We start from the raw sequence: 72,089 nt of genomic DNA, 5'->3' as shown, positions 1-72,089 counted from the left end.
ATAATTTTATAAAAAATGCGTTATTTTATAGGTATTTTGCACCTTAGTTTTCATACAAATGTACATTATTTTATTAATATTCTGTGTATATATTTTGATACGATTTTATATTATACTATTTGTGTTTTGTATATATTTTTTTATACATATTTGCATTATTTAATGTGTATTTTTTATATATATTTTATACAAATTAACGTTATTTTAAGTGTATTTGTTTATATAATTTCATTCAAATTTACATTATTTTAAGTGTATTTTGTATATGTATTTCAATACAAATTTACCTAATTTTATGTGTATTTTGTATATTTATTTTCATACGGATTTAAATTATTTTTGTGTTTTTTTGTATATACATATAGAGTAAATTTCTATGAAAATATATATTCAATATACATATAAAATTATGTAAATAAGTATAAAAATATATATATCAAATACACCTAAAAAAATGAAAATTCGTATCAAAATAAATAAACAAAATTCCGATAAAAGAACGTATATTTGTAGGAAAATAAATATACAAAATACACATAAAATTACGAAAATTTGAATAAAAATATATACAAAAAAACAAAAAAATATATTTCAATTTGTATGAAAATAGATATACAAAATACACATATAATTAGTTAAATTTGTATTTAAATACATGTACAAAATACACATAAAATAATGTAAATTTGTATGAAATGAAAACAAATTCACATAAAATAACGTACATTTGTATGAAATAGATATACAAAATATACAAAGAATAATGAAAAATCGTATCAAAATAAATACACAGAATATGAATAAAATAGTGTAATTTTGTATGAAAATAAAGATGCAAAATACCCATAAAATAAAGCATATTTTTTTAAAAATACATATACAAGAATACACATACAATAATTAAATTTGTATTAAAATTTATATACAAAATGCACGTACAATAAGGTAAATTTGTATTGAAAAAATATACAAAATGCACATAAAACAATGTATATTTGTTTCAAAATATATATATGAATACACATAAAATAACGTATATTTCTATAGAAATATATATACAAAATACACATGAAATGACGTAAATACGTATAAAAAAATATATACACAATACACATTAAATAATGTAAATTCGCATCAAAATATATAAACAAAATATCAATAAAAGCATGTGTATTTGTATGAAAATAGATATACAAAATACACATAAAATATTGTAAATTTGTATAAAACTATTAAAAAAATTAACAAAAATAATTTAAATTTGTATAAAAATATATATACAAAATACACATAAAACTAGTTAAATTTCTATTGAAATACATATACAAAATACACATAAAATAATGTAAATTTTAATGAAAATATATAAACAAATACACTTAAAATAACGTAAATGTGTATGAAATATATATAGAAATTACACATTAAATAATGTAAATATGTATAAAAAAATATATACAAAACACAAATAGAATAATGTAAAATAGTATCAAAATAAATACACAAAATATTAATAAAATAATGTAAATTTGTATGAAAATAAAGATGCAAAATACCCTTAAAACAATGCATTTTTTATGAAAATATATATACCAAAATACACATATAATATTTAAATTTGTATTACAATAAATATACAAAATGCACATAAAATATGGTAAATTTGTATTCAAATAGATATGCAAAATACACATAAAACAATGTAAATTTGTTTCAAAATATATATACGAATGCAGATAAAATAACGTAGATTTCTATAAAAATATATATACAAAATACACATAAAATCTAAATTCGTATCGAGTTAAATTAAGAAAATAACAATAAAATAATGTAATTTTGGATGAAAATATATATAGAAAACACACATAAAATAACCTAAATACAAATACAAATATACACATTAAATAATTTAAAATTGAATGAAATAAATATACAAAATAAACATAAAATAAGGTAAATTTGTAATAAAATATATGTAAGAATACACATAAAATAATATAAATTTGTATGAAAATATATATACAAATACACATAAAATAACATGAATTTGTATAAAATCTGTTTCAAAATATATACGAATACACACAATAAAATAACGTAAATTTTTATGAAAATGTATATATAAAATACACATAAAATAATTTAAATACGTAGAAAAATATATATACAAAATACACATATAATAATGTAAATTCGTAAAAAATTAAATACACAAAATTCCAATAAAAGAATGTATATTTGTAGGAAAATATATATACAAAAAACAAATAAAATAACTAAAATCTGTATAAAAATATATACAAAAATACACAAAAATAATTTAAATTTGTTTGAAAATAGATATGCAAAATACACATAAAGTTAGGCAAATTTGTATTGAAATACATATACAAAACTCACATCAAATAATGTAAATTTGTATGAAAATATATAAACAAATACATATAAAATCACGTAAATTTTGATAAAATATATATACAAAATATACATTAAATAAATTAAATATGAATAAAAATATATTATATTATATATTTTTTTATTGATATTTGCGTTATTTATGTGTATTTTGTATATGTTTTCTCATAGAAATTTACATTATTTTACTGGTATTTTGTCTATTTATTTTGATACGAATTACATGATTATTTGTGTATTTTGTACATTTTTTTTATACGTATTTACATTATTTAATGTGTATTTTGTTTATATATTTTTATACAAATTTACGTTATTATATGTGTATTTGTATAAGTATTTTGATACAAATTTACATTATTTTATGTATTTTGTATATACATTTCAATTCAAATTTAGCTTATTTTATTTTTATTTTGTATATATATTTTCATACAAATTTAATTACTTCTGTGTATTTTTGTATATAGTTTAATACAAATTTACGTTATTTTATGTGTATTTTGTATATTTATATTTATACAAATACACATTCTTTTATTGGTATTTTGTTTATTTATTTTGATACGAATTTACATTATTTTATGTGTATTTTGTATATATATTTCAATTCAAATTTAGCTTATTTTATGTGTATTTTGTATATCTATTTATTTTAATACAAAATCAAATATTTTATGTTTTTTCGTATATATATTTTTATAAAAAATGCATTATTTTATGGGTATTTTGCATCTTAATTTTCATACAAATTTACATTATTTTATTAATATTTTCTGTATTTATTTGATACGATTTTACATTATTTTATTTGTGTTTTGTATATATTTTTTTATACATATTTACATTATTTAATGAGTTTTTTGTATATATATTTGATACAAATTTACGTTATTTTAAGTCTATATGTTTATATATTTTCATTCAAATTTACATTATTTTATGTGTATTTTGTATATGTATTTCAATACAAATTTACCTAATTTTATATGTTTTTTGTATATTTATTTTCATACAAGTTTAAATTATTTTTGTGTATTTTTGTATATAGTTTTTTACAAATTTAGGTTATTTTATGTGTATTTTGTATATCTATTTTCATACAAATACACATTCTTTTCATGATATTTTGTTTATTTATTTTGACACGAATTAACATTATTTAATTTGTATTTTGTTTATATATTTTTATACGTATTTATATTATTTCAAGTGTATTTTGTATATATATTTCTATAGAAATCTGCGTTATTTTATGTGTATTCGTATATATATTTTGAAACAAATTTACATTGTTTTATGTGTATTTTGCATATTTTTTTAATACAAATTTACCTAATTGTATGTGCATTTTGTATATTATTTTTAATACAAATTTGATTAATCTATGTGTATTTTTGTATATGTATTTTTATAAAAATATGCTTTATTTTATGGGTATTTTGCATCTTTATTTTCATACAAATTTACATTATTTTATTAATATTCTGTGTATTTATTTTTATATGAATTTAAATTATTCTATGTGTATTTTGTATATATATTTTATATAAAATGTATTTGTTTTCATTTCATACAAATCTACATTATTTTATGTGTTTTTTGTACATGTATTTAAATACAAATTTAACTAGTTATATGTGTATTTTGTATATCTATTTTGTATGTATATTTTCATAGAAATTTACTCTATTTTATGAGTATTCGTATATATATTTTGATACAAATTCACATTATTAATGTGTATTTTGCATATCTATTTCAATACAAATTTACTTTATTGTACGTGCATTTTGTATATTTATTTTAATACAAATTTTATACAAATTCTTGTTATTTAATGTGTATTTGTATATATATATTTTGATACAAATTTATATTATTTTATGTCTATTTTTACATATATTTCATTACAAATTTACCTTATTTTATGTTTATTTTGTATATTTATATCATTCAATTTTAAATTATTCTATGTGTCTATTTGTATGTGTATTTAGGTCATTTTATGAGTATTTTCTATATATATTTTCATCCAAAATTACATTATTTTATTGGTATTTTCTTAATTTAATTCGATACGAATTTAGATTATTTCATAGGTATTTTGTATACATATTTTTATACTCATATTTTTTTTATACTCATATTTTTATGCAAATTTATTTGATGTGCATTTTTGTACATATATTTTCATAGAAATTTGCGTTATTTTATGTGTTTTTTGTATATGTTTTTTCATACAAATTTATATTATTTCATTGGTATATTGTTTATTTATTTTGATACGAATTACATGATTATATGTGTATTTTGTACATATTTTTTAGACGTATTTTTTTTTCATACAAATTTACATTATTTTATTAATATTCTGTGTATTTATTTTGATACGGTTTTACATTATTCTATTTGTGTTTTGTACATATTTTTTATACAAATTTACGTTATTTTAAGTGTATTTGTTTATGTATTTTCATTCAAATTTACATTATTTTATGTGAATTTTGTGTATGTATTTCAATACAAATTTACCTAATTTTATGTGTATTTTGTATATTTATATTTTCATACAAATTTAAAATATTTTTGTGTATTTTTGTATATAGTTTGATACAAATTTAGGTTATTTTATGTGTATTTTGTATATCTATTTTCATACAAATACACATTATTTTATTGATATTTTGTTTATTTATTTTGACGGGAATTTTATGTGAATTTGTTTTCATTTCATACAAATTTACATTATTTTATGTGTATTTTGTTCATGTATTTAAATACAAATTTAACTAATAATATGTGTATTTTGTATATCTATTTTCATACAAATTAAATTTTTGTTTTTGTTTTTTTAGATATATTTTTATTCAAATTTTCGTAATCTTATAAAAATATATATACCAAAATACACATAAAATATTTAAATTTGCATTGAAATAAATATACAAAATGCACATACAATAAGGTAAATTTGTATTGAAAGAGATATGCAAAAATACATATAAAACAATGTTAATTTGTTTCAAAATATATATACGAATACAAATAAAAAAAACGTAGATTTCTATAAAAATATATATACAAAATACACATAAAATTAAGTAAATACGTATAAAAAAATGTATACAAAATACACATAAAATAATATAAATTCGAATCAAAATAAATAAACAAAATACCAATAAAAGAATGTGTATTTGGATAAATATAAGTATACAAAATACACATACAAAATAAATATAAAATAAGGTAGATTTGTAAAAAAATATATGTACAAAATACACATAAAATAATGTAAATTTATATAAAAATATATATACAAATATACATAAAATACCATGAATTTGTATAAAAATATATATTCAAAACAAATATTAAATAATGTAAAAGCGTATAAAAATATATATACAAAGTACATATAAAATAATGTAAATTCGTATCAATATAAATCAACAAAACACCAATAAAATAATATATATTTAAATGAAAATAAATTTACAAAATACACATAACATAACTAAAATTTGTATTAAAATATATACAAAAATAAATAGAAATAATTTGAGTTTGTATGAAAATAGATATACAAAATACACATAAAACTAGGTAAATTTCTTTTGAAATGTATATACAAAATACCCATAAAATATTGTAAATTTATGTCAAAATATATAAACAAATACACATAAAATAACGTAAATTTGTATGAAAAATATATACAAAATACACATAGAATAATGTCAATTCGTATCAAAATGAATGAGCAGAATATCAATAAAATAATGTAAACTTGTATGAAAATAAAGATGCAAAATACCCAAAAAATAAAGCATATGTTTATAAAAATACAGATACAAAAATACACATCGAATAATTAAATTTGTATTAAAATTAATATACAAAATGCGTATATAATAAGGTAAATTTGTATTGAAAAAATATGCAACATACACGTTTACTCATACAAATTATATTATTTTATTGGTATTTTGTTTATTTATTTTGATACGAATTACATGATTATATGTGTTTTTTTTACATATTTTTTTTTATACGTATTTACATTATTTAATGTGTATTTTGTTTATATATTTTCATAAAAGTTTACGTTATCATATGTGTATTTGTATAAATATTTTGATACAAATTTACTTTATTTCATGTATTTTGTATATATATTTCAATTCAAATTTAGCTTATTTTGTGTGTTTTGTATATATTTTCATACAAATTTAATTACTTCTGCGTATTTTTGTATATAGTTTTATATAAATTTACGTTATTTTATGTGTATTTTGTATATTTATATTTATACAAATACACATTCTTTTATTGGTATTTTGTTTATTTATTTTGATACGAATTTACATTATTTTATGTGTTTTTTGTATACATTTTTTTACGTATTTACTTCATTTTATGTGTATTTTGTATATATATTTTTATAGAAATCTACGTTATTTTATGTGTATTCGTATATATATTTTGAAACAAATTTACATTGTTTTATATGTATTTTGCATATCTATTTCAATACAAATTTACCTTATTGTATGTGTTTTTTGTATATTTATTTTAATACAAATGTAATTTTTGATGTGTATTTTGGTATATATATTTTTATAAATAAAAAAATGCGTTATTTTATGGGTATTTTGCTTCATTATTTTCATTTTATATATTTTCATAAAAATTTACGTTATCATATGTGTATTTGTATAAATATTTTGATACAAATTTACTTTATTTCATGTATTTTGTATATATATTTCAATTCAAATTTAGCTTATTTTGTGTGTATTTTGTATATATTTTCATACAAATTTAATTACTTCTGCGTATTTTTGTATATAGTTTTATATAAATTTACGTTATTTTATGTGTATTTTGTATATTTGTATTTATACAAATACACATTCTTTTATTGGTATTTCGTTTATTTATTTTGATACGAATTTACATTATTTTATGTGTTTTTTGTATACATTTTTTTACGTATTTGCTTCATTTTATGTGTATTTTGTATATATATTTTTATAGAAATCTACGTTATTTTATGTGTATTCGTATATATATTTTGAAACAAATTTACATTGTTTTATATGTATTTTGCATATCTATTTCAATACAAATTTACCTTATTGTATGTGTTTTTTGTATATTTATTTTAATTCAAATTTAATTTTTTGATGTGTATTTTGGTATATATATTTTTATAAATAAAAAAATGCGTTATTTTATGGGTATTTTGCTTCATTATTTTCATACAAATTTACATTATTTTATTAATATTCTGTGTATTTATTTTGATACGATTTTACATTATTCTATTTGTGTTTTGTACATATTTTTTTTATACAAATTTACGTTGTTTTAAGTGTATTTGTTTATATATTTTCATTCAAATTTACATTATTTTATGTGTATTTTGTGTATGTATTTCAATACAAGTTTACCTAATTTTATGTGTATTTTGTATATTTATTTTCATACAAATTTTAAAAAAAATTGTGTATTTTTGTATATAGTTTGATACAAATTTAGGTTATTTTATGTGTATTTTGTATTTCTATTTTCATACAAATACACATTCTTTTATTGATATTTTGTTTATTTATTTTGACGCGAATTTACATTATTTAATGTGTATTTTGTATATATATTTTTATACGTATTTACATCATTAAAATTTTCATGTGTATTTTGTATAGCTTTAAACAAATTTATATTATTTAATGTGTATTTTGTATATATATATTTATACAAATACACATTCTTTTGTTGGTATTTTGTTTATTTATTTTGATACTAATTTACATTATATTATGTGTATTTTGTATACATTTTTTATACGTATTTACTTAATTTTATGTGTATTTTGTATATATATTTTTATAGAAATCTACCTTATTTCATGTGTATTCGTATATATATTTTGAAACAAATTTACATTGTTTATATGTATTTTGCATATCTATTTTTGTGTATTCTGTATTCATTTTTGTTATACATAGAATAATGTAAAATCGTATCAAAATAGGTACACAGAATATCAATAAAATAATTTAAATTTGTATGCAAATAAAGATGCAAAATACCCATAAGATAAAGCATTTTTTTTTTAAATACATAAACAAAAATACACATAGAATAATTAAATTTGTATTAAAATTAATATACAAAATGCACACATACAATAAGGTAAATTTGTATTGAAAAAAAAAACGCAAAATACAAATAAAACAGTGTAAATTTGTTTCAAAATATATACGAATACACATTAAATAACGTAGATTTCTATAGAAATATATATACAAAATACACATGAAATTATGTAAATACGTAAAAAAAAAAAATATATATATATATATATATATATATATATATATATATATATATATATATATATATATATATATATATATATATATATATATATATATATATATATATATATATATATATATATATATATATATATATATATATATATATAAAATACATATTAAGTAATGTAAATTCGTGACAAAATAAATAAACAAAATATCATGAAAAGAATGTGTATTTGTATGAAAATAAATAATAGATAATAAATTTGTATGTAATATATATGCAAGATACACATTAAATAATGTAAATATGTATAAAAAAAATATATACAAAAAACAAATAGAATAATGTAAAATCGTATCAAAATAAATACAGCGAATATTAATAAAAGAATGTAAATTTTTATGAAAATATAGATGCAAAATTCCCATCAAATAGCGCATTTCTTATAAAAATATATATACCAAAATACATATTAAATATTTAAATTTGTATTGAAATAAATATACAAAATGCACATGCAATAATGTAAACTTCTGTTGAAAGAGATATGCAAAAATACATATAAAAAATTGTAAATTTGTTTGAAAATATATATACGAATACATATAAAATAGCGTAGATTTCTATAAAAATATATATACAAAATACACATAAAATTAGGTAAATACGTATATAAAAATGTAAACAAAATACACATAAAATAATATAAATTCGAAACAAAATAAATAAACAAAACACCAATAAAAGAATGTGTATTTGTTCTGTGTATTTTTGTATATAGTTTTATACAAATTTACGATATTTTATATGTATTTTGTATATTTATATTTATACAAATACACATTATTTTACTGGTATATTGTTTATTTATTTTGATACGAATTTTCTGTGTATTTTGTATTCATTTTTTTATACGTATTTACTTCATTTTATGTGTATTTTGTATATATTTTTATAGAAATCAACGTTATTTTATGTGTATTCGTATATATATTTTGAAACAAATTTACATTGTTTTATATGTATTTTGAATATCTATTTCAATACAAATTTACCTTACAGTATGTGCATTTTTTATATTTATTTTAATACAAATTTTAATATTTTATGTGTATTTTGGTATATATATTTTTATAAAAAAATGCGTTATTTTATGGCTATTTTGCATCTTTATTTTCATACAAATTTACATTATTTAATTAATATTCTGTGTATTTATTTTGATACGATTTTACATTATTCTATTTGTGTTTTGTATATATTTTTTTATACATATTTACATTATTTAATGTGTATTTTCTATATATATTTCATACAAATTTATACAAATTTAGGTTATTTTATGTGTATTTTGTATATCTATTTTCATTCAAATACACATTCTTTTCATGATATTTTTTTTATTTATTTTGACACGAATTAACATTATTTAATGTGTATTTTGTATATATATTTTTATACGTATTTACATTATTTCAAGTGTATTTTGTATATATATTTCTATAGAAATCTACGTTATTTTATGTGTATTCGTATATATATTTTGAAACAAATTTACATTGTTTTATGTGTATTTTGCATATTTTTTCGATACAAATTTACATTGTTGTATGTGCATTTTGTATATTAATTTTAATACAAATTTTGTTAATCTATGTGTATTTTTGTGTATGTATTTTTATAAAAATATGCTTTATTTTATGGGTATTTTGCATCTTTATTTTCATACAAATTTACATTATTTTATTGATATTCTGTGTATTTATTTGGTATGATTTTACATTATTCTATGTGTATTATATAAAATATATTTGTTTTCATTTCATACAAATCTTCATTATTTTATGTATTTTTTGTACATGTATTTAAATACAAATTTAACTAGTTATATGTGTATTTTGTATATCTATTTTCTATATATATATTCATAGAAGTTTAATCTATTTTATGAGTATTCGTATATATATTTTGATACAAATTTACATTACTGATGTGTATTTTGCATATCTATTTCAATAAAAATTTCCTTTATTGTAAGTGCTTTTTGTTTATTTATTTTAATACAAATTTAATTATTTTACATGTATTTTTGTATATATATTTTTATACAAATATACGTTACTATATGGGTATTTTGCATCTTTATTTTCATACAAATTTACATTATTTTATTGATATTCTGTTTATTTATTTTGATAAGATTTAACATTATTCTATGTGTATTTTGTATATATTTTTTATACATATTTACATTATTTAAGGTTTAGTTGGTATATCTATTTTATCCAAATTTACATTATTTTATGTGTATTTGTTTATATATTTTTATACAAATTTACATTATTTTATGTGTATTTTGTATATACATTTTCATAAAAAATTACGTTATTTTATTGTGTGTATTTGTATATATTTTGATACAAATTTTATACAAATTCATGTTATTTAATGTGTATTTGTATATATATTTTCATAGAAATTTATATTATTTTATGTGTATTTTTTCATATATTTCATTACAAATTTACCTTATTTTATGCTTATTTTGTATATTTATTTCATTCAATTTTAAATTATTTTATGTGTATATTTGTATTTGTATTTAGGTTATTTTATGTATTTTGTATATATATTTTCATCGAAAATTACATTATTATATGGTATTTTCTTAATTTAATTCGATACAAATTTAGATTATTTCATAGGTATTTTGTATACATATTTTATACTCATTTACATTATCTAATGTGTGTTTTGTATATATATTTTATGCAAATTTAACTTATTTTATGTTCATTTTGTATATATATTTTATAGAAATTTGCGTTATTTTATGTATATAGTTTTATATAAATTAACGTTATTTTATGTGCATTTTGTATATTTATATTTATACAAATACACATTCTTTTATTGGTATATTGTTTATTTATATTTATGCGAATTTACATTATTTTATGTGTATTTTGTATACATTTTTTTATACGTATTTACTTAATTTTATGTGTATTTTGTATATGTATTTTTATAGAAATCTACGTTATTTTATGTGTATTCGCATATATATTTTGAAACAAATTTACATTATCTTATATGTATTTTGCATATTTATTTCAATACAAATTTACCTTATTGTATGTGCATTTTGTATATTTATTTTGATACAAATTCAAATATTTTATGTTATTTTGGTATCAATAATTTTATAAAAAATGCGTTATTTTATAGGTATTTTGCATCTTAATTTTCATACAAATTTACATTATTTTATTAATATTCTGTGTATATATTTTGATACGATTTTACTTTATTCTATTTGTGTTTTGTATATATATTTTTTATACATATTTACATTATTTAATGTGTATTTTGTATATATATTTATTATAAATCTACGTTATTATATGTGTATTTGTTTATATATTTTCTTTTAAATTTACATTATTTTATGTGTATTTTGTATATTTATTTCAATACAAATTAACCTAATTTTATGTGTATTTTGTATATTTCTTTTCAGACAAATTTAAATTATTTTGTGTATTTTTGTATATAGTTTTATACAAATTTAGGTTATTTTATGTACGCATTTACATTATTTAATGTGTTTTGTATATATATTTTATCAAAGTTAATTTATTTTACGTTCATTTTGGACATATATTTTTATTTAATGTGCGTTATTGTATATATATATTTTATACGTATTTACGTCATTTCAATTTGTATTAATTTGTAATTAATTTGTATATGTATTTGTATTTCTCATACAAATTTACTTTATTTTATTGCTATTTTGTTTATTTAGTTTGATACGAATTACATGATTATATATGTATTTTGTACATATTTTTTATACGTATTTCCATTACTTAATGTGTATTTTGTTTATATATATTTAAATATATTTACGTTATTATATATATATTTATAAATATTTTGATATAAATTTACATATATATTTATATAATTTGTATATACATTTCAATTCAAATTTAGCTTATTTTATCTGTAATTTGTATATCTATTTTCATACGAATTTAATTACTTCTGTGTATATTTTTGTATATAGTTTTATACAAATTTACGTTATTTTATGTGTGTTTTGTATATTTATATTTATACAAATACACATTCTTTTATTGGTATTTAGTTTATTTATTAATAAACTAACTTACATAATTTTATATTTATTTTGTATATATATTTTTATACGTATATACATCATTTTATGTGTATTGTGTATTATATATTTATACAAATCTACGTTATTTTATGTGTATTCGTATATATATTTTGAAACAAATTTACATTGTTTTATATGTATTTTGCATATCTATTTCAATACAGATTTACCTTATTGTATGTGTATTTTGTATATTTATTTTAATACAAATAAAAAAAATTATGTGTTTTTTTTGTATATATATTTTTTAAAAAATGCGTTATTTTATGGGTATTTTGCTTCTTTATTGTCATACAAATTTACATTACTTTATTAATATTCTGTGTATTTATTTTGACACGATTTTACATTATATATTTTATACAAATTTACGTTATTTTAAGTGTATTTGTTTATGTATTTTCATTCAAATTTACATTATTTTATGTGTATTTTGTATATGTATTTCAATACAAATTTACCTAATTTTATGTGTATTTTATATATCTATTTTCAAACAAATTAAAATAATTTTTGTGTTTTCTATATAGTTTTATTCAAATTTTAGTTATCTTATGTGTATTTTCTATATATATTTTCCTAAAATATACATTCTTTTATTGAATTTTATCTATTTATTCTGATACAATTTACATTATTTTATGTGTATTTTGTATATATTTTTCTTATTTGCATTATTTTATGTGTATTTTGTATATATTTTCATAAAATGCGTTATTTTATTTTATTGTGTGTATTCGTATGTAATTTATACAAATTTTATACAAATTCATATTAATTTATGAGTATTTGTATAAATATTTTCATTCAAATTTACATTATTTTATGTGTATTTTACATATATTTCTTTACAAATTTACGTAATTTTATGTTTATTTTGAATATTTATTTCCTTCAAATTTAACTTATTTTATGTGTATTTTATATGTATTTGTATTTAGGTTATTTTATGTATTTTCTATATATATTTTCATACAATTACATTATTTTATTGATATTTTGTTATTTATTTTGATACGAATTTACATTATTTCATAGGTATTTTGTATACATATTTTACACGCATTTACATTATCATGTGTGTTTTGTATATATATTTTTATGGAAATTTACGTTATTTTATGTACTTGTATAAATATAAATATACAAATGCATATAATTTTATAAATTTATATAAAACAATATACAAAGATGCCAGAAGTAATTAAATTTGTATGAAAATAGATATTCAAAATTCAAACAAAATAAGCTTAATTTGAATTGCAATATATGTACAAAATATTTTTCATAAAACAAAAGTACATTTGTATCAAAATATTTTACAAATACACAATTTTATATAAAATATATAAACAAATACACATTAAATAATGTAATTACGTATAAAAATATATACAAAATACACATATAATCATGTAATTCGTATCAAAATAAATAAACAAAATACCAATAAAATAATGTAAATTTTATGAAAACATATACAAAATACACATAAAATAAATAAATTCTATAAAATATATGTACAAAATGCACATAAAATAAATTTGCATTAAAAATATATACAAACTCACATTACATAATGTAAATGAGTATAAATATATATACAAAATACATATGAAAAATCTAAATATGTATCGAGTTAAATAAAGAAAATACCAATAAAATAATGTAATTTTGGATGAAGATATATATAGAAAATACACATAAAATTACGTAAATACAAAAAACAAATATACACATAAAATAATTTAAAATTGGTGAAATAAATATACAAAATAATCATAAAATAAGGTTAATTTGTAATGAAAATATGTAAAATGCACGTAAATAATATAAATTTGTATGAAAATATATATACAAATACACATAAAATAACATGAATTTGTATAAAATTTGAATCAAAATAAATACGAATACACACAATAAAATAATGTAAATTTTTATTAAATATATATACAAAATACACATAAAATAATGTAAATACGTAGAAAAATATATATACAAAATACACATAAAATAATGTAAACTCGTATCAAAATAAATAAACAAAATTCTAATAAAAGAATGTATATTCGTAGTAAAATATATATACAAAATACAAATCAAAAAACTAAAATTTTGAAAAATAAATACAAAAATACACAAAAATAGTTTAAATTTATTTGAAAATAGATATGCAAAATACACTTAAAATTAGGTAAATTTTTATTGAAATACATATACAAAAAACACATATAATAATGTAAATTTGTATAAAAATATATAAACAAATACACATAAAATAACATAAATTTCCATATAATATATATACAAAATATACATTAAATAATGTAAATATGTATAAAAATATATATACAAAATACACATAAAATAATGTTAAATCGTATCAAAATAAATAAACAGAATATCAAGAAAATAATTTAAATTTGTATTAAAATAAAGATGCAAAATACCCATATAATAACGCATATCAAATACACCTAAAATTTGTATCAAAATAAACAAACAAAATTCCGATAAAAGAACGTATATTTGTAGGAAAATAAATATACAAAATACACATAAAATAACGAAAATTTGTATAAAAATATATACAAACAAAAAAAAAAATTATTTCAATTTTTATGAAAATTGATATACAAAATACACATATAATTAGTTAAATTTGTACAAATTTGTACATGTACAAAATACACATAAAGTAATGAAAATTTGTATGAAATGAAAACAAATACACATAAAATAAAGTACATTTGTATTAAATATATATAAAAATACACATAGAAAATAATATAAAATCGTATCAAAATAAATACACAAAATATCAATAAATAATGTAAATTTGTATGAAAATAAAGATGCAAAATGCCAATAAAATAAAGCATTTTTTTTTTTTATAAAAATACATATACATAAATACACATTCAATAATTAAATTAGTAGTAAAATTAATATACAAAATGCACATACAATAAGGTAAATTTTTATTAAAAAAATATGCAAAATACACATAAAACAATGTAAATTTGTTTCAAAATATATATACGAATACCCATAATATAACGCAGAATTCTATAGAAATATATATACAAAATACACTTGAGATGCTGTAAATACGTAGAAAAATATATATACAAAATAGACATTAAATAATGTAAATTCGTGTCAAAATAAATAAACAAAATATCAATAAAAGCATGTGTATTTGTATGAAAATAGATATACAAAATACACATAAAATAACGTAAATTTGTATAAAACTATTTACAAAAATACACAAAAATAATTTAAATTTGTTTGAAAATAAGTATACAAAATACACATAAAATTAGGTAAATTTGTATTGAAATACATTTACAAAATACACATAAAATAATGTAAATTTGAATGAAAATACATAAACAAATACACTTAAAATAACGTAAATTTGTATAAAATATATATACAAAATACACATTAAGTAATGTAAATATGTATAAAAAAAATACAAAACCCAAATAGAATAATGTAAAATCGTAACAAAATAAATACACAGAATATTAATAAAATAATGTAAATTTGTATGAAAGTAAAAGAGCAAAATATCCATAAAATAACGCATTTATTTTAAATATATTTACCAAAATACATATAATTTTTTTTAATTTGTATTAAAATAAATATACAAAATGCACATACAATAAGGTAAATTTATATTGATATGCAAAATACACATAAAACAATGTATACACACAAAATAAGCTTAATTTGAATTGAAATATATGTACAAAATACATAAAATAAAGTAAATTTGTATCAAAATATTTTTACAAATACACGTATAATTACGTAAATTTTATATAAAAATATATAAACAAAATACAGTTTAAATAATGTAATTAGGTATAAAAAATATATACAAAATACACATATAATCATGTAATTCGTATCAAAATAAATAAACAAAATACCAATAAAATAATGTAAATTTTTATGAGAAAACATATAGAAAATACACATAAAATAAATAAAGTTCTATAAAAATATATGTACAAAAATGTACATAAAATAAATTTGCACTAAAAAATATATACAATACACACATTACATAATGTAAATGAGTATAAACATATGTATACAAAATACCTATGAAAAAATCTAAATTCGTATCGAGTTAAATAAAGAAAATACCAATAAAATAACGTAATTTTGGATAAAAATATATATAGAAAATACACATAAAATTACGTAAATACAAATACAAATATACACATAAAATAATTTAAAATTGAATGAAATAAATATACAAAATAATCATAAAATAAGGTAAATTTGTAATGAAAAATATGTAAAAATACACGTAAAATAATATAAATTTGTATGAAAATATATATACAAATACACATAAAATAGCATGAATTTGTATAAAATTTGTATCAAAATAAATAGGAATACACACAATAAAATAATGTAAATTTTTATTAAAATATATATACAAAATACACATAAAATAATGTAAATACGTAGAAAAATATATTTTATGTGTTTTTTGTATATATATTTTTCTACGTATTTAAATTATTTTATGTGTATTTTGTATATACATTTTCATAAAAAAATTACGTTATTTTATTATGTGTATAAGTATATATTTTGATTCAAATTTTATACAAATTCATGTTATTTAATTTGTATTTGTATATATATTTTCATACAAATTTATATTATTTTATGTGTATTTTTTCATATATTTCATTACAAATTTACCTTATTTTTTGTTTATTTTGTATATTTATTTCATTCAATTTTAAATTATTTTATGTGTATATTTGTATTTGTATTTAGGTTATGTTATGTGTATTTTGTATATATATTTTCATCCAAAATTACATTATTTTATTGGTATTTCTTAATTTAATTCGATACGAATTTAGATTATTTCATAGCTATTTTGTATACATATTTTTATACTCATTTACATTATCTAATATGTGTTTTGTATATATATTTTTATGCAAATTTGTTTAATGTTCATTTTTGTACATATATTTTTATAGAAATTTGTGTTATTTTATGTATATTGTTTTATATAAATTTACGTTATTTTATGTGCATTTTGTATATTTATATTTATACAAATACACATTCTTTTATTGGTATATTGTTTATTTACATTTATACGAATTTACATTATTTTATGTGTATTTTGTATACATTTTTTTATACGTATTTACTTAATTTTATGTGTATTTTGAATATGTATTTTTATAGAAATCTACGTTATTTTATGAGTATTCGTATATATATTTTGAAACAAATTTACATTATTTTATATGTATTTTGCATATCTATTTCAATACAAATTTACCTTATTATATGTGCATTTTGTATATTTATTTTAATACAAGTTCAAATATTTTATGTGTATTTTGGTATCAATAATTTTTTATAAAATGCGTTATTTTATAGGTATTTTGCATCTTAATTTCCATTTTATATGTACTTTGTATATATATTTTTATACGCTTTTACATTATTTAATATATATTTTGAACATATATTTTTATACAAATTCATGGTATTTAATGTGTATTTGTATATATATTTTCATATAAATTTACATTATTTTATGTGTATTTTGTACATATATTTTATTACAAATCTACCTTATTTTATGTTTATTTTGTATGTGTATTTTGTATATTTATATTTATCCAAATACACATTCTTTTATTGGTATTTTGTTTATTTATTTTAATTCGAATTTACATTATTTGATATGTATTTTGTATATATATTTTTATACGTATTTACATAATTTCATATGTATTTTGTATATATATTTAATATATATTCAAAATACACATAAAATAACCTAAATTTGTATCAAACTATATACAAAAATACACAAAAAATATTTTAAATTGGTATGAAAATCAATATACAAAATACACATAAATTTAGGTAAATTTGTATGGAAATACATATACAAATACACTTAAAATAACGTAAATTCGTATAAAAAAATATATACAAAACACAAACAGAATAATGTAAAATCGTATCAAAATAAATACACAGAATATTAATAAAATAATGTAAATTTGTATGAAAATAAAGAGGCAAAATACCCATTAAATAACGCTTTTTTTTTAAATATATATACAAAAAATACACATAAAAAATTAGATTTGTATTAAAATAAATATATAAAAAAAACATATAATAAGGTAAATTTGTATTGAAATAGATATGCAAAATACATATAAAGCAATGTAAATTTGTATCAAAATATGTATACGAATACACATAAAATAACGTAGATTTCTATAAAAATATATATTCAAAATACACATAAAATGAAGTAAATACGTATAAAAAAATGTATACAAAATACACATAAAATAATGTAAATTCGTATCAAAATAAATAAACAAAATACCAATAAAAGAATGTGTATTTGTATAAATATAAATATATAAAATACACATAAAATAACGTAAATTTATATAAAACTATATACAAAAATACACAGAAGTAATTAAATTTGTATGAAAATATATACAAAATACACACAAAATAAGCTAAATTTGAATTGAAATATATATACAAAATACATGAAATAAAGTAAATTTGTATCAAAATATTTATACAAATACACATATAATAACGTAAATTTGTATGAATATAAAAAAACAAAATACGCATTAAATAATGTAAATACGTATAGAAAAATGTGTACAAAATACACATATAATCATGTAATTCGTATCAAAATAAATAAACAAAATACCAATAAAATAATATTATATATTATATATATATTATATACGCATTTTGTATATTAATTTTAATACAAATTTAATTATTCGATGTGTATTTTTGTATCTGTATTTTTATAAACATATGCTTTATTTTTTGAGTATTTTGCATATTTATTTTCATACAAATTTACATTATTTTATTGATATTCTGCTCATTCATTTTGAAACGAATTGACATTATTTTATGTGTATTTTGTATATATTTTTCATACAAATTTACGTTATTTTATGTGTATTTGTTTATATATTTTGACACAAATTTACAATATTTTATGAGTATTTTGTATATACATTTCAAAAGAAATTTACCTAGTTTTATGTGTATTTTGTATATCTATTTTCATACAAACTCAAATTATTTCTATGTATTTTTGTATATATTTTAATACAAATTTTAGTTATGTTATGTGTATTTTGTAAATTTATTTTCATTCAAATATATATTAATTTAATTTAAATTTGTATGAAAAGAAATATACAAAATACACATAAAATCAGGTTAATTTGTATTGAAATACATATACAAAATACACATAAAATAATGTAAATTTAAAAGAAACTATATAAACAAATACACATATTATAACGAAAATTTGTATGAAATATATATACAAAATACACATTAAATAATGTAAATATGTATAAAAAAATATTACAAAACACAAATAGAATAATGTAAAATCGTATCAAAATATATACACAGAATATTAATAAAATAATGTAAATTTGTATGAAAATTAAGATGCAAAATACTTATAAAATAACGCATTTTTTATAAAATTATTGATACCAAAATACACATAAAATATTTGAATTTGTATTAAAATAAATATACAAAATGCACATACAATAAGGTAAATTTGTATTGAAATAGATATGCAAAATACATATCAAATAATGTAAATTTGTTTCAAAATATATATACGAATACACATAAAATAACGTAGATTTCTATAAAAATACATATACAAAATACACATAAAATTAAGTTAATACGTATTTTTTTTATACGTATTAACTTAATTTTATGTGTATTTTGTATATGTATACAAAATACACATAAAATAATGTAAATTCGTATAAATGTAAATAAACAATATACCAATAAAAGAATGTGTATTTGTATAAATATAAACATACAAAATGAATATAAAATAACGTAAATTTATATAAAACTATATACATAAAATAACGCAAATTTCTATAAAAATATATGTACAAAAATGAACATAAAATAAATTTGCATAAAAATATATATACAAAACACACATTAGATAATGTAAATGAGTATAAAAATATGTATACAAAATACCTATGAAATAATCTAAATTCGTATCGAATTAAATTAAGAAAATACCCAAAAAATATTGCAATTTTGGATGAAAATATATATACAAAATACACATAAAATAACCTAAATACAAATACAAATATACACATAAAATAATTTAAAATTGAATGAAATAAATATACAAAATAAACATAAAATAAGGTAAATTTGTAATGGAATATATGAAAAAATACACATAAAATAATATAAATTTGTATGAAAATATATATACAAATACACATTAAATAACATGAATTTGTATAAAATTTGTATCAAAATATATACTTATACACACAATAAAATAACGTAATTTTTTTATGAAAATGTATATACAAAATACACATAAAATAATTTAAATACGTAGAAAAATATATATACAAAAAACACATAAAATAATGTAAATTTGTATGAAAATATATAAACAAATACACATAAAATAATGTAAATTTGGTAAAATATATATACAAAATGAACATTAAATAATGTAAATATGTTTAAAAAAAATATATACAAAATACACATAGAATAATGTTAAATCAAATCAAAATAAATATGTTCATTTTGTATATTTATATCTATACAAATACACATTCTTTTATTGGTATATTGTTTATTTACATTTATACGAATTTACATTATTTTATTTATCAATAAAATAATGTAAATTTGTATGAAAATAAAGATGCAAAATATCCATATAATAACGCATATTTGCATAAAAATATATATACAAAAATACATATAAAATAATTAAATTTGTATTAAAATAAATATTCAAAATGCACGTACAATAAAGTAAATTTGTATTGAAACAGATATGCAAAATACACATCAATAATGTAAATTTGTATCAAAATATATATACGAAAACTCATAAAATAGAGTAAATTTCTATGAAAATATACATAAAAAATAGATATACAAAATACACATATAACTAGTTAAATTTGTATTTAAATACATGTACAAAAAACACATAAAATAATGTAGATTTGTATGAAATGAAAACAAATACATTTTATATAAAATATATATACAAAATACACATAGAATAATGTAAAATCATATCAAAATAAATACACAGAATATCAATAAAATAGTGTAAATTTGAATGAAAATAAAGATGCAAAATACCCATAAAATAAAGCATATTTAAAAAAAAATACATATACAAAAATACACATAGATTAATCAAATTTGTATTAAAATTAATATACAAAATGCACATACAATAAGGTAAATTTGTATTGAAAAAATATGCAAAATACACATAAAACAATGTAAATTTGTTTCAAAATATATATACGAATACACATAAAATAACGTAGATTTCTATAGAAATATATATACAAAATACACTTGAAATAATGTAAATACGTATTAAAATATATATACAAAATACACATTAAATAATGTTAATTCGTGTCAAAATAAATAGACAAAATATCATGAAAAGAATGTGTATTTGTATGAAAATAGATATACAAAATACACATAAAATAACCTAAATTTGTATAAAACTATATACAAAAATACACAAAAATAATTTAAACTTGTATGAAAATAAATATACAAAAAACATGTAAAATTAGGTAAATTTGTATTGAAATACATATACAAAATACACATAAAATAATGTAAATTTGAATGAAAATATATAAACATCTGGACTTAAAATAATGTAAATTTGTGTCAAATATATATACAAAAAACACATTAAATAATGTAAATATGTATAAAAAAATATATACAAAACAGAAATAAAATAATGTAAAATCGTATCAAAATAAATACAGAAAAAATTAATAAAATAATATAAATTTGTATGAAAATTAAGATGCAAAATACCCATAAAATAACCCATTTTTTATAAAAATATATATACGAAAAAACATAAAATATTTGATTTTGTATTAAAATAAATAGATATACAAAATACACATAAAATAAGCTAAATTTGAATTGAAATACATCATAGACTTCACAACTAGTTGACGGGAAATCTCTTCAGTCTTGGCGCGCTGGCTTCGCGTAAGGGGCCGATTGTTATGGCGACTTTCACTGCGACAACTCAAACACACTCTGCGTTCTTACTCCGAATTTAAGTGGAAACAGGACGAAATCTTCAAGTTTTAGTGCATACAAGCAGGCAGGAGTGTCTCTAGAGTGATTTGGTCGAGGATTCAAGGTAACTTATATAAAATAGCACCATGCGTGCACTTTGAAAACGTTGTGTAAAAATTGGCAAATTTGCGTAACTTTAGGTTGAAATCTTTACGTAAAATGAATGATAACTGTAGGATAGTGAAGTCCACAGTTTTACGTATTAGGAAACAAGAAATGTACGTTTAGTTAGTGCCTACATGGCAACTCAGCTCAGTTCCCGCGTCGCCTAACTCGCCTTAGGCACGCAGTCAGCTGGGCACTTCCCCTCTGTAAAGGATTATCGCTGTCCTGCCTCTGTTTACTCTCCAAGTAAAGGACCTACAGTTATTCATCGTCTCTGTACCCTTCCCCACAACTGGACGAGCGTGCAGAACTTCATGGTGAGCAACAGGTTGGCCCAGCGCCTGCATTTGCTGAAGCTCGTCGGGTTCTTCCCCGGGGACGTGCAGGCCGACCTGGACCGGGCCAAGGCAGAGGAGAAGGAGGACGACGAGGTGATCTTGGCCCAGCTTGCCAGGGAGCTGGCCGACGACCAGCTGGACCCGCCGACGGACGAGTTGCTCCTCGCCGCGGTCGGCAACGACGCCGGCTACCTGGCCAGGAAGGTCCAGGCCAACTCCTCTGTGGCCGAGTGCTGCAAGCAGGAGCTTGCCCAGCAGGAGGAGATGAAGATTACCGTGGAGCTCGAGAGGGGCGACCCGCCCTCTGTGATGTTCGACGCCCTGGTCGAGCTGGTCGACAGGGGAGAGCTGGAGACAGGCCGGGCGGTCCTGAAGCGGCCATCTCTCCCAATGGCCCACATGGCGTCCTTCGGGATGTCGCTGTGGGACTCCCTGATGTGCAGGGAGGACAAGAAGGAGCGCAGGTTGAGGTTCCTCTCCCTTGCCATGCGCCACAGGGACGGGTTCAGGCACCTCCTGGAGTTCCTGGCGGCCTCAGACCCGACCTTGCAGGGGTACAGGTGCCAGGAGGGCACAACCTGGCCAACACCATCTTGCCGCATCAGCAGGTCCCTCTTCAACTGTTTCGGTGCTAATTTCTCCAAGGACGTGACCTCAGAAGCGAGGAAGAACAAGGCCTTGAAGCAGCCGACCGGCAGGAAGAGGAGCAGTATCGAGGAGGGCAGGAAGGAGACGGCGAGGAACAGGGACGTGTACAAGTCCAGGAAACTGACCGGGGCCCCACAAGTCATAGGCCAAAAGGCTAAAGTGATTGTTCAGGGACGAGGGCCAGATAGCCGGCAAGACGTGCTGCGGCAATAGTGACATCGGAATTCAACCAAAATAAGTTGTGATTGTATATAGAAAAATGAATATTTTGCTTTTGTTGAGTAAAATTAAGATGTTTCTGCATTCTTTCCTCAAGTATTAAGTTTCTAATGTGAAAATTAAGTGATTTATTAGATGTTAAAACTTACGTAAAAATTGCACTAAATAAAAAAAAATAAGTAGCTATTTCGGGCAAAAACTTATAAGATATGCTAAATATTGCTATTGATTCTGAAAATATAAGTGATTATCTCTGCATTTGGTGATGTTTGTGCATCTAGCGTAAAATCTGAGGATTTTATAGCCTTTTTAAGTTTTGTTATACTTATATAAAAAACAATTAATCGGGATTTTATTAGGGAACGACTTTGAATTTTTTGATACCGCTGCTCATGGAGACTCATATATGCCTAAGGGAGGTGCCTGTTTTAGTTTCAGGTCGCTAGCTGCTTTGGTTTTGAAAATATTTAAATTTAAAATTTTTGAAAATCGGCCCCCTGCGAATCGGCCCCGCGCCCCGTTTCCCGTCAAGAGATTGTGAAGTCTATGAATACATATACAAAATACATAAAATAATGTAAATTTGTATCAAAATACTTATACAAATACACATATAATAACGTAAATTTGTATAAAAATATATAAACAAAATACACATTAAATAATGTAAATACGTATAAAAAAATGTACAAAATACACAAATAATCATGTAATTCGTATCAAAATAAATATACAAAATACCAATAAAATAATGTAAATTTCTATGAGAAAACATATACAAAATACACATAATTAACGCAAATATCAATAAAAATATATATAATATAATATATTTTTATACATATTTAAAATATTTAATGTATATTTTGTATATATATTTTATCCAAATTTACGTTATTTTATATGTATTTATTTATATATTTTCATACAAATTTACATTATTTTATGTGAGTTTTCTATATGTATTTCAATACAAATTTGCCTAACTTTATGTGTATTTTGCATATCTATTTTCAAACAAATTTAAATAATTTTTAAGTATTTTTGTATATATTTTTATGCAAATTTTAGTTATTATATTTGTTTTTTGTATATATATTTTCCTACAAATATACATTCTTTTATTGGAATTTTGTGTATTTAATTTTTTACGAATTTACATTATTTTATGTGTATTTTGTATATATATTTTTCTACGTATTTAAATTATTTTATGTGTGTTTTATATATACATTTTCATAAAAATTTACGTTATTTTATTGTGTGTATTCGTATATATTTTGAAACAAATTTTATACAAATTTATGTTATTTTATGTGTATTTATATATATTTTCATACAAATTTATATTATTTCATGTGTATTCTTACATATATTTTTTTCCAAATTTAGCTTATTTTATGTTTATTTTGTATATTTATTTCATTCAATTTTAAATTATTTAATGTGTATATTTGTATTTGTATTTAGGTTATTTTATGTGTGTTTTCTATATATATTTTCATCCAAAATTACATTATTTTATTGTTATTTTCTTAATTTAACTCGATACGAATTTAGATTATTTCATAGGTATTTTGTATACATATTTTATACTCATTTACATTATCTAATGTGTGTTTTGTATATATTTTTTTATGCAAACTAATTTTATGTTCATTTTTGTACATATATTTTTATAGAAACTTAAAACGTTATTTTATGTGTATTTTGTATATGTTTTCTCATACAAATTTACATTATTTAATTAGTTTTTTGTTTATTTATTTTTATACGAATGACTTGATTATTTGTGTATTTTGTAAATATTTTTTTATACGTATTTACTTTACTTCATGTATATTTTGTTTATATATTTTTTTACAAATTTACGTTATTATATGTGTATTTGTTAAAAATATTTTGAAACGAATCTACTTTATTTTATGTATTTTGTATATATATTTCAATTCAGATTTAGCTTATTTTGTGTGTATTTTGTATATCTATTTTCATACAAATTTAATTACTTCTGTGTATTTTTGTATATAGTTTTATAGAAATTTACGTTATTTTATGTGCATTTTGTATATTTATATTTATACAAATACACATTCTCTTATTGGTATTTTGTTTATTTATATTTATACAATTTACATTATTTTATTTGTATTTTTTATACATTTATGATTCGTATTTACTTAATATTATTTATATTTTGTATATATATATATATATATATATATATATATATATATATATATATATATATATATATATATATATATATATATATATATATATATATATATATATATATATATATATATATATATTTATTTATTTATAGAAATCTACGTTATTTTATGTGTATTCGTATATATATTTTAAACAAATTTACATTGTTTTATATGTATTTTGCATATATATTTTCAATACAAATTTACCTTATTGTATGTGCATTTTGTATTATATTTTAATACAAATTTAAATATTTTATGTGTTTTGTATATATTTTTTTATACATATTTTCATTATTTAATGTGTATTTTTATCTATATTTTATACAAATTAACGTTATTTTAAGTGTATTTGTTTATATAATTTCATTCAAATTTTCATTATTTTAAGTGTTTTTTGTATATGTATTTAAATACAATTTTACCTAATTTTATGTGTATTTTGTATATTTATTTTCATACAAATTTAAATTATTTTTGTGTTTTTTTGTATATACATATAGAGTAAATTTCTATGAAAATATATTTTCAAAATACATATAAAATTATGTAAATAAGTATAAAAATATACATATTAAACACACCTAAAAAAATGAAATCTCGTATCAAAATAAATAAACAAAATTCCGATAAAAGAACGTATATTTGTAGGAAAATAAATATACAAAATACACATAAAATTACGAAAATTTTAATAAAATTATATACAAAAAAACAAAAAAATAAATTTCAATTTGTATGAAAATAGATATACAAAATACACATATAATTAGTTAAATTTGTATTTAAATACATGTACAAAATACACATAAAATAATATAAATTTGTACGTTCTTTTATCGGAATTTGGTTTATTGATTTTGATTCGAATTTTCATTATTTTAGGTGTATTTGATATATATATATATATATATATATATATATATATATATATATATATATATATATATATATATATATATATATATATATATATATATATATATATATATATATTATATATATATATATATATATATATATATTTTAAACTTATTTACATAATTTTTTGTGTATTTTTAATATATATTTTCATAGATATTTACTCTATTTTATGTGTATTTGTATATATATTTTGATACAAATTTACATTATTTATGTATTTCATATCTATTTCAATACAAATTTTCTTTATTGTATGTGCCTTTTGTATATTTATTTTGATACAAATTTAGTTATTTTATGTGTATTTTTGTATATATATTTTTAAACAAATATGCGTTATTATATGGGTATTTTGCATCTTTATTTTCATACAAATTTACATTATTTTATTGATAGTCTGTTTATTTATTTTGATACGATTTTACGTTATTCTGTGTATTTTGTATACATATTTTTAGACATATTTACATTATTTAATGTATATTTTGTACATATATTTTATGGAAATTTACGTTATCTTATGTGTATTTGTTTATATAGTTTCATACAAATTTATATTATTTTATGTGTATTTTGTATATGTATTTCAATAAAAATTTGCCTAATTTCATGTGTATTCTGCACATCTATTTTCAAACAAAAATTATTTTTGGGTATTTTTGTATTTATTTTTATACAAATTTTTGTTATTTTATTTGTATTTTGTATATATATTTTCCTACAAATATACATTCTTTTAGAGGAAATTTTGTTTATTTATTTTGATACGAATTTACATTATTTTATGTGTATTTTGTATATATATTTTTCTATGTATTTACATTATTTAATGTGTATTTTGTATATATATTTTTCTATGTATTTACATTATTTAATGTGTATTTTGTATATATATTTTTATAAAAATTTATGTTATTTTATTGTGTGTATTCGTATATACTTTGATACAAATTTACTTTATTTTATGTGATTTTTGCATATCTATTTCAATAAAAATCTACCTTATTGTATGTGTATTTTGTATATTTATTTTAATACAAATTTAATTATTTTGTATATTTTTGTATATATATTTTTTTAAATATGAGTTATTTTATGGGTATATTGCATCTTAAATTTCATAAATTTTTTATTATTTAATGTGTATTTTGTTTATATTTTTATACAAATTTACGTTATTATATGTGTATTTGAATATATATTTTGATACAAATTTACATTATTTTATGTATTTTCTATATTTATTTCAATTCAAATTTAGCTTATTTTATGTGTCTTTTGTATATCTATTTTCATACAAATTTTTTTTTTGTTTATTTTTGTATATAGTTTTATACAATTTTACGTTATTTTATGTGTATTTTGTATATTTATATTTATACAAGTACACATTCTTTTATTGGCATTTAGTTTATTTATTTTGATACGAATTTACATTATTTTATGTGTATTTTGTATACATTTTCTTATATGTATTTACTTCATTTTATGTGTATTTTGTATATATATTTTTATAGAAATCTACGTTATTTTATGTGTATTCGTATATATATTTTGAAAGAAATTTACATTGTTTTATATGTATTTTGCATATCTATTTCAATACAAATTTACCTTATTGTATGTTCATTTTGTATATCTATTGTAATACAAATTTAAATATTTTATGTGTATTTTGGTATATATATTTTCATAAAAATGCGTTGTTTTATGGGTATTTTGCATCTTTATTTTCATACAAATTTACATTATTTTATTAATATTCTGTGTATTTATTTTGATACTATTTTACATTATTCTATTTGTCTTTTGTATATATTTTTTATACATATTTACATTATTTAATGTGTATTTTATATATATATTTCATACAAATTTACGTTTTTTTAAGTGTATTTGTTTATATATTTTCATTCAAATTTACATTATTTTATGTGTATTTTGTATATGTATTTCAATATAAATTTAGTTAATTTTATGTGTATTTTGTATATTAATTTTCATACAAATTAAAATCATTTTTTGTGTATTTTTGTATAGAGTTTTATACAAATTTACAATGTTTTATGTGTATTTTGTATATCTATTTTCATACAAATACACATTCTTTTATTGATATTTTGTTTATTTATTTTGACACGAATTTACCTTATTTAATGTGAATATTGTATATATATTTTTAAACGTATTTACGTCATTTCATCTATTTTCTGTATATATATTTCTATAGAAATCTACATTATTTTATATGTATTCGTATAAATATTTTGAAACAAATATACATTGTTTTATGTGTATTTTGCATATTCTTTTAATACAAATTTACCTTATTGTATGTGCATTTTGTATATATATATATATATATATATATATATATATATATATATATATATATATATATATATATCTATATATATATATATATATATATATATATATATATATATATATATATATATATATATATATATATATATATATATATATATATATATCTATATATATATATATATATATATATATATATATATATATATATATATATATATATATCTGTTATATTATGTGTATTTTGTATATCTATTTTCATACAAATTTAATTACTTTTGTGTATTTTTGTATATACTTTTATATCAATTTACGTTATTTTATGTGTATTTTGTATATTTATATTTATACAAATACACATTCTTTTATTAGTATTTTGTTTATTTATTTCGATACGAGTTTACATTATTTTATGTGTATTTTGTACACATTTTTTTTATACGTATTTACTTCATTTTATGTGTATTTTGTATATATATCTTTATAGAAATCTGCGTTATTTTATGTGTTTTCGTATATATATTTTGAAACAAATTTACATTGTTTTATATGTATTTTGCATATCTATTTCAATACAAATTTACCTTATTGTGTGTGCATTTCGTATATTTATTTTAATACAAATTCAAATATTTTATGTGTGTTTTGGTATATATATATTTAAAAAAAAATGCGTTATTTTATGGGTATTTTGCATCTTTATTTTCATGCAAATTTATATTATTTTATTAATATTCTGTGTATTTATTTTGATACGATTTTACATTATTCTATTTGTGTTTTGTATATATTTTTTATACATATCTACATTATTTAATGTGTATTTTGTATATATATTTCATACAATTTTACGTTATTTTAAGTGTATTTGTTTATATATTTTCATTCAAACTTACATTATTTTATGTGTATTTTGTATATGTATTTCAATACAAATTTGCCTAATTTTATGTGTATTTTGCATATCTATTTTCAAACAAATTTAAATAATTTTTGTGTGTTTTTGTATATATTTTTATACAAATTTTAGTTATTTTATTTGTATTTTCTATATATATTTTCCTACAAATATACATTCTTTTATTGGAATTTTATCTATTTATTCTGATACGAATTTACTTTATGTGTATTTTGTATATATATTTTCTACGTATTTACATTATTTTATGTATTTTGTATATATATTTTCATAATAATTTACTTTATTTTATTGTGTGTATTCGTATATAATTTGATACAAATTTTATACAAATTCGTGTTATTTTATGTGTATTTGTATATATATTTTCATACAAATCTACATTCTTTTATGTGCCTTTTTACATAATTATATTTCATTACAAATTTACCTTATTTTATGTTTATTTTGAATATTTATTTCCTTCAATTTTAAATTATTTTATGTGTATATATGTATTTGTATTTAGGTTATTTTATGTGTATTTTCTATATATATTTTCATCAAAAATTACATTATTTTATTGGTATTTTGTTAGTTTTAATTCGATACAATTTAGATTATTTCATAGGTATTTTGTATACATACTTTTTACGCATTTACATTATTTAATGTGTGTTTTGTATATTTATTTTTATGGAAATTTACTTTATTTTATGTGTATTTGTATAAATATAAATATACAAAATGCACATAAAATAAGGTAAATTTATATAAAACAATATACAAAGATACACAAAAGTAATTAAATTTGTATGAAAATAGATATACAAAATACACACAAAATAAGCTTAATTTGAATTGAAATATATGTACAAAAAACATAAAATAAAGTAAATTTGTATCAAAATATTTTTACAAATACACATATAATTACATAAATTTTATATAAAATATATAAACAAAATACACATTAAATAATGTAATTACGTATAAAAAATATATACAAAATACATATAATCATGTAATTCGTATCAAAATAAATAAACAAAATACCAATAAAATAATGTAAATTTTATGAGAAAACATATACAAAATACACATAAAATAAATAAATTTATAAAATATATGTACAAAATGCACATAAAATAAATTTGCATTAAAAATATATACAAAACTCACATTACATAATGTAAATGAGTATAAACATATGTATACAAAATACCTATGAAAAAATCTAAATATGTATCGAGTTAAATAAAGAAAATACCAATAAAATAATGTAATTTTGGATGAAGATATATATAGAAAATACACATAAAATTACGTAAATACAAATACAAATATACACATAAAATAATTTAAAATTGAATGAAATAAATATACAAAATAATCATAAAATAAGGTAAATTTGTACGTAAAATAATATAAATTTGTATGAAAATATATATACAAATACACATAAAATAACATGAATTTGTATAAAATTTGTATCAAAATAAATAGGAATACACACAATAAAATAATGTAAATTTTTATTAAAATATATATACAAAATACACATAAAATAATGTAAATACGTAGAAAAATATATATACAAAATACACATAAAATAATGTAAACTCGTATCAAAATAAATAAACAAAATTATAATAAAAGATTGTATATTTGTAGGAAAATATATATACAAAATACAAATAAAATAACTAAAATTTGTATAAAAAAAATACAAAAATACACAAAAATAATTTAAATTTGTTTGAAAATATATATGCAAAATACACATAAAGTTAGGCAAATTTGTATTGAAATACATATACAAAATACACATAAAATAATGTAAATTTGTATGAAAATATATAAACAAATACACATAAAATAACGTAAATTTGGATAAAATATATATACAAAATATACATTAAATAATGTAAATATATATAAAAATATATATACAAAATACACATAGAATAATGTTAAATCGTATCAAAATAAATAAACAGAATATCAATAAAATAATTTAAATTTGTATGAAAATAAAGATGCAAAATACCCATATAATAACGCATATATGCATAAAAATATATATACAAAAATACACATGAAATAATTAAATTTGTATTGAAATAAATATACAAAATGCATATACAATAAAGTAAATTTGTATTGAAATACATATGCAAAATACACATCAATAATGTAAATTTGTATCAAAATATATATACGAATTCACATAAAATAGAGTAAATTTCTATGAAAATATACATACAAAATACATATAAAATGATGTAAATAGTATAAAAATATATATACCAAATACACCTAAAATAATGTAAATTCGTATCAAAATAAACAAACAAAATTCCGATAAAAGAACGTATATTTGTAGGAAAATAAATATACAAAATACACATAAAATAACGAAAATTTGTATAAAATATATACAAAAAAAACAAAAATAATTTCAATTTTTATGAAAATTGATATACAAAATACACATATAATTAGTTAAATTTGTACAAATTTGTACATGTACAAAATACACATAAAATAATGAAAATTTGTATGAAATGAAAACAAATACACATAAAATAAAGTACATTTGTATTAAATATATATAAAAATACACATAGAAAATAATGTAAAATCGTATCAAAATAAATACACAAAATATCAATAAAATAATGTAAATTTGTATGAAAATAAAGATGCAAAATACCAATAAAATAAAGCATATTTTTAAAAAATACATATACATAAATACACATTCAATAATTAAATTTGTAGTAAAATTAATATACAAAATGCACATACAATAAGGTAAATTTTTATTAAAAAAATATGCAAAATACACATAAAACAATGTAAATTTGTTTCAAAATATATATACGAATACACATAAAATAACGCAGATTTCTATAGAAATATATATACAAAATACACTTGAGATGCTGTAAATACGTATAAAAATATATATACAAAATAGACATTAAATAATGTAAATTCGTGTCAAAATAAATAAACAAAATATCAATAAAAGAATGTGTATTTGTATGAAAATAGATATACAAAATACACATAAAATAACGTAAATTTGTATAAAACTATATAAAAAATACACAAATATAATTTAAATTTGTTTGAAAATAAGTATACAAAATACACATAAAATTAGGTAAATTTGTATTGAAATACATTTACAAAATACACATAAAATAATGTAAATTTGAATGAAAATATATAAACAAATACACTTAAAATAACGTAAATTTGTATAAAATATATATACAAAATACACATTAAGTAATGTAAATATGTATAAAAAAATATATACAAAACCCAAATAGAATAATGTAAAATCGTAACAAAATAAATACACAGAATATTAATAAAATAATGTAAATTTGTATGAAAGTAAAGGAGCAAAATATCCATAAAATAACGCATTTATTTTAAATATATTTACCAAAATACATATAAATTTTTTAAATTTATATTAAAATAAATATACAAAATGCACATACAATAAGGTAAATTTATATTGATATGCAAAATACATATAAAACAATGTATACACACAAAATAAGCTTAATTTGAATTGAAATATATGTACAAAATACATAAAATAAAGTAAATTTGTATCAAAATATTTTTACAGATACACATAATTACGTAAATTTTATAAAAAAATATATAAACAAAATACACATTAAATAATGTAATTATGTATAAAAATATATGCAAAATACACATATAATCATGTAATTCGTATCAAAATAAATATAAAAATACCAATAAAATAATGTAAATTTTTATGAGAAAACATATACAAAATACACATAAAATAAATAAATTTCTTTAAAAATATATGTACAAAAATGCACATAAAATAAATTTGCATTAAAAAATATATACAAAACACACATTACATAATGTAAATGAGTATAAACATATGTATACAAAATACCTATGAAAAAATCTAAATTCGTATCGAGTTAAATAAAGAAAATACCAATAAAATAACGTAATTTTGGATGAAAATATATATAGAAAATACACATAAAATTACGTAAATACAAATACAAATATACACATAAAATAATTTAAAATTGAATGAAATAAATATACAAAATAATCATAAAATAAGGTAAATTTGTAATGAAAATATGTAAAAATACACGTAAAATAATATAAATTTGTATGAAAATATATATACAAATACACATAAAATAACATGAATTTGTATAAAATTTGTATCAAAATAAATAGGAATACACACAATAAAATAATGTAAATTTTTATTAAAATATATATACAAAATACACATAAAATAATGTAAATACGTAGAAAAATATATATACAAATACACATAAAATAATGTAAACTCGTATCAAAATAAATAAACAAAATTATAATAAAAGATTGTATATTTGTAGGAAAATATATATACAAAATACAAATAAAATAACTAAAATTTGTTTAAAAATAAATACAAAAATACACAAAAATAATTTAAATTTGTTTGAAAATAGATATGCAAAATACACATAAAGTTAGGCAAATTTGTATTGAAATACATATACAAAATACACATAAAATAATGTAAATTTGTATGAAAATATATAAACAAATACACATAAAATAACGTAAATTTGGATAAAATATATATACAAAATATACATTAAATAATGTAAATATGTATAAAAATAAATATACAAAATACACATAGAATAATGTTAAATCGTATCAAAATAAATAAACAGAATATCAATAAAATAATTTAAATTTGTATGAAAATACAGATGCAAAATACCCATATAATAACGGATATATGCATAAATATGTATATACAAAAATACACATGAAATAATTAAATTTGTATTGAAATAAATATACAAAATGCATATACAAAAAAAGTAAATCTGTATTGAAATACATATGCAAAATACACATCAATAATGTAAATTGTATCAAAATATATATACGAATACACATAAAAATAAGTAAATTTCTATGAAAATACACATAAAATAATGTAAATACGTAGAAAAATATATATAGAAATACACATAAAATAATGTAAACTCGTATCAAAATAAATAAACAAAATTATAATAAAAGATTGTATATTTGTAGGAAAATATATATACAAAATACAAATAAAATAACTAAAATTTGTTTAAAAATAAAAACAAAAATACACAAAAATAATTTAAATTCGATAAAGTTAAAGTTAAAGATATAATTAGTTAAATTTGTACAAATTTGCTCATGTACAAAATACACATAAAATAATGAATATTTGTATGAAATGAAAACAAATACACATAAAATAACGTACATTTGTATTAAATATATATACAAAATACACATAGAAAATAATGTAAAATCGTATCAAAATAAATACACAAAATATCAATAAAATAATGTAAATTTGTGTGAAAATAAAGATGCAAAATACCAATAAAATAAAGCATATTTTTATAAAAATACATATACATAAATACACATTCAAAATGCAAAATGCACATACAATAAGGTAATTTTTTAATAAAAAAATACACATAAAACAATAAAAATTTGTTTCAAAATATATATAAAATAACGCAGATTTTTATAGAAATATATATACAAAATACACTTGAGATGTTGTAAATACGTATAAAAATATATATACAAAATAGACATTAAATAATGTAAATTCGTGTCAAAATAAATAAACAAAATATCAATAAAAGAATGTGTATTTGTATGAAAATAGATATCCAAAATACACATAAAATAACGCAAATTTGTATAAAACTATATACAAAAATACACATAAATAATTTAAATTTGTTTGAAAATAAGTATACAAAATACACATAAAATTAGGTAAATTTGTATTGAAATACATTTACAACATACACATAAAATAATGTAAATTTGAATGAAAATATATAAACAAATACACTTAAAATAACGTAAATTTGTTTAAAATATATATACAAAATACACATTAAGTAATGTAATTATGTATAAAAAAAATATATACAAAACCCAAATAGAATAATGTAAAATCGTAACAAAATAAATACACAGAATATTAATAAAATAATGTAAATTTGTATGAAAATAAAGGAGCAAAATATCCATAAAATAACGCTTTTTTTTTTAAATATATATACCAAAATACATATAATTTTTTTTAATTTGTATTAAAATAAATATACAAAATGCACATACAATAAGGTAAATTTATATTGATATGCAAAATACATATAAAACAATGTAAAATTTGTTTCAAAATATATATACGAATACACATAAAATAACGTAGATTTCTATAAAAATATATATACAAAATACACATAAAATGAAGTAAATACGTATAAAAAAATGTATACAAAATACACATAAAATAATGTACATTCGTATCAAAATAAATAAACAAAATACCAATAAAAAAATGTGTATTTGTATAAAAATAAATATACAAAATACACATAAAATATCGTAAATTTATATAAAACTATATACAAAAATACAAAAAATTAGTTAAATTTGTATGAAAATAGATATACAAAATACAGATAAATTAAACAAAATTTGAATTGAAAAATATATATATATATATATATATATATATATATATATATATATATATATATATATATATATATATATATATATATATATATATATATATATATATATATATATATATATATATATATATATATATATATATATATATATATATATATATATATATATATATATATATATATATATATATATATATATATATATATATATATATAATATATATATATATATATATATATATATATATATATATATATATATATATATATATATACAAAATACATATAAAATAACGCTAATTTCTTTAGAAATATATGTAAAAAAATGCACATCAAATAAAGTAAATTTACATCAAAATATATATACAAAACACACATTAAATAATGTAAATGCGTATAAAAATGTATTAAAATACCTTTGAAATAATCTAATTCGTATCATTTAAATTAACAAAATACCAATAAAATAATGTAGTTTTGGATGAAAATGTATATAGAAAATACAAATAAAATAACCTAAATACAAATACAAATATACACATAAAATAATTTAAAATTGCATGAAATGAATATATGAAACAAACATAAAATAAGGTAAGTTTATGTGTATTCAAATACACATAAAATAACATGAATTTGTATAAAATTTGTATCAAAATATATACGAGAGCACAATGAAATAACGTAAATTTTTATGAAAATATATATACAAAATACACATAAAATAATGTAAATACGTAGAAACATATATATACAAAATACACATAAAGTAATGGAAATTCGTATCAAAATAAATAAACAAAATTGCAATAATAGAATGTATATGAGTAGGAAAATATATATACAAAATACAAATAAAATAACTAAAATTTGTATAAAAATTTATACAAAAATACGCAAAAATAATTTAAATTTGTTTGAAAATAGATAGGAAAAATACACATAAAATTAGGCAAATTATGATTGAAATACATATACAAAACACTCATAAAATAATGTAAATCTGTACGAAAATATATAAACAATGTATTTAAATACATTTACAAAATACACATCAAATAGTGTAAATTTGAATTAAAATATATATACAAATACACTTAAATTAACGTAAATTTGTATAAAATATATATATAAAATCACATTAAATAATGTAAATATGTATACAAAAATATATACAAAACACAAATAGAGTAATGTAAAATCGTATCAAAATAAATAAACAGAATATTAATAAAATAATGTAAATTTGTATGAAAATTAAGATACAAAATACCCCAAAATAGCGCATTTTTATAAAATATATATACCAAAACACACATAAAATATTTGAATTTGTATTAAAATAAATATACGAAATGCAAACACAATAAGGTACATTTGTATTGAAATAGATATGCAAAATACATATAAAACAATGTAAATTTGTTTCAAAATATATATCGAATACACATAAAATAAAAGCATATTTCTATAAAGATATATATACAAAATACACATAAAATGAAGTAAATACGTATAAAAAATGTGTACAAATTACATAAAATAATGTAAACTCATATCGAAATAAATAAACAAAATACTAATAAAAGGATGTGTATTTGTATAAATATAAATATACAAAATACATAAAATAACGTAAATTGATATAAAAGTATATACAAAAATACACAAATTTAGTTTATTTTATGTGTATTTTGTATATCTATTTTCACAAATTTAACTACTTTTGTGTATTTTGTATATAGTTTTATATAAATTTACGATATTTTATGTGTATTTTGTATATTTATTTTATACAAATACACATTTTTTATTGGTGTTTTGTTTATTTATTTGATACAATTTACATTATTTTATGTGTATTTTGTATACATTTTTTTATACGTATTTACCTCATTTTATGTGTATTTTGTATATATATTTTTATAGAAATCTACGTTATTTTATGTGTATTCGTATATATATTTTGAAACAAATTTTACATTCTTTTATATGTATTTTGCATATCTATTTCAATATAAATTTATCTTATTGTATACAAAAATACACAAAAGTAATTTAAATTTGTATGAAAAGAAATATACAAAATACACGTAAAATTAGATAAATTTGTATTGAAATACATATACAAAATACACATCAAATAATGTAAATTTGAATGAAAATTTATAAACAAACACACGTAAATTTGTATAAAATATATATGCAAGATACACATTAAATAATATAAATGTATGAAAATAGATGTACAAAATACACATAAAATAACCTAAATTTGTATCAAACTATATACAAAAATACACAAAAATATTTTAAATTTGTATGAAAATAAATATACAAAATACACATAAAATTAGGTAAATTTGTATTGAAATACATATACAAAATACACATAAAATAATGTAAATTTGAAATAAAAGATATAAACAAATACACTTAAAATAACGTAAATTTGTTTAAAAAAATACATACAAAACACAAATAGAATAATGTAAAATCGTATAAAAAAATACACAGAATATTAATAAAATAATGTAAATTTGTATGAAAATAAAGAGGCAAAATACCCATAAAATAACGCATTTTTTTTATTTATAAAAATATATATACCAAAATACACATAAAAAAATTTAATTTGTATTAAAATAAATATATAAAAAACACATACAATAAGGTAAATTTGTATTGAAATAGATATGCAAAATACATATAAAACAATGTAAATTTGTTTCAAAATATATATACGAATACACATAAAATAACGTAGATTTCTATAAAAATTTATATACAAAATACACATAAAATGAAGTAAATACGTATAAAAAAATGTATACAAAATACACATAAAATAATGTAAATTTGTATCAAAATAAATAAACAAAATACATATAAAATATGTGTATTTGTATAAATATAAATATACAAAATACTCATAAAATAACGTAAATTTGTTTAAAACTATATACAAAAATACACAAAAGTAATTAAATTCGTATGAAAATAGATATACAAAATACAGATAAAATAAGCTAAATTTGAATTGAAATATATATACAAAATACATAAAATAATGTAAATTTGTATCAAAATATTTATAAAAATACATATAACAACGTTAATTTGTTCAAAAATATATAAACAAAATACACATTAAGTAATGTAAATACGTAGAAAAAATATGTACAAAATACACATATAATCATGTAATTCGTATCAAACTAAATAAACAAAATATCAATAAAATAATGTAAATTTGTATGAGAAAACATATACAAATACATATAAAATAACGCTAATTTCTATAAAAATATATGTCCAAAAATGAACGTAAAATAAAGTAACTTTGGATAAAAATATATATACAAAACACACATTAAATAATGTAAATGTGTACATAACTTAAATTTGTATAAAACTATATACAAAAATACACAAAAATAATTTAGATTTGTATGAAGAGAAAGATACAAAATACACATAAAATTAGGTTAATTTGTATTGAAATACATATACAAAATACACATAAAATAATGTAAATTTGAAAGAAAATTAATAAACCAATACACATATAATAACGTAAATTTGTATGAAATATATATTCAAAATACACATTAAATAATATAAATATGTATAAAAAAATATATACAAAACACAAATAGAATAATGTAAAATCGTATCAAAATATATTCACAGAATATTAATAAAATAATGTAAATTTGTATGAAAATTAAGATGCAAAATACCTATAAAACAATGCATTTTTTATAAAATTATTGATACCAAAATACACATAAAATATTTGAGTTTGTATTAAAATAAATATACAAAATGCACATACAATAAGGTTAATTTGTATTGAAATAGATATGCAAATACATATAAAATAATGTAAATTTGTTTCAAAATATATATACGAATACACATAAAATAACGTAGATTTCTATAAAAATACATATACAAAATACACATAATATTAAGTAAATACGTATAAAAAATGTATACAAATAATACATAAATAATGTAAATTCGTATAAATGTAAATAAACAATATACCAATAAAAGAATGTGTATTTGTATAAATATAAAGATACAAAATGCACATAAAATAACGTAAATTTATATAAAACTATAAACATAAAATAACGCAAATTTCTATAAAAATATATGTACAAAAATTAACATAAAATAAATTTGCATAAAAATATATATACAAAACACACTTTAGATAATGTAAATGAGTATAAAAATATGTATACAAAATACCTATGAAATAATCTAAATTCGTATCGAATTAAATTAAGAAAATATCAATAAAATAATGTTGTTTTGGATGAAAATATATATACAAAATACACATAAAATAACCTAAATACAAATTATTTTTGTGTTTTTTTTAATATACATATAGAGTAAATTTCTATGAAAATATATATTCAAAATACATATAAAATTACGTAAATATATAAAAAAAAAATATATATATATATATATATATATATATATATATATATATATATATATATATATATATATATATATATATATATATATATATATATATATATATATATATATATATATAATGAAAATTCTTATCAAAATAAATAAACAAAATTCCGATAAAGGAACGTATATTTGTAGGAAAATAAATATACAAAATACACATAAAATTACGAAAATTTGAATAAAAATATATACAAAAAAACAAAAACAAAAATTTCAATTTGTATGAAAATAGATGTACACAATACATATAATTAGTTAAATTTGTATTTAAATACATGTACAAAATACATAAAATAATGTAAATTGTACGTTCTTTTATCTGAATTTTGTTTATTGATTTTGAATTTTATTATTTTAGGTGTATTTATATATATATATATATATATATATATATATATATATATATATATATATATATATATATATATATATATATATATATATATATATATATATATATATATATATATATATATATATATATATATATATATATATATATATATATATATAGATATATATATATATATATTTAATATATATAAATATATGAATATACAAAATACACATAAAATATTGTAAATTTGTATAAAACTATATACAAAAATACACAGAAGTAATTAAAGTTGTAGGAAAATAGATATATAAAATACACCTAAAATAAACTAAATTTGAATTGAAATATATATACAAAATACATAAAATAATGTAAATTTATATCAAAATATTTATATAAATACATATAATAACGTAGATTTGTTTAAAAATATATAAACAAAATACACAATAAGTAATGTAAATACGTATAAAAAATATGTACAAAATACACATATAATCATGTAATTTGTATCAAAATAAATAAACAAAATAACAATAAAATAATGTAAATTTGTATGAGAAAACATATACAAATAACGCAAATTTCTATAAAAATATATTTACAAAAATGCACATAAGATAAAGTAAATTTGCATAAAAACATATATACAAAACACACATTAAATAATGTAAATGAGCACATAAAATAACCTAAATTTGTATAAAACTATATACAAAAATACACAAAAATAATTTAAATTTGTATGAAAAGAAATATACAAAATACACGTAAAATTAGGTAAATTTGTATTGGAATACATATACAAAATACACATCAAATAATGTAAATTTGAATGAAAATATATAAACAAACACACTTAAAATAACGTAAATTTGTATAAAATATATATGCAAGATACACATTAAATAATGTAAATGTGTATAAAAAAATATATACAAAAAACAAATAGAATAATGTAAAATCGTATCAAAATAAATACACAGAATATCAATAAAATAACGTAAATTTGTATGAATATAAAAATGCAAAATACCCATAAAACAACGCCTTTTTTATGAAAATATATATACCAAAATACACATAAAATATTTGAATTTGTATTACAATAGATATACAAAATGAACATACTATAAGGTAAATTTGTATTGAAATAGATATGCAAAATACATATAAAACAATGTAAATTTCTTTCAAAATATATATACGAATACACATAAAATAACGTAGATTTCTATAAAAATATATATACAAAATACACATAAAATGAAGTAAATACGTATAAGAAAATGTGTACAAAATACACATAAAATAATATAAATTCGTATCAAAATAAATAAATTAAATGCCAATAAAAGAATGTGTACTTGTATAACTATAAATATACAAAATACACATAAAATAACGTAAAATTGTATAAAACTATATACAAAAATAAACAAAAAAAAAAATTGTATGAAAATAGATATACAAAGGACACATAAAATAAGCTAAATTTGAATTGAGATATATATAGAAAATACATAAAATAATGTAAATTTGTATCAAAATATATATTCAAATACACATATAATAACGTAAATTTATATAAAAATATATAAACAAAATACACATTAAATAATGTAAATACGTATAAAAGATATGTACGTAATGTTAAAATTTATAAAATTAAAGATGCAATATACCCATAAAATAACTCATAATTAAAAATATATATATACAAAAATACACATAAAATAATCAAAATTTCTATTAAAATAAATATACAAAATACACATACAATAAGGTAGATTTTTATTGAAATAGATATGCAAAAAACACATAAAATAAAGTAAATTTGTATCAAAATATATATAAGTATATATACACACAATAAAATAACGTAAATTTTTATGAAAATATATATACAAAATACACATTAAATAATGTAAATACATAGAAAAATATATATACAAAATACACATAAAATAATGTAAATTCGTATCAAAATAAATAAACAAAATTTCCTCTAAAAGAATGTATATTTGTAGGAAAATATATATACAAAATACAAATAAAATAACAAAAATTTGTATGAAAATATATACAAAAATACACAAAAATAATTTAAATTTGTTTGAAAATAGATATGCAAAATACACATGAAATTAGGCAAATTTTTATTGAAATACATATACAAAATACACATAAAATAATGTAAATTTGTATGAAACTATATAAACAAATACACATAAGATAACGTAAATTTCCATAAAATATATGTACAAAATATACATTAAATAATGTAAATATGTCTAAAAATATATATACAAAATACACAGAATAACGTAAAATCGTATCAAAATAAATAAACAGACTATCAATAAAATAATGTAAATTTCTATGAAAATAAAGATGCAAAATACCCATATAATAACGCATATTTGTTTAAAATATATATATACAAAAAATACACATAAAATAATTAAATTTGTATCAAAATAAATATACAAAAGGCACATACATTAAAGAAAATTTGTATTGAAATAGATATGCGAAATACACATAAATAATGTAAATTTGTATCAAAATATATATACGAATGCACATAAAATAGAGTAAATTTCTATGAAAATATATATTAAAAATACATATAAAATTATTTAAATAACTATATATATATATATATATATATATATATATATATATATATATATATATATATATATATATATATATATATATATATATATATATATATATATATATATATATATATATATATATATATATATATATATATATATATATATATATATATATATATATATATATATATATATATATATATATATATATATATATATATATAAATACCAAATGAAAATGAAAATTGCATCAAAATCAATAAACAAAATTCCGATAAAAGAACGTACAAATTTACATTATTTTATGTGTATTTTTTACATGTATTTAAATACAAATTTAACTAATTATATGTGTATTTTGTATATCTATTTTCATACAAATTGAAATTTATTTTTTTTGTTTTTTGTATATATTTTATTCAAATTTTCGTAATTTTATGTGTATTTTGAATATTTATTTTCCTACAAATATACGTTCTTTTATCTTAATTTTGTTTATTTATTTTGATACGAATTTTCTTTTTTTAGGTGTATTTGATATATATATTTTTATACTTATTTACATAATTTTATATGTATTTTGAATATATATTTTCATAGAAATTTACTCTATATGTATATACAAAAAAACACAAAAATTATTTAAATTTGTATGAAAATAAATATACAAAATATACATAAAATTAGGTAAATTTGTATTTAAATACATATACAAAATACACATAAAATAATGGAAATTTGAATGAAAATATATAAACATAAACACTTAAAATAACGTAAATTTGTATCAAATATAAATACAAAATACTAATTAAATAATGAAAATATGTATAAAAAAAATATATACAAAACACAAAAAGAATAATGTAAAATCGAATCAAAATAAATACACAGAATATTAATAAAATAATGTAAATTTGTATGAAAATAAAGATGCAAAATAGACATAAAATAACGCATTTTTTATAAAAATATATATACCAAAATACACATAAAATATTAAAATTTGTATTAAAATAAATATAAAAAATGCACATACAATAAGGTAAATTTGTATTGAAATAGATATGCAAAATACATATAAAACAATGTAAATTTGTTTCAAAATATATATACGAATACACATAAAATAACGTAGATTTCTATAAATATATATATATATATATATATATATATATATATATATATATATATATATATCTATATATATATATATATATATATATATATATATATATATATATATATATATATATATATATATATATATAAAATACAAATAAAATTAGGTAAATACGAATCAAAAATGTATACAAAATACACATAAAATAATGTAAAGTCGTATAAATATAAATAAACAAAATACGAATAAGAGAATGTGTATTTGTATAAATATAAATATACAAAATGCACAAAAAATAACGTAAATTTGTATAAAACTATATACAAAAATACACAGAAGTAATTAAATTTGTTTGAAAATAGATATATTTATACAAATACACATTCTTTTACTGGAATTTTGTTTATTTATTTTGATACTAATTTACATTATTTTATGTGTATTTTGTATACATTTTTTATACGTATTTACTTAATTTTATGTGAATTTTGTATATATATTTTTATAGAAATCTACCTTAATTCATGTGTATTCGTATATATATTTTGAAACAAATTTACATTGTTTATATGTATTGTGCATATCTATTTTTGTGTATTCTGTATTTATTTTTGTTATACATAGAATAATGTAAAATCGTATCAAAATAAGTACACAGAATATCAATAAAATAATTTAAATTTGTATGAAAATAAAGATGCAAAATACCCATAAAATAAAACATATTTTCTTTAAAAATACATATACAAAAATACACATGGAATAATTAAATTTGTATTAGAATTAATATACAAAATGCACATACAATAAGGTAAGTTTTTATTGAAAAAAAAACGCAAAATACACATAAATTTACCTTATTTTGTATATCTATTTTCATACAAATCAAAATACTTCTGTGTATTTTTGTATATAGCTTTATATAAATTTACGTTATTTTATGTGTATTTTGTATATTTATATTTATACAAATACACATTCTTTTATTGTTTTTTTCTATATTTATTTTGATACGAATTTACATTATTTTATGTGTATTTTGTATACATTTTTTATACGTATTTACTTCATTTTATGTGTATTTTGTATATATATATTTTTATAGATCTCTACGTTATTTTATGTGTATTGGTGTATATATTTTGAAACAAATTTACATTGTTTTATATGTATTTTGCATATGTATTTCAATACAAATTTACCTTATTGTATGTGTTTTTTATATATTTATTTTAATTCAAATTTAATTTTTTTATGTGTATTTTGGTATATATATTTTTATAAATAAAAAAATGCGTTATTTTATGGGTATTTTGCCTTTTTATTTTCATACAAATTTACATTATTTTATTAATATTCTGTGTATTTATTTTGATACGATTTTACATTATTCTATTTGTGTTTTGTACATATTTTTTTATACAAATTTACGTTATTTTAAGTGTATTTGTTTATGTATTTTCATTCAAATTTACTTTATTTTATGTGTATTTTGTGTATGTTTTACAATACAAATTTACCTAATTTTTTGTGTATTTTGTATATTTATTTTCATACAAATTTAAAATATTTTTGTGTATTTTTGTATATAGTTTGATACAAATTTAGGTTATTTTTGGTGTATTTTGTAGATCTATTTTCATACAAATACACATTCTTTTATTGATATTTTGTTTATTTATTTTGACGCGAATTTACAGTATTTAATGTGTATTTTGTATATATATTTTTATACGTATTTACATCATTCGCGTCAAAATAAATAAACAAAATATCAATAAAAGAATGTGTATTTGTATGAAAATAGATATACAAAATACACATAAAATAACCTAAATTTGTATCAAACTATATACAAAAAATACACAAAAATATTTTAAATTTGTATGGAAATAAATATACAAAATACACATAAAATTAGGTAAATTTGTATTGAAATACATACACAAAATACACATAAAATAATGTAAATTTGAATGAAAATACATAAACAAATACACTTAAAATAACGTAAATTTGTATAAAAAAAATATGTACAAAACACAAATAGAATAATGTAAAATCGTATCAAAATAAATACACAGAATATTAATAAAATAATGTAAATTTGTATGACAATAAAGAGGCAAAATACCCATAAAATAACGCATTTTTTGTATTTATATAAATATATAAATACCAAAATACACAAAAAAATTAAATTTGAATTAAAATAAATATATAAAAAACACATACAATAAGGTAAATTTGTATTGAAATAGATATGCAAAATACATATAAAACAATGGAAATTATTTTCAAAATATATATACGAATACACATGAAATAACGTAGATTTCTATAGAAATATATATACAAAATACACATGAAATTATGTAAATACGTATAAAAATATATATACAAAATACACATTAAATAATGTAAATTCGTGTCAAAATAAATAAGGAAAATATCAATAAAAGAATGTGTATTTGTATGAAGATACATATACAAAATACACATAAAATTACGTAAATTTGTATAAAACTATATATATAAATACACAAAAATAAATTAAATTTGTATGAAAATAAATATACAAAATACACATAAAATTAGGTAGATTTGTATAGAAATACATATACAAAATACACATAAAATAATGTAAATTTGAATGAAAATATATAAACAAATACACTTAAATTAACGTAAATTTGTATAAAATATATATACAAAATACTCATTAAATAATGTAAATATATATAAAAAATATATATACAAAACACAAATAGAATAATGTAAAATCGCATCATAATAAATACACAGAATGTAAATAAAATAATGTATATTTGTATTAAAATAAAGATGCAAAATAACCATAAAATAACGCATTTTTTTTAAATATACAAAATACACATGAAATGATGTAAATACGTATAAAAATATATATATATATATAGATATATATATATATATATATATATATATATATATATATATATATATATATATATATATATATATATATATATATATATATATATATATATATATATATATATATATATATATACAAAATACACATTAAATAATGTAAATTCGCGTCAAAATAAATAAACAAAATATCAATAAAAGAATGTGTATTTGTATTAAAATAAATATACAAAATACACTTAGGATAACATAAATTTGTATAAAACTATATACAAAAAAGCACAAAAATAATTAAAATTTGTATGAAAATAAATATGCAAAATACACATAAAATTAGGTAAATTTGTATTGAAATACATATACAATATACATATAAAATAATGTGAATTTGAATGAAAATACATAAACAAATACACCTAAAATAACGTAAATTTGTATAAAAAAAAATATATACAAAGCACAAATAGAATAATGTAAAATCGTATCAAAATAAATACACAGAATATTAATAAAATAATTTAAATTTGTATGAAAATAAAGAAGCAAAATACCCATAAAATAACACATTTTTTTTATAAAAATATATATACCAAAATACACATAAAAAAATTAATTTGAATTAAAATAAATATAAAAAATACACATACAATAAGGTAAATCTGTATTGAAATAGATATGCAAAATACATATAAAACAATGTAAATTTGTTTCAAAATATATATACACATAAAATATTTGAATTTGTATTAAAATAAATATACAAAATGCACATACAATAAAGTAAATTTGTATTGAAATAGATATGCAAAATACATATAAAACCATGTAAGTTTTTTTCAAAATATATATACGAACCCATATAAAATAACGTAGATTTCTATGAAAATAAATATACAAAATACACATAAATTGAAGTAAATACGTATACAAAAAAAGGTATACAAAATACACATAAAAAAATGTAAACGCGTATCAAAATAAATAAACAAAATACTAATAAAAGAATAGGTATTGTATAAATATAAATATAAAAAATACAAATAAAATAACGTAAATTTATATAAAACTCTATGCAAAAATACACAAAAGTAATTAAATTTGTGTGAAAATAGATATACAAAATACATGTGTATTTTGTATATTTATTTTCATACAAATTGAAATTATTTTTGTTTATTTTTGTATATATTTTCATACAAATTTTCGTTATTTTATGTGTATTTTGTATATTTATTTTTTCTACAAATATACGTTCTTTTATCTGAATTTTGTTTATTGAATTTGAAACGAATTTACCTTATTTTGTATATCTATTTTCATACAAATCAAAATACTTCTGTGTATTTTTGTATATAGCTTTATATAAATTTACGTTATTTTATGTGTATTTTGTATATTTATATTTATACAAATACACATTCTTTTATTGTTTTTTTCTATATTTATTTTGATACGAATTTACATTATTTTATGTGTATTTTGTATACATTTTTTATACGTATTTACTTCATTTTATGTGTATTTTGTATATATATATTTTTATAGATCTCTACGTTATTTTATGTGTATTCGTATATATATTTTGAAACAAATTTACATTGTTTTATATGTATTTTGCATATGTATTTCAATACAAATTTACCTTATTGTATGTGTTTTTTATATATTTATTTTAATTCAAATTTAATTTTTTGATGTGTATTTTGGTATTTATATTTTATAAATAAAAAAATGCGTTATTTTATGGGTATTTTGCCTCTTTATTTCATACAAATTTACATTATTTTATTAATATTCTGTGTATTTATTTTGATACGATTTTACATTATTTTTATACAAATTTACGTTATTTTAGTGTATTTGTTTATGTATTTTCATTCAAATTACATTATTTTATGTATTTTGTGTATGTATTTCAATACAATTTACCTAATTTAATATTATTTTGTATATTTATTCCATACAAATTTAAAATATTTTGTGTATTTTGTATATAGTTTGATGCAAATTTAGGTTATTTATGTGTATTTTGTATATCTATTTTCATACAAATACACATTCTTTTATTGATATTTTTTTTATTTATTTTTAAGAGAATGATGTAAATAAGTAAAAATATATATATACAAAATACACATTAAATACTGTAAATTCCGTCAAAATAAATAAACAAAATATCAATAAAAGAATGTGTATTTGTATGAAAATAGATATACAAAATACATAAATAACCTAAATTTGTATCAAACTATACATAAAAATACACAAAATATTTTAAATATGTATGAAAATAAATATACAAAATACATAAAATTCAGTAAATTTGTATTGAAATATATATACAAAATACACATAAAATAATGTAAATTTGAATGAAAATACATAAACAAATACACTTAAAATAACGTAAATTGTATAAAAAAATATATACAAAACACAAATAGAATAATGTAAAATCGTTTAAAAATAAATACACAGAATATTAATAAAATAATGTAAATTTGTATGAAAATAAAGAAGCAAAATACCCATAAAATAACGCATTTTTTTTTATTTATAAGAATATATATACCAAAATACACATAAAAAAATTAAATTTGAATTAAAATAAATTTATAAAAAACACATACAATAAGGTAAATTTGTATTGAAATAGATATGCAAAATACATATAAACAATGTAAATTTGTTTCAAAATATATATAATACACATAAAATAACGTAGATTTCTATAAAAATATATATACAAAATAAACATAAAATGAATTAGATACGTATAAAAAAATGTATACAAAATACATATAAAATAATGTAAATTCGTATCAAAATAAATATACAAAATACCAATAAAGAATGTATTTGTATAAATATAAATATAAAATACACATAAAATAACGTAAATTTATATAAATTATATACAAAATACACAGAAGTATTTTAATTTGTATGAAATAGATATAAAATAAGGTAAATTCGTTTCAGTCAACAAACAAAATTCAGATAAAGAACGTATTTGTAGAAAAATAAATATACAAAATACACATAAAATAACGAAAATTTGTGAAATATATAAAAAATAAAATAATTTCAATTTGTATGAATAAATATACAAAATACATATATATTTTGTATATCTATTTTCACACAAATTTAATTACTTTTGTGTATTTTTGCATATAGTTTTATATAAATTTACTTTATTTTATTTGTATTTTGTATAATTATATTTATACAATACACATTCTTTTATTAGTATTTTGTTTATTTATTTTGATACAAGTTTACATTATTTTATGTGTACCTTTTTTTATACGTATTTACTTCATGTTATGTGTATTTTGTATATTTATTTTCATAGAAATCTACGTTATTTTATGTGTATTCGTATATATATTTTGTATTTCAATACAGTTTACCTTATTGTATTTTCATTTTGTATATTTATTTTAATACAAATTCAAATATTTTATGTGTCTTGGTATAAATATTTTTATAAAAAATGCGTTATTTTATGGGTATTTTGCATCTTAATTTTCATACAAATTTACATTATTTTATTAATATTCTGTGTATTTATTTTGATACGATTTTCTATTATTCTATTTGTGTTTTGTAAATATATTTTTTATACATATTTACATTATATAATGTGTATTTTTTTATATATATTTTATACAAATTTACGTTATTTTAAGTGTATTTGTTTATATATTTTCATTCAAATTAACATTATTTTATGTGTATTTTGTAAATGTATTTCAATACAAATTTACCTAATTTTATGTGTATTTTGTATATTTATTTTCATACAAATTAAAATTATTTTTGTGTATTTTTCTATATAGTTTTATACAAATTTAGGTGATTTTATGTGTATATTGTATATCTATTTTCATACAAATACACATTCTTTTATTGATATTTTGTTTATTTATTTTGACGCGAATTTACATTATTTAATGTGTATCTTATATATATATTTTTATACGTGTTTACATCATTTGATGTGTATTTTGTATATATATTTCTATAGAAATCTACATTGATTTATGAGTATTCGTATATAGATTTTGAAATAAATTTACACTGTTTTATGTGTATTTTGCATATTTTTTCAATACAAATTTACCTTATTGTATATGCATTTTGTATATTAATTTTAATACAATTTTAATTATGCAATATGTATTATTGTATATGTATTTTTATAAAAATATGCTTTATTTTATGGGTATTTTGCATTTTTATTTTCATACAAATTTACATTATTTTATTTATATTCTGTTTATTTTTTTTAAACAATTTTACATTATTCTATGTGTATTTTGTATATATATTTTTATACGTATTTACTTATAAAGCATATTTTTTTTAAAAATACATATACAAAAATACACATAGAATAATTAAATTTGTATTAAAAGTAATATACAAAAAGCACATACAATAAGGTAAATTTGTATTGAAAAATACACATAAAACAGTGTAAATTTGTTTCAAAATATATATATACGAATACACATAAAATAACGTTGATTTCTATAGGAATATATATACAAAATACACATGTAATTATGTAAATAAGTATAAAAATATATATACAAAATACACATTAAATACTGTAAATTCGCGTCAAAATAAATAAACAAAATATCAATAAAAGAATGTGTATTTGTATGAAAATAGATATACAAAATACACATAACCTAAATTTGTATCAAACTATATATAAAAATACACAAAAAATATTTTAAATTTGTATGAAAATAAATATACAAAATACACATAAAATTAGTTAAATTTGTATTGAAATACATAAACAAAATACACATAAAATAATGTAAATTTGAATGAAAAGACAAACAAATACACTTAAAATAACGTAGATTTGTATAAAAAAAATATATACAAAACACAAATAGAATAATGTAAAATCTTATCAAAATAAATACACAGAATATTAATAAAATAATGTAAATTTTTATAAAAAAATTAAATTTGTATTAAAATAAATATATAAAAAACACATACAATATGATAAATTTGTATTGAAATAGATATGCAAAAAACATATAAAACAATGTAAATTTGTTTCAAAATATATATACGAATACACATAAAATAACGTAGATTTCTATAAAAATATATATACAAAATACAGATAAAATGAAGTAAATACGTATAAAAAAATGTATACAAAATACACATAAAATAATGTAAATTCGTATCAAAATAAATAAAAAAATACTAATAAAAGAATGTGTATTTGTATAAATATAAATATACAAAATACACATAAAATAACGTAAATTTATATAAAACTATATACAAAAATACACAGAAGTATTTTAATTTGAATGAAAATAGATATACAAAATAAGGTAAATTCGTTTCAAATTCAATAAACAAAATTCAGATAAAAGAACGTATATTTGTAGAAAAAACATATATACAAAATACACATAAGATAACGAAAATTTGTATGAAAATATATAAAAAAATAAGCAAAAATATTTTCAATTACACGAATTTACATTACTTGATATGTATTTTGTATATATATTTTTATACGTATTTACATAATTTCATATGTATTTTGTATATATATTTCTATAGAAATCTACTTTATTTTATGTGTATTCGTATATATATTTTGAAAGAAATTTACATTGTTTTAAATGTATTTTTGAATATCTCTTTCAATACAAATTTACCTTACTGTATATGCATTTTGTATATTTATTTCAATACAAATTTAAATATGTTATGTGTATTTTGATATATATATTTTTATAAAAAATGCGAAAATTTTTGGGAATTTTGCATCTTTATTTTCATACAAATTTACATTATTTTATTGATATTCTGTGTATTTATTTTGATACGATTTTACATTATTCTATTTGTTTTTTGTATATATTTTTTTTATACACATTTACATTATTTAATGAGTATCTTGCATATATATTTTATACACATTTACGTTATTTTAAGTGTATTTGTTTATATATTTTCATTCAAATTTACTTTATTTTGTATATGTATTTCAATACAAATTTACCTAATTTTATGTGTATTTTGTATATTTCTTCTCAAACAAATTTAAATTATTTTTGTGTATTTTTGTATATAGTTTTATACAAATTTAGGTTATTTTATGTACGCATCTACATTATTTAGTGTGTGTTGTGTATATATATTTTTATGCAAATTTACTTTATTTTATGTGCATTTTTGTACATATATTTTTATAGAAACTTGCGTTATTTGTATATGTTTTCTCATACAAATTTACATTATTTTATTGCTATTTTGTTTATTTATTTAGATACGAATTACATGATTATATGTGTATTTTGTACATATTTTTTATACGTATTTACATTACTTAATGTGTATTTTGTTTATATATTTTTAAACAAATCTACGTTATTATATGTATTTGTATAAATATTTTGATACAGATTTACATTATTTTATGTATTTTGTATGTACAATTCAATTCAAATTTAGCTTTTTTTAGCTGTATTTTGTAAATATATTTTCATACAAATTTAATTACTTCTGTGTATTTTTGTATATAGTTTTATACAAATTTACGATATCTTATGAGTATTTTGTATATTTATATTTATACAAATACACATTCTTTCACTGGTATTTTGTTTATTTATTTTGATACGATTTTTATGTGTATTTTGGGTTCATTTTTTTTATACGTATTTACTTCATTTTATGTGTATTTTGTATATATTTTTATAGAAATCAACGTTATTTTATGTGTATTCGTATATATATTTTGAAACAAATTTACATTGTTTTATATGTATTTTGCATATCTATTTCAATACAAATTTACCTTATAGTATGTGTTTTTTATATATTTATTTTAATACAAATTTAATTTATGTGTATTTTGGTATATATATTTTTATAAAATATGCGTTATTTTATGGTTATTTTGCATCTTTATTTTCATGCAAACTTACATTATTTTATTAATGTTCTGTGTTTATTTTGATTCGATTTTACATTATTCTATTTGTGTTTTGTATATTTTTTTTATACATATTTACATTGTTTAATGAGTATTTTGTATATATATTTTTTACAAATTTACGTTAATTTAAGTGTATTCGTTTATATATTTTCATTCAAATTTCCATTATTTTATGTGTATTTTGTATATGTATTTCAATACAAATTTACCTAATTTTATGTGTATTTTGTATTTTTTTTTTCATAGAAATTTAAATTATTTTTGTGTATTTTTGTATATAGTTTTAAACAAACTTATGTTATTTTATGAGTATTTTGTATATCTATTTTCATATAAATACACATTTTTTTATTGATATTTTGTTTATTTATTTTGACGAGAATTTAAATTATTTAATGTGTATTTTATATATATATATATTTTTATACGTATTTACATCATTTCATGTGTATTTTGTATATATATTTCTATAGAAATCTACGTTATATTATGTGTATTCGTATATAGATTTTTAAGCAAATTTACACTTTTATGTGTATTTTGCATATTTTTTCAATACAAATTTACCTTATTGTATATGCATTTTGTATATTAATTTTAATACAAATTTAATTATTCGATGTGTATTTTTGTATCTGTATTTTTATAAAAATATGCTTTATTTTTTGGGTATTTTGCATCTTTATTTTCATACAAATCTACGTTATTTTATTGATATTCTGCTCATTCATTTTGAAACGATTTGACATTATTCTATGTGTATTTTGTATATATTTTTCATACAAATTTACGTTATTTTATGTGTATTTGTTTATATATTTTGACACAAATTTACAATATTTTAATGTATATTTTGTATATATATTTCAAAAGAAATTTACCTAGTTTTATGTGTATTTTGAATATCTATTTTCATACAAACTCAAATTATTTTTATGTATTTTTGTATATATTTCAATACAAATTTTAGTTATGTTATGTGTATTTTGTAAATCTATTTTCATTCAAAAATATATTATTTTATTGGTATTTTGTTGATTTATATTGATACGGATTTACATTATTTTATATGTACTTTTTATATATATTTTTATACGCATTTACATTATTTAATATTTATTTTGAATATATAATTTTATACAAATTCATGGTATTTTATGTGTATTTGTATATATATTTTCATATAAATTTATATTATTTTATGTGTATTTTGTACATATATTTCATTATAAATTTACCTTATTTTATGTTTATTTTGTATGTGTATTTAATACATTTATATTCATACAAATACACATTCTTTTATTGGTATTTTGTTTATTTATTTTCTTTCGAATTTATCTTATTTTATGTGTATTTTGTTTACATTTTTTTATACGTATTTACTTATTTTATTTTACTTTATTTAATGGGTATTTTGCATTTTTAATTTCAAACAAATTTACATTATTTTATTTATATTCTGTTTATTTTTTTTTAAACAATTTTACATTATTCCATGTGTATTTTGTATATCTATTTTTATACGTATTTACTTAATTTTATGTGTATTTTGTATATATATTTTTATAGAAATCTACGTTATTTTATGTGTATTCGTATATATATTTTTAAACAAATTTACATTGTTTTATATGTATTTTGCATATCTATTTCAATACAAATTTACCTTATTGTATGTGTTTTTTGTATATTTATATTAATACAAATTTAATTTTTTGATGTGTATTTTGGTATATATATTTTTATAAATAAAAAAAATGCTTTATTTTATGGGTATTTTGCTTCTTTATCTTCATACAAATTTACATTATTTTATTAATATTCTGTGTATTTATTTTGATACGATTTTACAATATTCTATTTGTGTTTTGTACACATTTTTTTATACAAATTTACGTTATTTTAAGTGTATTTGTTTATTTATTTTCATTCAAAGTTACATTATTTTATGTGTATTTTGTGTATGTATTTCAATACAAATTTACCTAATTTTATGTGTATTTTGTATATTTATTTTCATACAAATTTAAAATATTTTTGTGTATTTTTTTATATAGTTGTATAAAAATATATACAAAATAAACATTAAATACTTTAAATTCGTCAAAATAAATAAACAAAATATCAATAAAAGAATGTGTATTTGTATGAAAATAGATATACAAAATACACATAAAATAACCTAAATTTGTATCAAACTATATACAAAAATACACAAAAATATTTTAAATTTGTATGAAAATAAATATACAAAATACACATAAAATTTGCTAAATTTGTATTGAAATACATATACAAAATACACATAAAATAATGTAAATTTGAAAGAAAAGACATAAACAAAAACACTTAAAATAACGTAATTTTTTTTTTTTTTTTTTTTTTTTTTTTTTTTTACATTGCGGCCTATTGCACCGGTAGGCTTCATCCCGGTGGATCCTGATGGTCGGTCCAAGGCTTCTTTCCGGTGGGTCCTGATGGTCGGCCCAGCCCGTTCTAGCGCAGGCGAGTGTTTATAGTGGCGCCATCTTTCATTGGCTCGTGCTGCCCTCCCAGAGCTCATCTTTGATCCTAGATTCTAGAGTCCGGGTTGATAGGTGGTCTTCTGGACAGCATGTGGGTAGTTAAGCCACTCGGCGGCGGCTGAAAAATCGCAGCTTGGAGGCACCGGGCGGGGATTGAACTCGCGTCCTCCTGAACACGGAGCCGCCACTATGACGACAAAGCCACACAAATAGAATAATGTAAAATCGTATCAAAATAAATACACAGAATATTAATAAAATAATTTAAATTTGTATGAAAATAAAGAGGCAAAATACCCATAAAATAACGCATTTTTTTTTATTTATAAAAATATATATACCAAAATACACATAAAAAAATTCAATTTGTATTAAAATAAATATATAAAAAACACATACAATAAGGTAAATTTGTATTGAAATAGATATGCAAAATATATATAAAACAATGTAAATTTGTTTCAAAATATATATACGAATACACATAAAATAACGTAGATTTCAATAAAAATATATATACAAAATACACATAAAATGAAGTAAATACGTATAAAAAAATGTATACAAAATACACATAAAATAATGTAAATTCGTATAAAAGAAAAATACCAATAAAAGAATGTGTATTTGTATAAATATAAATATACAAAATACACATAAAATAACGTAAATTTATATAAAACTATATACAAAAATACACAGAAGTATTTTAATTTGTATGAAAATAGATATACAAAACAAGGTAAATTCGTTTCAAATTCTATAAACAAAATTCAGATAAAAGAACGTATATTTGTAGAAAAAATAAATATACAAAATACACATAAAATAACGAAAATTTGTATGAAAATATATAAAAAAATAAACAAAAATAATTTCAATTTGTATGAAAATAAATATACAAAATACACATGTATTTTGTATATCTATTTTCACACAAATTTAATTACTTTTGTGTATTTTTGCATATAGTTTTATATAAATTTACGTTATTTTATTTGTATTTTGTATATTTATATTTATACAATACACATTCTTTTATTAGAATTTTGTTTATTTATTTTGATACGAGTTTACATTATTTTATGTTTATTTTGTATACCTTTTTTATACGTATTTAATTCATTTTATGTGTATTTTGTATACTTATTTTCATAGAAATCTACGTTATTTTATGTGTATTCGTATATATATTTTGAAAAAAATTTACATGGTTTTATATGTATTTTGCATATCTATTTCAATACAAATTTACCTTATTGTATGTGCATTTTGTATATTTATTTTAATACAAATACAAATATTTTATGTGTGTCTTGGTATAAATATTAAAAAAAAAGCGTTATTTTATGGTTATTTTGCATCTTAATTTTCATACAAATTTACATTATTTTATTAATATTCTGTGTATTTATTTTGATACGATTTTATATTATTCTATTTGTGTTTTGTATATATTTTTTTATACATATTTACATTATTTAATGTGTATTTTTTATATATATTTTATACAAATTTACGTTATTTAAAGTGTATTTGTTTATATATTTTCATTCAAATTTACATTATTTTATGTGTATTTTGTAAATGTATTTCAATACAAATTTACCTAATTTTATGTGTATTTTCTATATGTATTTCCATACAAATTAAAACTATTTTTGTGTATTTTTGTATATAGTTTTATACTAATTTCGGTGTTTTTATGTGTATATTGTATATGTATTTTCATACAAATACACATTCTTTTATTGATATTTTTTTTATTTATTTTGACGCGAATTTACATTATTTAATGTTTATTTTATATATATCTTTTTATACGTGTTTACATCATTTGATGTGTATTTTGTATATATATTTCTATAGAAATTTACGTTGATTTATGAGTATTCGTATATAGATTTTGAAATAAATTTACACTGTTTTATGTGTATTTTGCATATTTTCTCAATACAAATTTACCTTATTGTATATGCATTTTGTATATTAATTTTAATACAAATTTAATTATGCTATGTGTATTTTTGTATATGTATTTTTATAAAAATAAGCTTTATTTTATGGGTATTTTGCATTTTTATTTTCATACAAATTTACATTATTTTATTTATATTCTGTTTATTTTTTTTAAACAATTTTACATTATTCTATATGTATTTTGTATATCTATTTTTATACGTATTTACTTAATTTTATGTGTATTTTGTATATATATTTTTATAGAAACCTACGTTATTTTATGTGTATTCGTATATGTATTTTGAAACAAATTTACATTGTTTTATATGTATTTTTGCATATCTCTTTCAATACAAGTTTTCCTTATTGAATGTGCATTTTGTATATTTATTTCAATACAAATTTAAATATTTTATGTGTATTTTGGTATATATATTTTTATAAGAAATACGCTATTTGATGGGAATTTTGCATCTTTATTTTCATACAAATTTACATTATTTTATTAATATTCGGTGTATTTATTTTGATACGATTTCACATAATTCTATTTGTTTTTTGTATATATTTTTTTTTATACATATTTACATTATTTAATGTGTATCTTGCATATATATTTCATACAAATGTATTATCTATTATTTATTTTCATACAAATACACATTCTTTTCATGATATTTTGTTTATTTATTTTGACACGAATTTACCTAGATATGTATTTTATATATATATTTTTATACGTATTTACATAATTTCATGTGTATTTTGTATATATTTTTCTATAGAAATCTACGTTAATTTATGTGTATTCGTATATATATTTTGAAACAAATTTACTTTGTTTTATATGTATTTTTGAATATCTCTTTCAATACATATTTACCTTACTGTATATGCATTTTTTATATTTATTTCAATACAAATTTAAATATTTTATGTGTATTTTGTTATATATATTTTTATAAAAAATGCGCTTTTTTATGGGAATTTTGCATCTTTCTTTTCATACAAATTTACATTATTTTATTTATATTCTGTGTATTTATATTGATAGGATTTTACATTATTCTATTTCTTTTTTGTATATATTTTTTTATACACATTTACAATATTTAATGTGTATCTTGCATATATATTTTATACAAATTTACGTTATTTTAAGTGTATTTGTTTATATATTTTCATTCAAATTTACATTATTCTATGTGTATTTTTTATATGTATTTCAATACAAATTTACCTAATTTTATGTGTATTTTGTATATTTCTTTTCATACAAATTTTAAATATTTTTGTGTATTTTTGTATATAGTTAAATACAAATTTAGGTTATTTTATGTACGCATTTACATTATTTAATGTGGTTTTTGTATATTTATTTTTATGCAAATTTACTTTATTTTATGTGCATTTTTGTACATATATTTTTTTTGAAATTTGCGTTAATTTATGTGTATTTGTATATGTTTTCTCATACAAATTTACATTATTTTATTGCTATTTTGTTTATTTATTTTGATACGAACGAAAATAGATATACAAAATATACATAAAATAAACTAAATTTGTATTGAAAGATATATAAAAAATACATAAAATAATGTAAATTTGTATCAGAATATTTTAACATATGCGCATAAAATAACGTAAATTTGTTTTAAAATAAACAAAATACACATTAAATAATGTAAATATGTATAAAAAAAACATAAACAAAACACAAATAGAATAATGTAAAATCGTATCAAAATAAATACACAGAATATTAATAAAACAATGTAAATTTGTATGAAAATAAAGATGCAAAATACCCATTAAATAACGCATTTTTTATAAAAATATATATACCTAAATACACATGAAAAAATTAATTTGTATTAAAATGAATATACAAAATACACATACAATAAGGTAAATGTGTATTGAAATAGATATGCAAAATACATATAAAACAATGTAAATTTGTTTCAAAATATATATACGAATTCACATAAAATAACATAGATTTGTATAAAAATATATATACAAAATACACATAAAATGAAGTAGATACGTATAAGAAAAAGTATACAAAATACACATAAAATAATGTAAATTCGTATCAAAATAAATAAACAAAATACCAATAAAAGAATGTGTATTTGTATCAATATGAATATACAAAACACACATAAAATAACGTAAATTTGTATAAAACTATAAACAAAAATACACAGAAGTAATTAAATTCGTATGAAAATAGATATACAAAATACAGATAAAATAAGATAAATTTGAATTGAAATGTATATACAAAATACAATATTTTATGTGTATATTTGTATTTGTATTTAGGTTATTTTATGTGTATTTTGTATATATATTTTCATCCAAAATTACATAATTTTATTGGTATTTTCTTAGTTTAACTCGATACGAATTTAGATTATTTCATAGGTATTTTCTATACATATTTTTATACTCATTTACATTATCTAATGTGTGTTTTGTATATATATTTTTATGCAAATTTATTTTATGTTCATTTTTGTACATATATTTTTATAGAAATTTGTGTTATTTTATGTATATAGTTTTATATAAATTTACGTTATTTTATGTGCATTTTGTAAATTTATATTTATACAAATACACATTCTTTTATTGGTATATTGTTTATTTACATTTATACGAATTTACATTATTTTATGTGTATTTTTATACATTCTTTTATACGTATTTACTTAATTTTATGTGTATTTTGTATATGTATTTTTATAGAAATCTACGTTATTTTATGTGTATTCGTATATATATTATGAAACATATTTACATTATTTTATATGTATTTTGCATATCTATTTCAATACAAATTTACCTTATTGTATGTGCATTTTGTATATTTATTTTAATACAACTTGAAATATTTTATGTGTATTTTGGTATCAATAATTTTATAAAAAATGCGTTATTTTATAGGTATTTTGCATCTTAATTTTCATACAAATTTGCGTTATTTTATTAATATTCCGTGTATATATTTTGATATGATTTTACATTATTCTATTTGTGTTTTGTATATATTTTTTTATACATATTTACAATATTTAATGTGAATTTTGTACATATATTTCATACAAATTTACGTTATTTGATGAGTATTTGTTTATATATTTTCTTTCAAATTTACATTATTTTATGTGTATTTTGTATATGTATTTCAAGACAAATTAACCTATTTTTATTTATTTTCATACAAATTGAAATTATTTTTGTTTATTTTTTTATATATTTTCATACAAATTTTCGTTATTTTATGTGTATTTTGTATATTTATTTTTTCTACAAATATACGTTCTTTTATCTGAATTTTGTTTATTGAATTTGAAACGAATTTACCTTATTTTGTATATCTATTTTCATATAAATTAAAATACTTCTGTGTATTTTTGTATATAGTTTTATATAAATTTACGTTATTTTATGTGTATTTTGTATATTTATATTTATACAAATACACATTCTTTCATTGGTATTTAGTATATTTATTTTGATGCGAATTTACATTATTTTATGTGTATTTTGTATACATTTTTTTATACGTATTTACTTCATTTTATGTGTATTTTGTATATATATTTTTACAGAAATCTACGTTACTTTATGTGTATTCGTATATATATTTTGAAACAAATTTACATTGTTTTATATGTATTTTGCATATCTATTTCAATACAAATTTGTCTTATTGTATGTGTTTTTTATATATTTATTTTATTACAAATTTAATTTTTTTATGTGTATTTTGGTATAGATGGTAAGTAAATTTGTATTGAATGAGATACTCAAAAATACATATAAAACAATGTAAATTTGTTTCAAAATATATATACGAATACATATAAAATAACGTAGATTTCTATAAAAATATATACAAAATACACATAAAATGAAGTAAATACGTATAAAAAAATGAATACAAAATACACATAAAAATCGTATCAAAATAAATAAACAAAATACCAGTAAAAGAATGTGTATTTGTATAAATATAAATATACAAAATATACAAAAAATATCGTAAATTTGTATAAAACTATACAAAAATACACAGAAGTATTTAAATTTTATGAAAATATATATACAAAATTCAGATTAATTTGATTTGTAATGTAGATACTAAATACATATATTTATGTTAATCTGTTTCAATATATTTTTTCAAATAGATATAATAACGTAGTTTTGTTTAAAATATATAACAAATACACATTAATAATTTAAATATGCATATAAAAATATATATACAAAACACACATATAAATCATGTAAATCCATACATAACCTAAATTTGTATTGTATAATACTATACACAAAAATACAAAAATAATTTAAATTTGTTTGAAAGAATACAAAATAAATATACAATTATTTGTATCAAAATAAATAAACAAAATACACATAAAATAATGTAAATTTGTATAAAAATATATACACTTAAAATAACGTAAATTTGTATAAAATATATATGCAAGATACACATTAAATAATGTAAATGTGTATAAAAAAATATATACAAAAAACAAATAGAATGATGTAAAATCGTATCAAAATAAATACACAGAAAAGCAATAAAATAATGTAAATTTGTATGAAAATAAAGATGCAAAATTCCCAAAAATTATCGCATTTTTTATAAAAATATATTTACCAAAATACACATAAAATATTTAAATTTGTATTGAAATAAATATACAAAATGCATATACAGTAAGGTAAATTTGTATTGAAAGAGATATTCAAAAATACATATAAAACAATGTAAATTTGTTTCAAAATATATATACGAATACACATAAAATAAATTAGATTTCTATAGAAATATATATACAAAATACATATGAAATTATGTAAATACGTATAAAAATATATATACAATGTCAAAATAAATAAACAAAATATCATGAAAAGAATGTGTATTTGTATGAAAATAAATTTGTATAAAATATATATGCAAGATACACATTAAATAATGTTAATATGTATAAAAAAGTATATACAAAAAACAAATAGAATAATGTAACATCGTATCAAAATAAATACACCGAATATTAATAAAATAATGTAAATTTGTATGAAAATAAAGATGCAAAATTCCCATAAAATAGCGCATTTCTTATAAAAATATATATACCAAAATACACATAAAATATTTAAATTTGCATTGAAATAAATATACAAAATGCACATACAATAAGGTAAATTTGTATTGAAAGAGATATGCAAAAATACATATAAAACAATGTAAATTTGTTTCAAAATTTATATACGAATACAAATAAAAAAACGTAGATTTCTATAAAAATATATATACAAAATACACATAAAATTAAGTAAATACGTATAAAAAAATGTATACAAAATACACATAAAATAATGTAAATTCGAATTAAAATAAATAAACAAAATACCAATAAAAGAATGTGTATTTGGATAAATATAAATATACAAAATACACATACAAAATAAACATAAAATAAAGTAGATTTGTAATAAAATATGTGTACAAAATACACATAAAATAATGTAAATTTATATGAAAATATATATACAAATTCACATAAAATACCATGAATTTGTATAAAAATATATGTTCAAAATAAATATTAAATAATGTAAAAGCGTATAAAAATATATATACAAAGTACATATAAAATTAAAATTAAGATGCAAAATACCTATAAAATAACGCATTTTTTATAAAATTATTGATGCAAAAATACTCATAAAATATTTGAACTTGTATTAAAATAAATATACAAAATGCACATACAATAAGGTAAATTTGTATTGAAATAGATATGCAAAATACATATAAAATAATGTAAATTTTTTTCAAAATATATATACTAATACACATAAAATAACGTAGATTTCTATAAAAATACATATACAAAATACACATAATATTAAGTAAATACGTATAAAAAAATGTATACAAAATACACATAAAATAAGTTAAATTCGTATAAATGTAAATAAACAATATACCAATTAAAGAATGTGTATTTGTATAAATATAAATATACAAAATGCACATAAAATAACGTAAATTTATATAAAACTATATACATAAAATAACGCAAATTTCTATAAAAATATATGTACAAAAATGAACATAAAATAAATTTGCATAAAAATATATATACAAAACACACATTAGATAATGTAAATGAGTATAAAAATATGTATACAAAATACCTATGAAAAAATCTAAATTCGTATCGAATTAAATTAAAAAATACCAATAAAATAATGTAATTTTGGATGAAAATATATATACAAAATACACATAAAATAACCTAAATACAAATACATATATACACATAAAATAATTTAAAATTGAATTAAATAAATATACAAAACAAACATAAAATAAGGTATATTTGTAATGAAATATATGAAAAAATACACATAAAATAATATAAATTTGTATGAAAATATATATACAAATACACATTAAATAACATGAATTTGTATAAAATTTGTATCAAAATATATACTTATACACACAATAAAATAACGTAATTTTTTTTATGAAATATATACAAAATACACATAAAGTAATTTAAATACGTAGAAAATATATATACAAAAACACATAAAATAATGTAAATATATATGAAAATATATAAACAAATACATAAAATAATGTAAATTTGGATATATATATATATATATATATATATATATATATATATATATATATATATATATATATATATATATATATATATATATATATATATATATATATATATGTATGTATATATATATATATATATATATATATATATATATATATATATATATATATATATATATATATATATATATATATATATATATATAAAAAAAATATACAAAAAACACATAGAATAATGTTAAATCGTATCAAAATAAATAAAGAGAATATCAATAAAATAATGTAAATTTCTATGAAAATAAAGATGCAAAATATCCATATAATAACGCATATTTGCATAAAAATATATATACAAAAATACATATAAAATAATTAAATTTGTATTAAAATAAATATACAAAATGCACGTACAATAAAGTAAATTTGTATTGAAATAGATATGCAAAATACACATTAATAATGTAAATTTGTATCAAAATATATATACGAATACTCATAAAATAGAGTAAATTTCTATGAAAATATACATACAAAATAGATATACAAAATACACATATAACTAGTTAAATTTGTATTTAAATACATGTACAAAAGACACATAAAATAATGAAGATTTGTATGAAATGAAAACAAATACATTTTATATAAAATATATATAAAAAATACACATAGAATAATGTAAAATCATATAAAAATAAATACACAGAATAACAATAAAATAATGTAAATTTGTATGAAAATAAAGATGCAAAATACCCATAAAATAAAGCATATTTTTATAAAAATACATATACAAAAATACACATAGATTAATCAAATTTGTAATAAAATTAATATACAAAATGCACATACAATAAGGTAAGTTTGTATTGAAAAATATGCAAAATACACATAAAACAATGTAAATTTGTTTCAAAATATAAATACGAACACATAAAATAACGCAGATTTCTATAGAAATATATATACAAAATACACTTGAAATAATGTAAATACGTATAAAAACATATATACAAAATACACATTAAATAATGTCAATTCGTGTCAAAATAAATAAACAAAATATCATAAAAAGAATGTGTATTTGTATGAAAATAGATATACAAAATACACACAAAATAACCTAAATTTGTATAAAACTATAAACAAAAATACACAAAAATAGTTTAAAATTGTATGAAAATAAATATACAAAAAACATATAAAATTAGGTAAATTTGTATTGAAATACATATACAAAATACACATAAAATAATGGAAATTTCCAAAAATCCAAAAATACGAATTTAGATTATTTCATAGGTATTTTGTATACATATTTTTATACTCATTTACATTATCTAATGTGTGTTTTGTATATATTTTTTTATGCAAACTAATTTTATGTGCATTTTTGTACATATATTTTTATTGAAACTTAAAACGATATTTTATGTGTATTTTGTATCTGTTTTCTCATACAAATTTACATTATTTAATTAGTTTTTTGTTTATTTATTTTGATACGATTGACTTGATTATTTGTGTATTTTGTAAATATTTTTTTTATACGTATTTACATTACTTAATGTGTATTTTGTTTATATATTTTTTTACAAATTTACGTTATTTTATGTGTATTTTGTATCTGTTTTCTCATACAAATTTACATTATTTAATTAGTTTTTTGTTTATTTATTTTGATACGATTGACTTGATTATTTGTGTATTTTGTAAATATTTTTTTATACGTATTTACATTACTTAATGTATTTTGTTTATATATTTTTTACAAATTTACGTTATTATATGTATTTGTTAAAATATTTTGAAACAATTTACTTTTATTTATGTATTTTGTATATATATTTTAATTCAAATTTAGCTTATTTATTATTATTTTTGTATATCTATTTTCATACAAATTTAATTACTTCTGAGTATTTTTGTAAATAGTTTTATACAAATTTACGTTATTTTATGTGCATTTTGTATATTTATATTTATACAAATACACTCTCTTATTGGTATTTTGTTTATTTATATTTATACGAATTTACATTATTTTTTGTATACATTTTGTATACATTTATTTGTATATATATATATTTATATATATATATATATATATATATATATATATATATATATATATATATATATATATATATATATATATATATATATATATATATATATATATATATATATATATATATATATATATTTATAGAACTCTACGGTATTGTCTGTGTCTTCGTATATATATTTTGAAACAAATTTACATTGTTTTATATGTATTTTATATCTATTTCAATACAAATTACCTTATTGTATGTGCATTTTGTATATTTATTTTAATACAAATTCAAATATTTTATGTGTATTTTGGTATATATAACTTTATAAAAAATGCGTTATTTTATAGGTATTTTGCATCTTAGTTTTCATACAAATGTACATTATTTTATTAATATTCTGTGTATATATTTTGATACGATTTTATATTATACTATTTGTGTTTTGTATATATTTTTTTATTCATATTTTCATTATTTAATACGTATTTTTTATATATATTTTATACATATTAACGTTATTTTAGGTGTATTTGTTTATATACTTTCATTCAAATTTACATTATTTTAAGTGTATTTTGTATATGTATTTCAATACAAATTTACCTAATTTTATGTGTATTTTCTATATTTATTTTCATACAAATTTAAAATATTTTTGTGTATTTTTGTATATAGCTTCATACAAATTTAGGTTATTTTATGTGTATTTTGTATATCTATTTTCATACAAATACACGTTCTTTTATTGATATTTTGTTTATTTATTTTGACGTGAATTTACATTATTTAATGTGTATTTTGTATATATATTTTTATACGTATTTACATCATTTCATGTGTATTTTGTATATATATTCCTATAGAAATCAACTTTATTTTATGTGTATTCGTATATATATTTTGAAAGAAATTTATATATTTTTACACATAAAATAATGTAAATACGTAGAAAAATACATATACAAAATACACATAAAATAATGTAAATTCGTATCAAAATAAATAAACAAAATTCCAATAAAAGAATGTATATTTGTAGGAATATATATATATATATATATATATATATATATATATATATATATATATATATATATATATATATATATATATATATATATATATATATATATATATATATATATATATATACAATAAGGTAAATTTGTATTGAAAGAATATGCAAAATACACATAAAACAATGTATATTTGTTTCAAAATATACATACGAATACACATAAAATAACGTAGATTTCTATAGAAATATATACAAAAAATAGATGAAATGACGTAAATACGTATAAAAATATATATACACAATACACATTAAATAATGTAAAATCGTCTCAAAATAAATAAACAAAATATCAATAAAAGAATGTGTATTTGTATGAAAATAGATATATAAAATACACATTACATATTGTAAATTTGTATAAAACTCTATACAAAAATACACAAAAAATAATTTAAATTTGTATGAAAATTAATTTACAAAATACACATAAAATTAGGTAAATTTGTATTGAAATACATATACAAAATACACTTAAAATAACGTAAATTTGTATGAAATATATATATAAAATACACATTAAATAATGTAAATATGTATAAAAAAAATATATACAAAAGACAAATAGAATAATGTAAAATAGTATCAAAATAAATACACAGAATATTAATAAAATAATGTAAATTTGTATGAAAATAAAGATGCAAAATACCCATAAAACAACGCATTTCTTATGAAAATATATATACCAAAATACACATAAAATATTTGAATTTGTATTACCATAGATATACAAAATGAACATACAATAAGGTAAATTTGTATTGAAAGAGATATGCAAAATACATATAAAACAATGTAAATTTCTTTCAAAATATATATACGAATACACATAAAATAACGTAGATTTCTATAAAAAATATATATACAAAATACTCATAAAATGAAGTAAATACGTATAAGAAAATGAATACAAAATACACATAAAATAATGTAAATTCGTATCAAAATAAATAAACTAAATGCCAATAAAAGAATGTGCACTTGTATAAATATAAATACACAAAATACACATAAAATAACGTAAAATTATATAAAATTATATACAAAAATACACAGAAGTATTTTAATTTGTATGAAAATAGATATACAAAATAAGGTAAATTCGTTTAAAATTCAATAAACAAAATTCAGATAAAAGAACGTATATTTGTAGAAAAAATAAATATACAAAATACACATAAAATAACGAAAATTTGTATGAAAATATATAAAAAAATAAACAAAAATAATTTCAATTTGTATGAAAATAAATATACAAAATACACATTTATTTTGTATATCTATTTTCACACAAATTTTCGCATACAGTTTTATATAAATTTACGTTATTTTATTTGTATTTTGTATATTTATATTTAAACAATACACATTCTTTTATTAGTATTTTCTTTATTTATTTTTATACGAGTTTACATTATTATATGTGTATTTTGTATACCTTTTTTTATACGTATTTACTTCATTTTATGTGTATTTTGTATATTTATTTTCATAGAAATCTATGTTATTTTATGTGTATTCGTATATATATTTTTTTAAAAATTTACATGGTTTTATATGTATTTTGCATATCTATTTCAATACAAATTTACCTTATTGTATGTGCATTTTTCATATTTATTTAAATACAAATTCAAATATTTTATGTGTGTCTTGGTATATATATTTTTATAAAAAATGCGTTATTTTATGGGTATTTTGCATCTTAATTTTCATACAAATTTACATTATTTTATTAATATTCTGTGTATTTATTTTGATACGATTTTATATTATTCTATTTGTGTTTTGTATATATTTTTTTATACAT

The sequence above is a fragment of the Eriocheir sinensis genome, chromosome 7, assembly GCF_024679095.1.
Source record: "Eriocheir sinensis breed Jianghai 21 chromosome 7, ASM2467909v1, whole genome shotgun sequence".
Lineage (NCBI taxonomy): Eukaryota > Metazoa > Arthropoda > Malacostraca > Decapoda > Varunidae > Eriocheir > Eriocheir sinensis.
This window is presented reverse-complemented; position numbering follows the sequence as displayed.